Below are 60,948 nucleotides of genomic sequence, written 5' to 3' on the forward strand. Positions count from 1 at the left end.
CTTTCTGCCTTACGGATAAGGACTTTGGGTGTGATCTCTTCGCGTCACCGAATCGATACTTAGTATTGTAGACTAAGCAGAGCAATCATTGGGAAGTTTGGAGAAAGCACGGGTTGCGCTAAAGCGTGACTTTAACTTCGCTGGGTTGCGAGGGCGTTACCCTTGTTTCGCTGGGTAGTAACGGTGGCGGTTGCACTCGCAGTCGGCTCCTGGGGAGACTAGGACTGGAAGTACGGTCGCTAGGTTGATCTGGTGATGCTGACAGTCGGCTCTTGGAGAGACTGGGACTGACGTACGGTCACCGGGTTTCAACGAGGTTGAAGGTTTGCTCCAGGGAGGCTTTGTAATCGCTGGGATTGATTGATTTTCGAGAGGTTCTTGATTCGTCCTTGAAACCTGGTATATATACCTAGGGTTTCGACTGCTCCTTATCATAGAAGGAATATTGATTGAAGTTTCCTATTCAATCTCCGCTACCTGACTCCAATAAGGTTTCGTTTTCCTTATGGATCACGGAATGGGCGAAGCTGTAACCCAAACCCGAGTAGACTTATTTTTGGGCCGCAGGTATCGGCCCGCTACGCTAAATCCACTAAAGGATCTTGCCAAAATTACTTTTGGGCTCAAACATTGCCCCCCAGGCCCCGATATCAGGCCCACGAAGATGTAACTGATTGAAGGGGACTAAAACGATACGTCTGGTGATCGAAATGATGTAATTAATGAAGGTTGCGCCTATTCGCTTGGCAAAACGTCCTTTCGTCGCATCGTTTCCCTCACAAAATCTTTTATTTAAATACCGCAGCCATTCCAGACCTGTCACATCAGAAACCCTTCCAGTCTCCTAAACCCAGAAAATCTCTCGCTCCATACCCACTTTTCAGAAACCCAGAAATGGCTCCCCCAAAGAAGGTGATCATCGATCTGGAAGAAGAGCTTACTGATAACATCGCTCGCACTTGGGGAACCAACATCGGTGCCCGCTGTCGCATCCATACTTCCGTCCAGAGACCTCTGCTTCTCAGGATTCCGAACCACCACGCCGGACTGGGTCTGGCACCGCGAGATTCCATTCCGGATGACGCTCTCGTCTTCTATAGCCTGCCCATTTGTCGACCCATTCAGGTCCTCCGGATGACCCTTGCAGATTTCAGCAGTTGGGGTGCGCAGAATCATCGAGCAAAAATAGGGCATTGGCCGTCCAAAATTAGCGCGGATGAGATTTCCTGGTATCGTGAAGTAAGAGCACGAGATTTGGCTCGCTGGAACGTGGCAGGTATTGCCCACACTATCGATTTATGCTTTCGCCTTCCTCGCGGTGGGAATCGCTCACCACTCGCTGCCTTCCTTTACTTTTGGCATACTGCTACCAATACTTTTGATTTTCGATTTGGCCAAATGAGTATAACATTGTTGGATATCCTCACCATTACTGGATTGCCCATCGATGGCGAGCCCTACCTGCATGGCCAATTCGACTCTGACACCTTCACATCAACCATGGACCAAACTGGTCGCGGTGCTCATAGCGGCTCCTATCCGCGGTGGCTGGCTTACTATCGCAAAGAGCGCAATGCGACTGGTGGCATTGCCTTTCTGGAGTATTGGCTCTGCAAATTCATATTTTGTACTTCCTCCTGTAAGCCCACTGGTGCCTGGACTTTTCTGGCAACGGCCCTCTACAACGGCCGCCGCGTGGGGTTAGGACAACCAGTGTTGGGTGCCCTTTACCGTTCTCTGTACCAAGCCACGATGCATCCTTTTGAGACTAGCATTTCTGGCCCCTTTTGGATCCTTGATTTTTGGATTCAAACTTACTTTCCATTCTTCCGCCGCGACGACATTTCACTGCTACCACCGGCTAATGCCCTACTTGGTCAATGGTTTTGTTGCGATGCGAGGTACATATCCCTACCCTATTCTGAGTGTTTCTCATATTTGTACCTCCTGCATGAGATGCCCTACTGCGATCTAGTACTTAATAGGAGATTCCCCGCTCCTCTTGAAAATGGGTTCCTTCCTGGGGCTCCTAATTATAGTGATCGCGCTCGCTTGGCTTTTCGCCGCGCGATCTCTTGTTCAGACATTAGGCTCGCTGTTGATGAACTTAGTTATGAGCTTTATGCTCCCAACCACTTTGCTCGCTAGTTTGGTCTTATCCAATTGGTGCCATTTCCCCTCTATGATGCCTAGAATTACAATACCTCTTGGCGCGGAATTGGTCCCTTAAATAGACCTCTGCCAGAACAAAGCATGCTTGTACTGGTCGATCTCCCTGACTGGGCTATTAATATCGTCCCCGTGGATGGGACCGCTGAAGATTATGATCAATGGTGGAAGGAAGTCTCTGTTAACTGCTGGAGGCAAAGGGATGACGAACTCTTTGCGGCCATCATCGAAGAATTGAGATATCCTTACGACGCTGATACTGAAGAACTTGCTCGCTTTCATGAAGATGAAGAAAGACCTCCACCACCTGAACCGGCTCCGCGAGCCCCGCGCTTGGTTCAGGCTGGAATTGTAATTCGCGAGCATCCTCCAGAGGTAATTGCCTTAGCGTGTTCGTTATTTCCTTGATCATTTTTACCTCCGACTCTTTCCCTTAACTCGAAGTTTATAGCAGGGTCGCGCAATGCCTTCAAGCAATCGCGCCGTAGGTGTTTCTCCGGCCACTGGTCCGGCCGCTAAACAAAAAGCAAAACTGATCAAGCCTGAGGTAGAGGACTCTTCCTCTGATGATGATGACCCTCAAACTGTAAGGATTCTCTTCTTAGAACGTATATTTTAGCAACCTTCTCAAATTCTAATTTGACTTTGTTTAAATCCTGACAGATTACTGCTGCTTTAGCACAAAAACGCAGTCGCGCTGACCTCCGGACTGATCCATGGGCAGAAGACGAACCAGTCGCTGATCGACTGGTAATACTCTTCTAAAGTGAGCATTGATACTTTGTTTTGCTATGTATGGTTTTATAACGTCTCTCTGCTTCAGGTTCGTCGTAGGTTTTCAAGGCAAGTTGGGGAAGGATCCTCCGCTGCCGGCGAGGGTGTGTCTGGCACACAAGCCCAAGAAACCAATGGTGACTCTCCCTCAGCGATCAATGCTGCAAAAAACATGTAGTTGGTTGTAGTTCCAGCGCAAGTCATAGATGACAGCTCACCTGAGGTTGAAGAAACAATGCCGCTCCTTCATACCTCCCGCGAGGAACCAATTCTCCTTCTGGAATCGACAGTGCCTGACTCGGGTCCAACCTCAGGTGAGACTATCCCAGCACCAACAGCAAATTTCCGCGAGCTACCAGTTGAAGAGGTACCTTTCTTGACAACAAATGTTTTATTTTTACCCTTGACTTGGTTATTCTGAAGATGTTTCTTTCTAGGGTCCAAACGTGGAAGCGGTAGCTGGAGAAATAGCAGACGAGGATCCTGCTGAACCTGTTCCCAATGTGGTTGGTCAGGAACCTGCTCCCCATGCCCCCCAAGCCATTGAAGTCGAGGAAATAAGAGAACTCCCTGAACCAGTGCCAGAAGCAATACCTGTCGCGGAGCCTCTTGAGGCCCCTGTCGCTGAGCAACCTACTCCGTCCACTTTAGAACGGTTAGCTCGTGTGCTCGAAGTGACCCCACCTGGTGTCGTAGATGATGACAGAGAAGGCCTTCGTCGCCTCTTGGGTCCTGATATTCTGATTCCTGGCGCGCCCGCGAGAGTTTTGGAGTATCTGAGGGTGCTTCTCCGCGAGGGTGCTATCACTGAAGACCAATTTCAAGAGGTTGACCAGCTGCTGCAGAATCTCCCGCAAGGGCTCAATGAGAGGGCGGTCGCGAACGCGCAAGCTAGGCAGACCGAAACACACTACCAGACCCTCACTCATCAAACGGACACTGCGCGCGATTTCTTGGCTGACCAGGCTAATCTCATCAGGGATCTGACGCTCGAGAGGAACCATCTGAGGTCTCAGATTCAGGCTCTTCAGGTCCGGTTGACTGATGTCACTGCTAGGCTTGCCCATGTTGAGCCTCAATTAGAACAACCCTTTGCTGCCTTTGAGATGCTGTCCCAAGAACTAGCCCAAGTTCGTGTAGCAGCCCAACAAGCCGCACAAGCTGCTGCGGATGCTAGCTTTCGACTGGACGAGCTTTTTCTCCGCCTGACCCATGCAGGCAGGAGACTTTTAGGCCTCTGATTTCAGGCCCATTAATTGTATGAACAATATTAATAATTTAAATATTTAGCCCACTTTTGCTTGGCCCAAATATATGTTCAAATTTTCAAGCAGTTTAGCGTTTAATTTGCCTTTATTGCTATTGAAACTGTTTGAAAAGATAATCTCGAAACTTGAAAACTGCCCCGCTTCCCACGCGTTTTCAATTATCTTCATTTCCGAGATCCTAGCATTCAATTCCATCGATACTCTTATTGATGGCGTTGAAAACACTTCAACTGCCCATCGTACAGTTGAGATCACTGAGATTGGTCCTATAAATACCTGTACTTGGAGAGGAAAAACTCAAGCAAATATGGCTTTCCCAGTAATAGTTTCACAAACCCTACTTCTCTTCCTTCTGTTTCTGAAATCCTCTCCTCACGATCTCAGCCTCAACCTCAAATCCTTAGGTTTTATGGCTTAATCTCAATACCTGGGTAGGTCTTATGGCCTAATCTCAGGTCCATCCGCATGTCTTTGGTCTCTGGAAATCTGGATGGGATTCTCCGGTTTCAGTTAGACTGAAGAACACGCGGTGCTCCTAACGCGGCGGAACCAGATTCTGAGGGATCCCTCTCCTCAGATTTCTTTCGTGGAGCAGGAGGGAGAAGGGTGGAAGGCCACTCGAGGCCGGCTATTCTTCTTCCGCAGCCTACCTCCGGGGTCAGACTGTCAGACTTCTGTTTTTCCCCTGGAGGTAGATGTGGTTGTGAGTCGCGCTCTCTCTGAAGACCATTTCCATCCTGGAGGGTAATCCACTAGAAGGGTTGGGATGGATTATTTCCTTCCCTCTATCTCTGGTACAAATGAGAGCAGCTGCGACTCAGATCAGATAAGGCATGTGGGTGAAGAGAGGGAGAGTATACATGATCATAGCACAGCCCCCTTGTCGCCACAAGATCCAGAAATTCTAAGCAGATCCGCAACTCTTATGATTTTTAAGCCACTTTTGGCCTTGTAAACCGCAAATGTAACTGTTTCGATTTGTATTGCTTCTGGCCGCAAAGCCACTTTATGAATGAAAGTTTCTGAGTATTTTTCAAAAAACTGTTATAAAATAAGGCCTCATGCATAGGCCATTACATACATTCTTAACACATATTGTCAAGGAATTTGAAATCGAAATTGAAATTGCTACAAAATAAGGCCTCTGCGAAGGCCTGGATGTATAGAATGTTGCCCCCTAGTGTTCGTAGGTGAAGCAAAGGCATGAAACGAAGGCCACAGGAAAGGCCTGAGTATGAATGGATGATAGGAGCTCACGAAGACTATGGTTGCCCCCCTGTCTGGGAAGAAGGTGGATCTGGGGGGTCCTCGAATTCCCAAACACTAGGGTAATATTTCTTCAGGAACCGCCCGTTGATGGGATTACGATGGATGTCGCCGTCCAAATCTTTGAGGTGAAAGGCCCCGCGCTCCAGAATGCGGTGAACAACAAAGGGTCTTTCCCATCGCGGAGTCCATTTACAGCGACCGGTCAATTTCTCGCCAAAGGGCAGAACAGCTTTCCAAACAAGGTCACCCTCTTTGTAACTACGGCCACGCGTCCTCTTATCATAGGCGCGGGCGATACGCTGTTTTTCCATCACTAAATTATCCAAAGCCGCTAAGCGCTGCTCGCTCAGGTCTTCATGCTCTTGCCACATCGCTTGGACATAATCTTCGCCAATCAAGTGATGCTGATCTTGGACGCGCAAGGACTGAACGTTGAGTTTTTAGGGTAAGACTCCGTCATGACCAAACATTAGTGCATAGGGTGTTGTAGCAGTGGGATTCCTCTTGGAGGTGCGATAAGCCCATAGTGTCTCATACAACGTGTTGTGCCATAAGCGGGGGTTTTCAACAAGCATCTTCTTGAGAATGGTGATAATAATCTTGTTACTGGCCTCTGCTTGACCGTTGGACTGAGCATAATATGGAGTGCTGTGGATGAACTGGATGCCCAATTCGTTGACAAGTTGCTCTACCTCACCACCTACGAACGCTGCCCCCCTGTCTGAGACAAGCACTTTAGGGATACCAAACCTGCAGATGATGTTATGGAAAATAAATTGTCTAATGGTGGCACCTGAGGCCTCTTTCAAAGGCTCAGCTTCGACCCATTTGGTGAAGAAATCAGTGGCCACAATGATGAACTTGTGTTGGAGGGAGGAATGAGGGTGAATCATCCCAATCAAGTCCAACGCCCAGCCTCGTGCAGGCCAAGGCTTAATAATAGGTTGCATGGGAATGTTGGGGATGTGCTGCATAGGACCAAGTGCCTGGCAATCTTGGCATCCTTTCGCGAACGTGATACAGTCCTTCAAAATGCTGGGCCAATAATACCCATGTCTTCTGATAAGCCAACGCATCTTAGGGCCCACTTGATGGGCTCCACATACTCCTGCATGGGCTTCGCGCATTAATCGCTTTGCTTCGAGGCCATAGACACACTGGAAGTCTATGCCATCTTCCCCACGTTGTCGCAGCTCGTCACCCCTGAGGAAGTAGTTTAAGGCAAGAAAACGAATCTTCCTGTCTGCTGTAGGATCTGGTTGCTTGAGGTAATCGATCAACGGAATTCGCCAATCGACGTCAATAGGCTCTAGGACTGCGACGACCGGATTGTCCGGCGGGTCAGGCCGCGCGAGCCATGAAGGCAACGTGTGGCGCTCGACCTTCAGAATGCGCTCGCGAACCCCATACTTCAATGTAATGCCTGTAGCCAGTTGAGCAAGTTCATTGGCCACGAAATTGCGCTCGCGAGGTATGTATTCCAAATCCGCGTCATCGAACTGATCCAGAAGCTCAGTGGCGCGATTCAAATAGGGAACGAGCAAACAGCTTGCACACCTGTACTTCTCTTGAAGCTGATTTAGCACGAGCAGAGAGTCACCGCGTACCTGAACGTCCCTTACTCCCAATTCCAGTAAGACTTCTAGGCCAATAATAAGGGCCTCATACTCTGCTTGGTTATTTGTGCACTTAAACTCTAATTGGAAAGAATAAGAGAAACGATCGCCTGCTGGGTTTTCCAGAACAATCCCTACCCCTGCTAATGTTTCTGTTCGTGAGCCATCAAAAAATAATACCCAGGGTTGCAAGGATACGGTGGCTTGATACCATATGGCGTACTCTGGAATGCGCGCCAGATCTGGTCTTGTTGCGGTGGCGGTCGCAATCTCTAATTCCTTCACTGGGGGAATATCCAACATAGGGTGATGCGCCAGAAAGTCTGCGATAGCCTGTCCCTTTACTGCTTTCTGTGGAACATATTGTAGCGAGAATTCGGATAGAGCCAATACCCACTTGCCAATGCGACCCCTTAGAATAGGCCGCGACAACATGTACTTAACCAGGTCAGTTTGAGCAATGATGCATGTAGTAAAGGATAACATGTAGTGTCGCAACTTGCAAGCGGAGAAGTAAAATGTGAGACACAGTTTTTCCATAGGAGTATACCTTATCTTGCAATCCTTAAGTGTCCTACTGAGGTAAAAAATGGCATGCTCGACACCTCCCTCATCATCTTGGGCGAGTAGGTTACCAATGGAAGCCTCAGCTGCTGAAATATATAGCTTCAATGGAAATCCAGCTCGAGGGGGAACAAGCACTGGTGGACTCGCTAAATAGGCCTTGATTTTGTCGAAAGCCTCCTGATTTTGAGATTCCCATACAAACTCGTTCTATCCAAGGGCTGGATCTTACCTGCAGAGTTAGAAATAAAACGTCGCAGGAAGTTGATTTTACCCAGCAAGCGCTGTAGCTCCTTCTTCGTTCGCGGAGGGGATGCGTTGATGACTGCGCTCGCTTTATCTTCAGGGATCTCAATTCCCCTTTGGTGGACAATGAAGCCCAGGAAATCTCCTGCTTGAACTCCGAACACGCATTTGGCAGGGTTCATCTTAAGTTTATGTTGTCGCATGCGCTCGAAGACTTTCCTGAGATCTGTGATGTGGTCCCCTTTCTTCTTAGACTTCACCACTACGTCATCGATGTAAACCTCTAAAATCTTTCCCAGGATATCGTGGAAGATCAGGTTCATGGCTCTCTGATAAGTGGCCCCAGCATTCTTCAGCCCAAAAGGCATAACCACATACTCGAAAACTCCCGCGAACCCAGGACACCTGAACGCGGTTTTATGTCTGTCCTCCTCTGCGACCGGAATTTGGTGATACCCTGCGGTGCCATCCATAAAGGACAGCAATTCATGTCCTGCTACGGCGTCTACCAACATATCCGCTACCGGCATGGGGTAAACATCTTTAGGTGTAGCGATATTAAGGTCTCTGTAGTCCACGCAGACCCTCATCTTTCCATTCTTCTTGCGAACAGGCACTATATTGGATAGCCACTGATTGTACTTGGCCACCCTGATAATGCCTGATTTATGCATTTTTTCGACTTCCTCTTTGACGAGGACTTGGGTTTCTGAATTCATTCTTCGCGGCTCTTGCTTCACAGGCCTCTTGTCAGGGAGTGTTGGTAGCTGATGGCAAACCAAGTCCGGTGACAGGCTGGGCATATCTTCATATTTCTCCGCAAAGCAGTCTTTGAATTCCAGCAATAGCTCAATAAGCCTCTGTTTTTCGCTAGGCTCTAAGTAAGCGCTGATAGCCACTTCCATAGGCTCATCTGTTGTTTCAAGATTGACCTTCTCGGTAGGGTCTCTGACCTTAGGGGGTGTATCGTCCAGCGCTGCCGGAGCGAGCTGAATTTCTACCTCATCTTCTTATTCCTGATCAGAGAGTTCTTCATTGACGGTTTCTAAGGTCGCGATTCGATCATAGGCCTCTTTTTCCACTAAGTACGACGATAGCCGTTCATACAGCGAGTGGAGGGCCTCTATCCCTTCCTCCGGAAGGTCGTAATCCATTAATCGTTTAAGGGTTTGGGCACAGCGTGGCCAGGCCTTTCCAGGCCTTCTTTGGCGAGCGTGAGCCCCCACTGTGCCAGATCAGAGGCTGTCACCCCTGTGGGGCAGCCTTGTTATCGATGCCGCTTACTGGCAATGGAGTAATAGGCTCCAAGTAGTACCTGGCATCTACATAATTCGCGGAAACTGGGAATGGACGAGGGTCTGCTTTGATCACCTCAGCCTTATCTGTCTCCCTGTTCCACATAATGAGTTCCTGATGGAGAGTTGATGGAACACAATATCTCCGGTGGATCCAGTCTCTGCCCAGAATCGCACTATAGGCTGCATAACAATCTGTCACAAAGAAAGCATAAACTCCCTCTGCAGGGCCGACCTTGATACGCAAGAAAAGTAATCCCAGGGTCTTTGTTACAGTCCCCGCGAAGTTCTTGAGTGTAAGGGACGTAGACTGGATTTTCTCTTTCTTGATCCCGAGCAAGTGCATGGTCCTGGTAGTGATGACGTTCACGGCGGCTCCGGTATCAACCATGATCTTGCTAACTTTGGTACCGCCAACTTCTGCTGTGATGTATAAAGGTCGCATGTGTTGGACCATAGCCGGTGTTGGCCTGGTGAAGCTCATGAAGAATTCTCTGCTGTTGGCATCCTCTGTTTCAAGAAAGACAGCCTCCTCCACAGGTGTCGTGACCGCTGACGTAATCTGCAAGGGTTGTGCACAACTTTCCTCAGCTTCTACACAATCCTGCGCAACGACTGGTAGTGCATACCTCGCGGGGAGTACGTAAACCATGTTGCAGGACGTATCAGTCATAACTGTTTCATCCATGTCCTCTTCCAGGTTAAGCTTGGGTTCGTTGACAGGGGTGTCAGTATTGAATTGCTTAGCCAGCCGGTCTACCAATGATTCCTCCGTAAGGCCTTTCACCTCACATTGCTCATGTTCCTGTATCCCGGTAGCCTGCTTAGGCGAGCTGGACTTTGGTTCCCTTACTACGTTCACCTCAAAAGGGGCGACTACTACACTCTGGACCTTTTTAGGTTTCCACTGTAAAGTATCGGTAGTCTTGTCCTTGCCCCCCAGTCTCTCAAACACTGAGGATTTAGCTTCTGGATCTTCGCGAAACAACTTGCGCCTGACATGGGGTCGCCTAGTCGGCGAACTCTCCTTTCGAGTTGGCGGAGGTCCTCTTTCTTCAGTGATCCTACAAAAAACGCTGGGCTTAGATGCCCCTGTTGCTAAACTCGCTTGCTTTTTGAAGTTACGGGGAGGCATTAATGGCTTAGCAGCCATTGCCTCCATCTCTTTCTGATACTGCTCAGGTGATTTGACTAACTGCGAAGGTTTGATCAGGCCCTGGTCTAGAGCCTCTAGCGCTCGCTTGGCTTCCCCAAACCTGCGCTGTAGTTTCCTCTTCTTGGAAGGACTTATTTCCACTGCCTTCCCTTTCTCCCTTGTGTACCACTTACCTTCCTTGATAGTGGCGACTGAAGCAGGAGGGATGTAGGGCTTGGTCAGAATGTCTTTGCGCTTGATCGTAGCCTTCTCCTCTGATTTCTGATCAACCGCGGTCGCTCTCAGCTTCTTGAACAGATTGGAGTCCTTTGGGGATGATGTTGACTCTATTTTATCTTTTTCTCTAGGGCTAGAAGGTTGATAGTTTCTCGATGGCGAGGCCCACTTGATGGGCGGGAGAGAGCCAAAACGAAATGTCTGCTCGACCTCTTCGTGTGACACTTGGATGCCACACTCTTCTTTGTATCGCGAGCATAGGACCACGGATGAGGCTTGACCTACTGGTTCAGCCTTCTTCTTTGCAGGGGCCTCATCCTTGTCAGATTGGTCTCCTTTCCCCTTTGTATTCAAATCTAGGGTTGGTTTCCTCTGGTTCTGCTTGGCCCAGTTCACGTCGACCATGTTGATCCCAGTGTCAGGAAAAGGGTTCAGGTCTACGAGCGTTGCCGCTGTTACTGGAGCTTCTACCTGCAAACTGTCATTATTAAGCCATACCTGAATCTGGTCTTTGAGTTTTACACAGTCAGCTGTATTATGATTCCACAGGTTGTGGAATTTGCAGTATTTATTCCATTTCAGCTGATCTGGTCGCGGAAAAGGTCCAAAGTCGGTCTTCACCATCTTCGCGGCGATCATCTCATCTAGAATCTCATGTGCCTTATTGGCATCGTATGTATATGTCACGAATTCAGGTTTAGTGAAGGCCATTGATTTGAGCTTGACAGGTTCCTTGGAGATTTTCAATTGTTTCAAGGCTGGATTCTTCCTCCCTGTCAGCTCATAAGCAGCGATGTCATTATCCTCTTCCTCATCTTCCTCCTGAACCATCTCTTCTTCGTGATGATGGTAATAAGGGTCATAAGTAGCTGGCTGGTAGTGCAGGGCTGCAACGGTGCGATGTTTTCCTGGCACATATGTCCCTTTGGACGCATTCTTTCTTACGTCAGTTTCTCTGAAAAGATGTTCAAAGCTGCCCACTTCTGTGATAAGCTCCCCCATTGACTGGATCATGCTGCCATGTTGCTTCTTTCGCTGGCGAGGCTCTAAGCCCTTGATCGCCAACTTGATCAACTCTTTCTCAGGCAAGATCACGTTCAGTTTGGCCTTCTGAATCTGGAAGCGTTGAAGGTATGCAACAGCGGACTCAGTAGGCTGCTGGGCCATCTGAGTGAGAGAAGCCAAATCAACCTTAGGCTCAATGGCTCCAAAAGTTTCTCGAAAGAGCTTTTCCATTGCGGGCCAATCTGCCACTGTTCCTGGTCGGAGTTTGGAAAACCATCTAAAGGCAGCTCCCGAAAGAGAAGTGCCAAAGATCCTGCACTTGAGAATGTCATCATTCTGGTACTGGCCGCATTGCACCTTGAACCTGGCCAAGTGAGTTATTGCATTCTCGGTGTCTTCCCCTGAAAAAGTAGAAAATATGATATTTTTATAACCCCTGGGGAAGGGTGCGAGCATTATATGCGGTGGAAAAGGCCCCTCATAAACCCCGTCCATTTGGGCCCTAGGATTAGCCAGCCTGATCATCTCCTCTACCTCATCTCATCTCACATATTCTGGGCCCGGAGGAGGAGGAGGAGGTATCGCCACAGTATGGCGAGCAACCTGCATAGGTATGGCTTGGTTTACAGTTGCTGCCCCTTCTCCTATCTGTACAACGCGGGTTGTAGCTGGTTGTTGAAGAGTCACTGCTGGCATAGGCATTTCTTTTGCCAAAGCTGTTATCTTGACCTGGTTACCAGCCTGGTCAATCCGGTAATAGCTTCCTGGCAGCTCTTGATATACGTTTTCTGCCCCATCGCTGTCGTATTGAACGAACACGGTGGAATCGGACGAAGTTTCACCACCTTTCTATGTCTGCTGCTTCTGTCTGGCGGTTTGTCCGCCTGACAAAGTGGCCTTTTCTTTGCTGCCGCCAATAACCAGTGCTTGTTCTTTATTTTTCAGTGGTGTAGCAGCAACGGTCGCGGAAGGCGTAGCGGTATTGCTGCTAACCTTCTCTCGCTGATTCGGCGGCACGTACTTGCCTGAACCAGACGGTTGGCCAAGGGAGCCAAGGATAGCGTTAGGATCTCCTAATGTTTTATTCAACACTTCTCTAGCTTAGTTCAACTCAGCTCTTTGCATGGCCACCTCGGTTGCGAGAGTCGCTCCATCCTTGTGAAGACCTGCCATATCTGACGCCGTCTGCTTGGTATGGTTCGCAATAGCCTCAATGATTCCTTTCTGCTGCTGACTCTGCTCATCTGCGATGCCTATAGCATGAGCCCTTAATGCACTCTTTGTTTGTGCAATTTGTTGCTTAGTCTCCTCCGCCTGTCGGGAAATACGCTGGTTTATTTTGCGTATGATCCGGTCTGTCTTTGCGTTTTCCCTTTCAAAATCAGCGGCTATCTTCTTGCGATGATTTTCAATATTCTCCAGGATGATCGCGAACGTGACCTCGGAGGTCGCTCCCTCTGGAATAGGCTTCGCAACGAAAGCCTCTCTTTTTTCACTCCCCACTGTATTGGAGACAACGGTAGTGACAGGCTCGCTGGCCTGATTAGTAGTGACAGTTTGACCCTCAGTAGCGGTCGGGTGATTCTCTCCTTGTTCAGTTGACATATCGGAGGATTGGGAATGAAGAAAGAATCTTTGAGTCACTTGTTCTTCAGAAAGACCACGACAATCCGCGCGAGAATGCGGTTTGTAACTGGAGGTCATATGCTTTGAGCAGTTAGCGTAGCCCTTTTGGTAAGGGTTCTCACTTGACTTCCCAATGGCTAACGTTCACGAAGAGACACTAGTTGGTCCCACTGGGCGTGCCAAAATGTTTGGCACAAAAACCAGTTGGCTTGCAAACTGTCTCTTTTGAGCGTGTGCGCAGGCGTGCCAGCACCGTGGGGTGCAGTCGTCGAGGTTGTCCCTTGACCTGACTTCTTCTTTAAGCGTTTGTGGACTAGGAGAGCACCAACCTCGCCACAAAGTTCTTCTCTAGCCTTCCAGGAAAAGACTTTCTGCCTTACGGATAAGGACTTTGGGTGTGATCTCTTCGCGTCACCGAATCGATACTTAGTATTGTAGACTAAGCAGAGCAATCACTAGGAAGTTTGGAGAAAGCACGGGGTGCGCTAAAGCGTGACTTTAGCTTCGCTGGGTTGCGAGGGCGTTACCTTTGCTTCGCTGGGTAGTAACGGTAGCGGTTGCGCTCGCAGTCGGCTCCTGGGGAGACTAGGACTGGAAGTAGGGTCGCCGGGTTGATCTGGTGATGCTGACAGTCGGTTCTTGGAGAGACTGGGACTGGCGTACGGTCACCGGGTTTCAACGGGGTTGAAGGTTTGCTCCAGGAGGCTTTGTAATCGCTGGGATTGATTGATTTTCGAGAGGTCCTTGATTCGTCCTTGAAACCTGGTATATATACCTAGGGTTTCAACTGCTCCTTGTCATAGAAGGAATATTGATTGAAGTTTCCTATTCAATCTCCGCTACTCGACTCCAATAAGGTTTCGTTTTCCTTATGGATCACGGAATGAGCGAAGCTGTAACCCAAACCCGAGTAGACTTATTTTTGGGCCGCATGTATCGGCCCGCTACGCTAAATCCACTAAAGGATCTTGCCAAAATTACTTTTGGGCTCAAACAGGCAGGACCATTGATATCCCGGATTCGTTGTATGGCAATGTGAAGTCAACATATAAGGATCTATTTGCTCTAATGGTTATATCACCTACTGCAGCATCATAGTTCTGTCAAGTATGCCAATGACAGAGAGTCAAGTGTATAATTTGCTAAACCAAAGAGAAGAATAAAATTTTAAAAATTTAATATAAAAATTTAATATAATTAGAAATTTTAAAAATTTAATATAATTAGAAATTAGAGAAGTATTTTACCCTAAGAAACACTTGATAAACCAAATCATCGTAAGTACCAGCACTCTCACCATCAGAATTTGCAAATGGATAAAATGCATAAGGGACACCATATGCTAATGAGTTTAATACAGCTTCAAAGACTTCTATGCAGTATCCACTGAAATCAGAACCAGATACATGTACAAATTCTCCAAAACTTTTATTCACTGGGACTAGAATTTTCAGTATTCTCCCATCACCAGGAAACCTCCAACCCCTTGGAACTGAGGTGGTGTCTCCGGGCCATATAATAGTTCCAAGTTTGGCACAAGAATTAGAATATCTGCCTGCTGGGTCTTTTGAGCTAAGGTTTCTTACAAGTCCATTTTGGGGTGTCCAATATCCAACCCCTTTTTCCCCATTGTCATTCACATTAACAACCTGAAAATTTGACGATTGTAGTTGCCCATTTATGAGACTGAATACTCCTGAAAGTCCTCTAAATACTGTACCTGATAGTTCTTTGATGAGTTTAGGACTGCTTTGAGTGACCTCTAATCTTTCTTGACCAAAGTGACTACCAGAAATGTTGATGTTTTAGAAGTGATAGTTCACAGTCACAACCTTCTCAAACGCCATAGCTAGTGCCCAAGAAGCATCATAAGCCCACAGTCCAAAGACATCCAATTTAAGATTAAGGAGAGTTGGATTGTCTTGTTGGAATCGCCTTTGCCATCTGCCTCTAAAATCTTCAAGCTTTTCCGTACGTGGAACATAAGTCTTCAAACCCAACGCCCCTTGCATATTATCTATGACAGCAGAATTTAAGGAAGGAAGTAAGTCAGCCATCTCACTAGTCACTATCCAAACAAATCCTCTCTCCATCATTGACATTTCATTTGCCAAGGCAAAAAATCGTGCGCCAAGATCTCACGGTCCCCAGACCAGGCGGCGACGGGACAACGACGGCGAGGGGAAGGAGCGGCGCTGCAGTCCTCTGGATTCGTCGGCGGAGTTGTTTCCAGATCGGTGTTTCGACAGGAAAGCTTCGACAGGAAATCTTGAGACTGCTCCGATCGGTGGCTGTTTAGGCTGCGGCGGTTGAGGGTGCAGACAGGAGGGAGCGAAGTGATCCTTCTCGGCGGCGGGGGTTGCATCAGGGCTCTGTGCTTTTGTGCGGTGTTTTGAGCGGTGATCCGAGGTTTGTTATTAGCGGAGAGGCGGCGACGACCAGTGTGTTTCCGGCCGCCAAACTGGTGATTGGAGGCTACTCTCTCGAAGCCTAGGGTGGCCGCGTCTGGGAAGGAGAGGGGTATGAGTTGGGCTTTGGCCATTGTTGGGCCTCGGCCTGCCTGGGCCGCTCATTGTGGACTAGCTAGGCAGCCCTTTCTCTTATTTCCTTTTCTATTTGGATCAGGCCTATTTTAGGCTTTTGGGAGAGTGGTAGCTGTTCCCTTTTCTTGCTTTGAATAATTGAGCTTGGCTCGACTCATCCCCTTTTTGCCCTTGATCGTTGTTGTATGTTGATTTGATGAGTGGCGATGTACACCATAAGGGTCTTAGGCGTCAATGCTTGTTATATCAGTGGCTTTGATTGAGGGTTTGATAGGTGTTGGGTGTTTTACTTGTTGCTTTTCTTTTCTAGTTTGGTTAGTAATTATTTGGCTGCTTTTTGCAGTTTCGTTAGGAGATTTTGGCTGCTTTACGCAGTCTGTACTGTGCTTGTACTTGTACTATGAGTGGTTTCTTTGAAACTCTCTAGCTTGACGCAGTGACGTCGTAATATATTGGGAACCTGATTCCTTTTCCCTAAAAAAAAAAAAAATCAATATGATTTACAAATACTTTTGCGAAACAAAAATAAAACATAGGAAAAAAGAGATAAAAGAAAGACCTGCACCAGCTGCAACAACAACATCTCTTTTGGAGTCCCTCGTGTGTAGGACGAGCCTAGTACTGTAGTAAGCATGAGAGGCATAGAAGTCAGAGAGGGCCATTTTGATGCAGCTCAGCCCGATTTTCCCAAAAGAGGTATCCAAGTCAAGAACCACACCCACATTTATTGGGTAAGTTGTGTTTCGTGCCATGGTCTTCAAGGAAATCCTAAAGAATAACAACACAAGAAAAACCGGGTTGATAGGATTCTTCATCATGTTTGAAATTTTTGAAATGTTTGCAATTCATTGCATTGATCGAGGAAGTATAACCTTATTTATAGGAAAGATACTTCGACTTGAGGAGGGGGTTTCCACTAGTGCTGAGTGCTGAGTGTTTAGTGCTGACAAAACAAGCACGAATATAGGAAGAAGTAACTTTCCTCCTCCTCATCATCCTGACAAAGCAAGCTTTTTGGTTCCATTTTCGATTAATTTAAGAAACAAACCAGTATTTTAGTTGGGAAGTACTTACTGGCCAAACCAAAAAGCCGCTTTGCAGAAGCAAGTCAAGTCAACACCTCTGAAGCCTTACATGAATATCAAATGTCATGCATGGGCATCAGCATTTTCATATTGAATGAAGCCCTCATCTAATGCAACATGTAATTCATTGTATAAGATAATATTCATCCCAAATAGCTTCCTAGTTCCAACCCAATATTCATTTCACAATAGAGAGTATGAAAAGCCCAAATGAAAAACACACACACAAGGTTCAACTCAAAGATATAAGATTACCTCAAAGATATAAGATTAGATAAAGGTAGCAAATTGGGAGGGTGGCCTTTCAAATTAGATTCAAAGGTGGTGTCTTTAGAGTCTATCCAAACTGAAAGTGAAAGACTTGCGGAAGATTCAGCACATTCTGGTTGGATACCCAAAAGATGCAGAGAAATTGTTGGGATCATCTCCAACACCCAGAGGCCTTTATCTAGTTAGCCCAATTGAATGTATTATGAGCCCAACTTCAGGATTCATTAGCTTTACTGGGATAGCTGGCACCAGTGGTCCAAACTGTATTTTGATGTGAATCCCTTATATTTTGTAATGGCTCTCTATTTTGAACTATCAATGAAATTATGCATTCTCCTTAACCTCTATTCTTCTCTGTCTCCTTCTGGTGCTTAGGTTGAGTCTATCAACTGGTATCAGAGCATGGCTCCGTCCAGGACCTTGCAAACTTCTGCTCCCTCCTCCACCCCTATCACCTCCGCGTTCGTTCCCCCTCTACTACCCACCCCAACTTCTACAAACATCGCCTCTGCTTCTTCCCAACCCGAAGATTTCCATCACTCCATGGACCTTCTTAGGGAGGAGTTTCACCAGTCCATCGATTCTATCAACCAGAACCATTCTTCCTTTCAAAACCGCATTACAGCCCAGCTCGCTGCTTTGTAGAGCACCATGGTTCACGCTCTGACGCATCAACACCAGCCCCTCCACTCTTCCCCAACCACCTCTGCTCCTTCACCAACGCCATCCGTGGCCTTCCTTCCCCCACCACTCACTCCCGCTCCCTTGCCCCAGATAACCTTTGGCTCGCTCTCTTCTCCTACACCAGACCGGACCGGTCCACTTCCTACAACCACCGCCGAGCCATCACCACACACTCCCCCACTGCCCTATTCAACAGCACCACCACACTACTCCACCATTACCTCTTGCCCACGAGTCAATGCCCACCAAACCCAAGTCTCCCAACCCGAATCCCACAATCACGGACCCCCTCCCACAAACACATTCCACCATGAACCACAAACATTCCGCACCCCCAAGATTGACCTCCCCCGCTTCACAGGTGAAGATGCGGCCGGCTGGATTTCCATGGCGGAACGCTACCTCCGCACCCACAAAGTGCTACCGTCGGAGAAAGTCTCCATTGCCTCTACACACTTCGGTCCCACCGCTTCCTTCTGGATGGATTCGTTTGAACAACGCAATCCCGACATCACTTGGGAGTAATTTGTCCCGGCCTTCCTTGCCCATTTTGGCGCCGGTGCCAACTACGACTTCAAGATCGCTCTCTCTCACCTGCAACAGACCACCACGGTGGAAGAATTCATCAACCATTTCACCAGATTGGCCTGCCGTGCTCCGAATTGGGGTGACAACCAGTTCATCCCCATCTTCCTCGGTGGTTTGAAAACCTCACTCCGACACCATGTGATGGCCCTAAACCCACCCACTCTGGTGGAGGCGCAGCACCTGGCACGGTGCTATGAGGCCATGCTTGCAGAGACGCAGCCTGCTACAGACGGACGCCCCATCCGTTTTGGCCGGCCATCACAGTGGTCCCAATACCCCAGGTCCACTAGTGGTCCATCCTCCCTTCCTACTTCTTCCCACCCTTACCATGCTCACACCACTCCGCTCCACCACACCCAACCCCCCCCCCCCCCCCCACTCCTGCCCCCACTCCCAACTCACAATACAACAAACACCCAACCATCAAAAACCCTTGCGTTTTGTCTGTTATGGAGCAACGTGAGCGTAGAGCCAAAGGCCTATGCTTCAACTGTGATGAACAATACACTCCGACCCATATCTGTAAACGACCAATTCTGGCTATCCTTGAAGCTCCCTATCCCACACCACTTGATGAAACATCAGAAAATTTGGAGTTTATTGACTGTGTCCCGACATTGGAGGAATCCACTGAGGAAACTTACCCACTAAACGCCATTACCACCAACATGGTGGGTGAGGTGATGAAGCTTGCCGGCTCCGTCAACGCATCGCCGGTCATGGTCTTCGTCGATTGCGGCGCTGCCTCCAATTTCCTTAACCCCAGAGTTGCCCAAACCTTGGGTCTCTCGATCGAAGCCCCAACCCAACTCAGTTTTGCTTCGGCTTCGGGTGAACAACTATCGCCCTCTGGCCAATGCTCACGGGTCACCGTCACCATTCAGGACTACTCCTTCACTGGCACATTCCTCCTTTTACCGGTGACTGGCTGTGACGTCGTTTTGGGTGCTCCTTGGCTTAACACATTGGGTCTTATTGGATGGCAATTCCAGGAGAAAGTAATGGCCTTTTTCACAGAGTGTAAGTACCACATTCTCAAAGGCATCACCGACCATTCCCAAATATCCTCCCAACCTGACCTCTTCGCCCTCCTTCCCTCTGATCAGTGGGACCAATTGGCCCAAACACCCACTAACCCATATCCACATAACCCGACTACACACCCTCCTTCTATCCAGTAACTCTTATCCGATTTTAAAGACTTATTTGAACCCCCAGTAGGCCTCCCACCCCACCGCACCGCACCATTGACCACAAAATTAACCTCTTACCCAATACCAGCCTGGTCAATGTGCGAATCGATACCCACACTCTCAAAAGGCCGAATTGGAGGCCCAAGTAGCGGAGATGTTAGCCAATGGATTAATCCGCCCTAGTTCCAGCCCATTCTCTTCACCGGTCCTCTTGGTGAAAAAGAAAGAGGGTACTTGGAGATTTTGTGTGGATTACCGCTCTCTCAATGCGGTCACCATTAAGGACCGTTTTCCCATTCCGGTTGTTGACGAGTTGTTGGATGAGTTTCATGGTGCCGCCTACTTTTCCAAGCTTGACTTAAGGTCTGGCTACCATCAAATCCGGATGTGCCCTGAGGATATACCCAAGACAGCCTTTCGTACCCATGACGGCCATTTTGAGTTCGTCGTGATGCCATTTGGTCTCACCAATGCCCCATCCACATTCCAAGCACTCATGAACCAAGTCTTCAAACCACTTTTGCGGAAGTGTGTCTTAGTCTTCTTCGATGACATCCTGGTATACAGCCCGGATATTCCATCCTATGTGCGCCACCTTGAGCAGGTATTTACTTTACTGCGGGCTAACAATTTGCAGGTTAAACAGTCCAAATGTGCCTTCTGCCAGCCCAAAGTTGCATACTTGGGCCACGTTATTTCAGCCCAAGGCGTGGAGGTAGACCCAACCAAGATTCAGGCTATTATCGATTGGCCCAAACCCAAGACAACTAAGGGTCTGCGGGGGTTCTTAGGGTTGACGGGTTACTATCGCCGTTTTATCCGACATTACGGCCTCAAGGCCAAGCCCTTAACGGAACTCCTCAAGATCGATAACTTCCTCTGGAACCCGGCGGCGGATCAAGCTTTCCTGAAGTTGCAACGCGCCCTTACCTCTGCTCCGGTGTTGGCTCTGCCGATTTTTCACAGCCCTTCGTGATCGAAACGGACGCCTGTGGTCTCGGCATCGGAGCAGTCCTCTAGCAGCATAAGCACCCCGATGCTTTCCTGAGCAAGCCCTTATCGCAACGCAACCAAACCCTCTCCGTTTACCATAAAGAAATGCTCACCGTGCCGCACGCGGTGGACAAGTGGCGGCCTTACTTGTTGGGTAATGCATTCACCATTGTCACCGACCACCAGACCCTCAAACACATGCTTGACCAGCGCATCTCCACACCCTCCCAGCAAAAGTGGCTTTCCAAGCTCATGGGGTATAATTATTCCATTGAGTATCGACCGGGTCGCCTCAACACCGTGCTGGATTTGTTGTCCCGTCGTCATGAGCTTTGCGCGGTTCAAGCCGTTTCTTCCCCAGTGTTTGATTGTCTACCCCAAATCGCTCAAACGTGCCTACGGGACCCGACAGTGCAGCCTATCATCTCCGATTTGCAGCAAGGTATTGCCACAAAGAAAGGGTACTCTTGGGTCAACAATCGACTGCTCTATAAAGGTAAAATCTTTGTGCCCTCCTCCTCTGACTGGCGTACCAAATTGCTCTATGAATTTCATTCATCTCTCCAAGCTGGCCATTCGGGGTTCTTGCGCACCTATTTACGATTGTCTCGCAATTTCGCCTGGCCCGGAATGCGAAGGGATGTCAAATCTTTCATTGCTGAATGTGATCAATGCCAAAGACAATCCTACGAGGCCATTCGTCCACCAGGTTTGCTTCAACCGTTACCAATTCCGGACCACACTTGGTTCAACATCTCCATGGATTTCATTGATGGCTTACCCCTATCACATGGCAAGAATGCAATCTTTGTGGTCATCGACAGGTTGTCAAAATATGGTCACTTTGTGGGCATCTCTCATCCCTACAAAGCCTCACAAATAGCTGAGATTTTCGTGAAGGAAATATTCCGCCTCCACGGTATGCCCAAGTCCATTGTGAGTGATCGAGATCCCGTATTCCTCAGCCACTTTTGGACTGCCTTCTTCAAGCTACAGGGTACCACTCTCTGCCACAGCTCTGCATACCACCCTCAATCGGATGGCCAAACGGAGGTTGTTAATTGGTCCCTGGAACACTTTCTTCGCTGCTTCGTGCTTGACAGACCATCTTCTTGGTCCGAGTTACTCCATTGGGCAGAATGGTGGTATAACACCACCTATCATTCCACCATCAAGATGACCCCTTTTCAAGCAGTTTATGGCACTCCACCCCCCTCTGTTTTGATGTATAGCCCGGGTTCTTCCTCGGTCCACGCAGTTGACCAGGAATTGCAGGACCGCAACGCCCTTCTCCAGCTCCTTCGCACTCACATGCTTGAGGCCCAAAACCGGATGAAACAGCAAGCCGATCGGCACCGGACTGAGCGAGAGTTCAACACCGGTGATTGGGTGTTTCTCAAACTCCATCCTTATCGTCAGCAGTCCGTCGTGAAATGCCCTTCTCACAAGCTAGCTCCCTAATTTTATGGTCCATTCCCGATTCGCGAGCGCGTGGGCAAAGTGGCATACAAGCTGGAACTACCCCCTCAGTGCCGCATTCACCCTGTTTTCCATGTTTCTTTGCTTAAACGCCGTGTGGGTTAGGGTACCCCTCTTACTACTTCACTTCCAGACTTTGATGAGAATGGCGCACTTGTGTGGACTCCGGCCAAGGTTCTTGACATGGCGATAGTACGCAAGAAGAAACGCAACGTGACTCAATGGTTGGTGCAGTGGTCAGGCCATACCATCAAACAACGTTTTCCTACGTTCTGTGCTTGAGGACAGGCCACTTCCTAAGGGGGAGGGACTTGTTGGGATCATCTCCAACACCCAGAGGCCTTTATCTAGTTAGCCCAATTGAATGTATTATGAGCCCAACTTCAGGATTCATTAGCTTTACTGGGACAGTTGGCACCAGTGGTCCAAACTGTATTCTGAAGTGAATCCCTTATATTTTGTAATGGCTCTCTATTTTGAACTATCAATGAAATTATGCATTCTCCTTAGCCTCTATTCTTCTCTGTCTCCTTCTGGTGCTTAGGTTGAGTCCATCAGAAATCTTCCCCATTTCAAATGGTGCTTTCATGGAGTTTCAGAGACGAGAAAATTCTTGGCAATTGGGGTTTAGATGAAAAGTTTTATTTTACTGTCGTTCCAATACTTTGATTGTCGTTTATTATCTCGACCGTGGGAGGCATCTAGCTTTTGGTCCTATCACCTCCAAAGAATGCCACGTTCACGGTACACAACAATATTCCCACCAAAAAAAAAAAAGGGGGACTCTCAGTTCTAAAATCCAGCAGGAAAACTACTACAGCATTATTTTGAAAATTAAGAGGGACCTGAGCTTTATCTCCAAGTTCAGTTACGAAATTTGCTTGGATTGATAATTCTGGCCCTATTATCGTTTATCAAGTCCAGAGCTGTTTCAAAGGTGAGAAATCTTGAAATTAAATAGCTATATATAAAGAAATCTCAATGAACGCAATTCCATATTTATTGGCTACAAATACAATTCAAGTCATACACCCAGAAATAAAACTTAGGAAAGCGAAAAAGTTAAGCTGGTTTGGAGACTAGTTCAACAAGATAAGACCCAGTTACTGGCAAAACATTGTTGTTTTTACTAAAAAAAAAAAAACCTGCAACATCCTACCCTTCTGAAAAACATGTCTCTTCCTTATTTGTAGTGTGTAGAATTGTAGATTGACTGATATATTTCCATTATTCTAGAAGAACCTGCAACACAACAGTCTCATCATTACTGAACCTTTGCCCTTAACTGTTCATGATTTCAAACATTGTTAAAGATTACTGATCAATTAGAAAATTGCTCCCATATTCTCTAGGGACATCACTACCAAGTTTCATTTCACAAAGAAGTGGAAGACTGAAAACGGAAGCCAAATAATTGATAACTAGAGCAATAGCCTTGTTAGGCAAGCTAATGAATTATTGACCTCTCTTCCCTTTGGGAAGTTGACTCAAGTGCATTTTCAATCTCTTGGGTTGCTTGACCATTGGGATTCAATTCATTCAAGTCACCAAGCTCAGTGTCAGCTGGAGGCGTTCCCAGCTCTTCAATAACAATATGTGATTCCGTGTCTGTGCTTGATGGCCTTGGGGGAGAGTTGGTGCTCGGTGAGGGTTCATCCGCGCCTATTATACCATGAACTGAACCTTGCAGCTGTCTTCCGTTATAAGTATCCCAATTGGGGTCCCTTTGGTCATATAACCTTAATAGGACACGAATTCTACTCCAAAATGATGCTTCGGGATCAAAGCTTCTCAAAGTGCGCCTGTGTTCATGGAAGAACATGGCTGCACATATGAGAAGAGCTAATGATGAAGCAACCCCAGCAACAATGAAGAGGCCCCGAAAGCTATCAAGGCTAAGAGTAAGACTGTTGGAAGAACTTGTGGTGCTGGAGTCTGAACAAGTTGCTTTATTCTTGAACCACTTGTTCTCGATTTTCTCCATTTCAGTTCCCTCATGCACACTAGTGATTGCTCTTGAAACATCACGCGTGAGAATTGAGCCTTTTTGAAAGACCTGTAAGTGATCACCCCAAAAGAAAAATCCCACATGAGAAAACATGTATGCGAGAGAAAACCAGAGGCAAGAAAAAGAGAAACAGCGACAACTTACAAAGGCAAAACCATCAGCTTTAAATGTTGGCTCAACCATGGTGTATTTTGAACAATAAATTGCAAGAAAAAGTTTCATGTATGGGGTTTCATCAAAAGCAGCCGAAATACCATGTTTTTCATTCCCATTTTGAAGGAGTTCATTCAATTCTTCTGGAGACTCGTATGTCCAAAGGTTTGCCTCTTGAAATCCTGTTTCCTTTAATATCCAATAAATAAAAGAACCTGCCTGATAGCCAACATTGTCCCCGTTTTTCAATAGCATGTTTACATCAGTAATGACGGGTTGAAGCTGTTGAACTGTTAAAATTGAACTAAAACTCGCAGTATAACTTTGAGTTAGTATGAGAACAACAAAGCACCATACTATCACAACAAACCGAGCCAAGTTGGTCCGTACTCTCTCCCCTGTTACAAAAATTAGAAAGTAATTAATGGAATGTAGTGAGCCATAGAATATGCAAATAAAGGTCCCTTTTAACATTTTATGATTCACGAGAGAGGGTGAGGAGTCATTAACACTGTAGAATGGTTTAACATAACAGAAATTACTTTGTGCAAAAACCATGGTTGAGAATGAGAACCAAAAGCTTGTGCCAATTTGATGAAGTGGAGGCCCTCGGAAGTCTTTATTTATCCTGTGTTCAAGAACCCAGACTACAAAACCAATGAATATGAAAAAACAACCGATTGCTACCCAAAGGTCCCAAGTCAAAGGCTTCAAAAACACCCATGTGCTTTTAGCATCACTTTTATCCTTGATAGGCACGATCATTGATATCCCAGATTCTGTGTATGGCAATGTGAAGTCGACATACAAGGATCTATTTGCTCTAATGGTAATATCACCAACTGCTGCATCATAGTTCTGTCAAGTAACAATGACAACGACAGTGAATAGATTATATACTTTTGCTACAATAAAATGTGAAATCAGAAAGAAAACAAAGACACGTTTAATTGTTTATATAGGGAACAAATCAAAAAGAAGAAAGCTGGGAATAAGAATTTACCCCAAGAAACACTTGATCAAGCAAATCATTATAAGTACCAGCCCTCTGATGGTGAGAGTTTTCAAAGGGATAAAACTCGTAAGGGACAGGGTATGGTAATGATTCTATTACAGCTTTAAAGACGTCAATGCAGTATCCAGTGGCATTACTTGTGTTAGTGCTATGATCATATGATACATTTACAAATTCTTTGAAACTATTCTTCACTGGGACTAGAACTTTTAGTTTTATCCCACTCATAGGAATCTGCCAACCCTGCGGAATTGAGGTCGTGTCTCCAGGCCATATGATAGTTCCAAGACTGGCATTGGAAGTAGCATACCTGCTTGTGTTTTTTGAGTTTAAGTTTCTTACAAGTCCCTTCTGGGGTGTCCAATATCCAACCCCTCTTTCCCCATTATCGTTCACATTAACTACCTGAAAAGTTGATGATTGTAGTTGTCCATTAATAAGACTGAAATCTCCTGAAAGTCCAGTAAATCTCGTAGCCGATAGTTCTCGGACAAGTTCAGGACCACTCTGAGAGATCTCCAATCTTTCTAAACCAGTGGAACTACCAGAAATGTTCATCTTGCGGGAAGAGAAGTTTGTACTCTGTACCTTCTCAACTGCCGTGGCTAGTGCCCAAGCCGCATCATAAGCCCACAGTCCGAAAACATCCAATTTAATATTGAGGAGAGTTGGATTGTCTTGTTGGAATTTCCTTTGCCATCTACCTCTAAAATTTTCAAGCTGCTCCGTATTTGGAACGTAAGTCTTTAAACCCAACACCCCTTGCATGTTATCTATGACAGAATAATTTGAGGAACTAAAGAAGCTAGTCATGTCATTTGTCACTATCCAAGCAAAGCCTTTTTCCATCATTCCCATTGCATTTGCCCTAGAAAAAAGTCGAGAGCCAAGAGAAGGCAACATGTGCACTATGAAGACCCTGGTTGGCATTTTCATCAACTCGTCAAGCTCTGCATCTATTTGTTTATCAGTTGCCATTGAAGGAATGACAACCCAGTAGGGGATGCGAGCACCGACAGCCTGCAAAGCAGTAGTCAGATAAGGTATTACTCCCTTTCCAAACTCATCATCAACGCTGATGGGCACTGCTTCACTCCAACCAAAGGCTTGGATGATGGCGCTTATGACTTTCACTTGAGATGTGTCATTTTGTGCAATTCGGATAAAGTATGAATTCCCAAGGGAAGGGCTTGTTGCTGAAAATGAGATTATGGGCACCTGAGCTTTATCTCCAAGTTCAGTTACGAAATTTGCTTGCGTTGATGATTGTGGCCCTATGATGGCTTGCACTTTAACATTGTTTATCAAGTCCAGAGCTGTTTCAAAGGTGAAATCTTGAAATTAAGAGGTTACATCTATGAAAAGCCTGTAAACCACAATTCCATATTTATTGGCCTCAATTCAAGTCAGACAGTCATAATAAAACCAAGAAGGACAAAAGCGGGAAGGAAAAACTCAAGTTGGTTTGAAGATTAGTTTAAAAAGATATGACACAGTTAAACTATATGGGAGAAAATGTCACAGACAGTACCCCAATTTTATACCATTCAAAATTTTGGTACGTGAATTAACTGATAGTTTAAAAGAAAACCATGATCTACAAAATTAAAAGAACATGAAAAAGAGAGAGAAGAGAGATGGTGAAAGAACCTGCACCAGCTGCAACAACAACATCTTCCACAGAGTCCCTATTGTGTAGGACCAGCCTAGTATGGTAGTAAACATGAGAGGCATAGAAGTCGGAGAGGGCCATGTTGATGCAGCTCAGCCCCAATTTCCCAAACCTGGTATCCAAGTCAAGAATCACTCCCACATTTACTGGAATAGTCGTGTTTTTTGCCAAGGCCAAGAAATTAATCCTGAAGAACAGGAAAAAGAGCAGAAAAACAGGGTTGATAGGATTATTCTTGATCATGCTTAAAGCTAAAGGTTTGCATTGCATGCATCACAGTAGTCCTTATTTATATGATGAGCGATGACAGCTTTTCAAATTGAAGAATTCTTCACTCCCCAGCCTTGAGGAGAAAAGAGGAAGTAATTTCCTGGTCCTCTTCACTAACCGCTGACTCTAGCGGAGTGGAGCAAGGAGGAAGTTTCCCCTAACCGCTGACTTTCTTATGTGGGAATACTGAGTAGTAACTTTCCTCTTCATTCCTAAGAAAATAAGCTTTGCCTGGTTCTTGTGGATTTAAGAAAGTAACCAGCATTTTAGATTTCATGCGACTTACTGGATTATTAAATGATAGATACAAAATTAAAACTAATGGTTGACGAAGTACTGAGCCGCCTACCTATATGGTTCCGCTCAGAAACGTAGCTCTCAAGATCAGTAACATCTCAACATCCTGACTGTACGTGACTGTTATGCTCTGACCTTTAAATTAGTAAACCCTAATCTAAAGAAGGAGACTTGGCCATGAATCATGACTTTCTACTTCAATCAAAAAAATAATAAGCCACAATGCAAGATCTAATATGCTTTAATTGTTTAGGAATGTTCATGGCAATTAAGTTCCTATTTCAATACACACGTTGAGAAGACAACAACATCAAAGCTTGAATGTAACCGGATACATTCATAAACGGCCTAACAAGCAAAAAGATATGATTACCTGTATTTGCAAGATAGGTCAAGATATCAACTTTAGGACTGTAGTCGTGGGAATTGGCGGTTTTTGATAGTCGATCCAAATTCTAAGTGAAAGACAGGCGGAAGAGTCCTCCCATTCTCTTCGAGATCCAGAGAAGTCAATCCCCATTTCAGATGGAGCTTCGTGCAAAGACAAGAAAATAAGGAGGGTACCTAGTGGACTTGGAAAGTTGGAAGCTTTTATTTTGAGAAATAATTAACCCTTTTTTTTTCATCCATTGAATTGACTTTTAACCTGATTTTTCAAAACAATTGATATTTAAGCTTTTGAGCAGGTCAAAATTCTCATTGGTAGTGCTTCGACTCTTGATTTATTGGGCTTCGGTTGTATCTTTCTTCCAGGAGCAATAATTGCTCGCTGCCTGATGACTGATTCTGGAGTACATGTGTACGGTTCAAAAATTTTACAGAGCATGTTGTCTAACAACCAAAGTATGGTCCTGATAGTCATGGTTAAGTTTGAGCGATTAAGTTCGACTGAAGATTTGGTTTTAAGGATGATTGCAATTACATTAAAGTAAGAAATTTTAATTTTCGTATGACATATTAGTATAAACCTGTGATAGCATGGATAAATGTCATAGAATTGAAAACAAGAGATTGATGAATTTTCATCTCTGAATTTTGTGGGAAGGGAAAAGAAAGAAAAGAGAGCCAAACAAAGAAGAGTAGAGTTGGTGTCGTTGAGTATTAAACAAAGGGCTTTTGAGACTTTTATAAAGTCCAAAAATATAGGTTAAAAGTCAATATAAGACCCTAAAAATGATCATTTTTCTTTTTATTTTGTTGGCGTTTCAGAACTTTGATTGTCGCTCATAAATTGGAGAAGACACCTCAGGCTCCCAGTCATAAACCCAGATTAATAACAGAGTAAAGACGCTAGGCTATGTTTGTAGACGAGCCATTTATGCCATTGTTTCACTTTTAATAAATAAAGGATTTACCACTAGGCATATGTACGTTTTTTTTTTGAATAAAGGCATATGTATGTTTTTTTTTTTTTTTTGAATGGAGGCATATGTATGTTTTATGGTAACATGGTTTATGCAATAGACTCGCAGCGAATTCAGGACTGTAGCTGAAAAGTTTTATTGTAGTGGTGTTCACATCCAGTCGAAACCAATACGTATAGCCTTAAAGCATTAGAGCTTTCTTGGGAAATCGGAGTTATTGGCCTATCTTGGCTTGGGGAAGTCAACTCAATTGCATATTCAACCTCTTGGGTCAATTGGGATTCAAATCACCATGCTCAGTGTCAGTAAGAACAATTTGTGATTCTATGTCACTGGAATCGCATGATGTGCTCTCGGGACTGCTGATGTTGGGTGAGGATTCAACAGCACCACAGCACCTAAACCTTGAACACTGTCTTGCTCTTGCAGTCTGCTTCCCTTGTAAGTCTTCGAACTGAGGTCTTTTTGGTCATACACTCTCAATATGACAAGAATTCTTCTCCAAAACGAGATTTCAGGATCAATGCATCTCAAGGTGTATCTATGCTCATAGAGGAACATAGCAGCAAATATGAGCAGAGCTAACGATGAAGCAACCCCAGCAATGAGGAAGAGCCCCCAAAAGCTATCAAGGCTAAGAGTAACACTACTGGAAGATCCTGCAGTACGGGGGTTTGAACAACTTGCTTTCTTCCTGAACCACTTGTTGTCAATATGCCTCATATCAACTCCCTCCTGCACAAGAGTGATTGCCCTTGAAAAATCACAAGTGAGAAGTGAACCTTTTTGGAAGACCTGCAGGTGATCACCCCAAAAGAAAAATCACTCATGAGAAAACATGTAGATGAGAGAAAACCATAAAGACAGAAAGAGAGAAACGGCAACTCAGCTTACAAAGGCAAAACCATCAGCTTTAAATTTTGGCTCAATCATGGTATAATGCGAGCAGTAAGTTGCAACAAAAAGTCTCATGTAGGGGGCTTCATCAAAAGCAGCAGAAATATCATGATTTCCATTTTGGAAATGTTCATCCAATTCTTCTGCTGAATTGTTGGTCTTAAGGTTTTCATCCAGGAATCCTAATTGCTTCAATGTACCATACAGGGAAGAACCTGTTGGGTTACCAACACTGTCCCCGTTCTTTATGAGCAGGTTTACATCTGTAACAGTTGGTTGGAGCTGTTGAACATTTTTAAATGTTGCTAAACTGGCAGCATAACTCTGTGTCATTATTAGGACAACAAAGCACCATACAATTACTACAAACCGAGCCAAGCTGCTCACTACTTGCTCCCCTGTTACCAAAGTTCAACAGAAAAAGGAAATATATTCCAATGAGCCAAAGAGCATGCTTTTATCATCTATAGTCTAGGTTTTAGGCATAATATAATAGAGGGCAGTAGATTGCTTTTATTTGAAGAAGAGAAATTGTTATGAACTTATGATGGTCAGGTTTGTTACACAGCTGCACTAACAAACTTCCCAAGTGTATACCAGTTGCTTAACAAAAGCATTAATCACCACCACTTTAACATAAACAGGGAACTTACGGTGGGCAAAAACCATGGTTGAGAGGCTGAACCAAAAGCTTGTGCTGATTTGCTGATTTGGAGATCCCCGGAAATCTTTGTTAATCCGATGTTCAAGAACCCATACCACAAAACCAATGAATATGAAAAAACAACCGGATGCTGCCCAAAGGTCTAAGGTCAAAAGCTTTAAGAACACACAAGTATTTTTAGAATTGTTGTTGTCTTTGATAGGCACGACCATTGATATCCCTGATTCTGTGTATGTCAATGTGAAGTCGACATACAAGGATCTGTTTGCTCTAATGGTTATATCTCCCACTGCAGCATCATAGTTCTGTCAATTGACGTTGCCAATGTTGTGGTGAAAAAAGTTGATTAGTTTGAAAGAATAAAGTATGAAATCAGAAAAAAGAAAAAGGTGATGGAATAGAACAAAACAAGAAGATTAGAAGAAGAGTTATACCCCAAGAAACACTTGATTGACCAAATCATCGTAACTTTCAGGCTTTGCAAAGGCAAAAAATTCATACGGAACATCATATGGTAATGATTCAATTACAGCATGAAAGACATCTATGCAGTATCCAGTGACATTGGTTCTGTTCATGGTACGATCATGCGTCACATTTACAAATTCATTAAATCCGTGCTTCACCGGAACTAAAATTCTCAATTTTCTCCCCCTCATTGGAATCTGCCAACCCTTGGGAGCAGAGGTGGTTTCTCCAGGCCATATAATAGGACCAAGACTGACATTAGAAGCAGAGTATCTACTTTTGTTTTTCGAACTCAAGTTCCTTACAAGTCCATTTCAAGGTGTCCAATATCCAATCCCTCTTTCCCCACCATCATTCACATTAACTACCTGAAAAATTGATGATTGTAGTTGGCCATTGATAAGACTGAAATCTCCTGAAAGGCCTCTGAATTTTGTACCTGATAGTTGTCCAACAAGTTCAGGACCACTTTGAGAAACCCCAAGTCTTTCTATATCCCTGGAACTACCAGAAATGTTCATGTTTTGAAAGCTGAAGTTTGTACTCCCAACCTTCTCAATTGCCATGGCCAGTGCCCAAGCAGCATCATGAGCCCACAGTCCAAATACATCCAATTTAACATTAAGAAGGTTTGGATTTTCTTGTTGGAATTTCTTTTGCCATCTACCTCTAAAATTTTCAAGCTCTTCTGTGACTGGAACATAAGTCTTCAGGCCCAACACCCCTTGCATGGTATCTATGACAGAAGAATTTAAGGAACTGAAATAGTTAACCATTCCATTTGTCATTATCCAAACATAGCCTTCACTCATCATTCCAAGCTCTTTTGCCTTGGCAAAAAGCCGAGAGCCAAGAGAAGGAGCCATGTGGACTATGAAGACCCTGGTTTGCATTGTCATCAACTTGTAAAGCTCAGCACCTATTTGGTCATTAGTGGCCATTGGAGGAATGATACTCCAGTAAGGGATACCAGCACCAACCGCTTGCAAAGAAGTAGTCAAGTAAGGTATCATTCCCTCCCCAAACTCATCATCTACGCTGATCGGCACTGCTTCATTTCAACCAAACGCTTGGATGATGGAACTTATGACTTTCACTTGAGATGAGTCACTTTGTGCAATTCAGAAAAAATATGAACTCCGAAGGGAAGGGCTTGTTGCTGAAAATGAGATTACAGGCACCTGAGCTTTATCTCCAAGGTCAGTAACAAATTTGGCTTTCATAGATGATTCCGGCCCAATGATGGCTTGCACTTCAACATTATTTATTAAATCTAGAGCAGTGTCAAAGGTGAAAGTCTAAAATCAAATAGTTGCATGGACAGCTTAATAAATAGCAATTCTATATTGAATGGACAACATTTCTGTCAGACAGCGAGAAATATAACCCAGAGAGAAAAAAGGAGGAATCAACTCAAGTATAAGCCGATTTTAAAGATTAGTTCAAAAGGATATGACACGGTGAAATTAATAACTGATAATCAAAAAGCAAGTAACGAATCATAAATATATGGGTGATACAAAATGAAAACATGAAAAATAGATAATAGATAGAGAAAGAACCTGCACCAGCTGCAACAACAATTTCTTTCCGGGAGTCTCTTGTGTGTGGAACCATCCTAGTATTGTAGTAAGCATGAACGGCATAGAAGTCAGAGAGAGCCATGTTGATGCAGCTGAGCCCTATTTTCCCAAATCATGTATCCGACTCAAGAATCACACCCACATTTACTGGTGTTGTTTTCTTCTGTGCCATGGTCAGGAATACATTAAACATCAATAACAGAAAGCGAAGACACACAGGGTGGATAGGATTATTCTTGAACATATTTGAGTTTCTGGGAGGGTCTGAAACTCACTGCACCAAACTAGGAAGACGAAGCTTATTTATCTGCTGATGGATGGTAGACTTTCAGATAGAATAATACTTCGTTCCCTGGCGTAAGGGAGACGAAAAAAAGGATGTTCCCTCCTCACCACTCTAGAGAGGTAAGAAGAAGGAAGTTTCTCTTATTGCTGACTGCTGAGGAGAGTATAAGAAGAAGCTCACCCCTCATTTCTGGGAAAACAAGCTCGCATGGTTCCTTTGTCATACAAGAAAAACCAGTATCATACATAGGAAGTGCTCAACTGGATTATTATAATGAGAGAAGTAAAAGAAGAATAACTATGGATACAAAGAGTCACTGATAGAATTTTTCTTCAGCTACCACATTTCTTCTGTGACCAGAAGTGTCAAAATCAATAAGACCTAGCATCCTAAATTCCTAATAGCCACTGTCATGAATCAGCATCTGAAATTAAAAAACTCTCCTTCAATGAAAGAACTAATAAGCTTAATATAATATCTATTATATTAATTTCTTAACAATACTCAGGGTAATCAAATTCTTATATATTCAATGTTCACTTCATATACACTGTGAAAAGCTGAATATGAAAACCAGGTCAAAGCTTGAATCAAACTGGAAATTCAAAAGGCTACAATACACAGCATTGTAACAGCCACTATCATACTTGGCATTTGAATTCAACAAACCCTCTGCTAGAGCAAGAGACTTTGTGAATCATGACCTTCTACTTAGAATTAGAAAACTAATTGCACCATCAGATATACACCAAATTACTTCATATACTAACAAAAAATTGATTCCTATTCAATGTTCACCGCACAATATAGTATGAAATATTGAAATGACAACCACATCAAAGCTAGAACCAAACTGGGAGATTGAGTGATCACCTGTATTTAGGGGCGGATCTACATGGTGGGCTGTATGGGCTCAAGCCTAGACAGTTTTTTGCCCAAAAAACTGCCAAGTATATATATATCTCAGCCCATACCCCAAGAAAAAAAAAAAAAAAAAAGAATTAAGGCTTAAGCTGCGTTCTCCCCCAGCCACAGCTTCGAGACCGACGAGACGTCGACTGCTTCGAGTTCTCTGACTTCTCCAGTTCTCTCTTCTCTTCGCCTCCTCAATCCTCGCCTATTTTTCACTCATCGGAAATATCAGAGTATCAGACCCTCCGCGGTCGGCGGCTCCGCCTTTTCTTCTCCAATCTCCACCTCTCCCTTCCATTGCCCGATCTAATGCCCAACTGCCCAAGGTTTCTCTCACTCTCCTAGTCTCCTTTACGCCAATTTCGTATCTTGTTCGATTTTCTTAATGTGGGTTCACTGGGTATATTCCATTTCACTGGGTATCTTGTTCGATTTGCAGATTTGCAGATATTCTTGGCTTCTTGCAGAGTTGCAGACTGGAGTGACCGAGTGAATGAGTGATTGGCTGATTGCCTGGGTTTCTGGAAGAGTTCTAGGCTTCTGGCGCTCCATCACTCCATAGCTCCATGAATTGTGAGTTGGGATTTTGATTGCCTGGGTTTCTGGGATTGTTGGATTTGTTTGGAATTTGGCCATTTGGGATTGTTGGATTTGTTTAGGAATTAGGGGATATCGGTTTTGGCCTTTGTTTCACTCGTCTTAGTCGGCTACTCGGCTATCTCTTTTAAATCTGTCTTGCTTGTGTATGGTGTTTGTGTAGATAATATGAGGCTGAACTGTAGAAAGAAGGGGATCCTGGACAACTAATTAGCCTAGACAGCTCTCGGATCCTGGATCCGCCACTGCCTGTATTCACAAATTAGCTAAAGATATGGACTTGATTGATTTCATTCTGAGTCCTTGAGAGTCTACCCAAAGTCAAAGTGAAAGACTTGTGGAAGATTTCTCAGATTTTTTTGGACATCCAAAATATGCAGACAAGTCTTCCCCATTTCAGAGACGAGCAAACCAGTTAAGCAGGCTGTTCACTCGTCGATATGGAACCTCAAGTTTTCTTCTGTTGTCGTTTAAAGCTCTGGTTGTCGTTCACTATCTCCACTTGGGAGGCATCTAGCTTTTGGTACTGTTACCTCCAAAGCATGCCACGTGCACAACAGTGTTCCCATATCACAACCCTCCACGCTTTCTAAAGCCCAGAATTTTATTCTCTCTGAAAGTTGTGATCTTTGATTACAGAGATTCATAAATGGCAGACAAGCCAAGCCGAGCTCTGGTTTTGTACGGAGATGGGTTGACGCGTTTCGTCAATCCATCACACACCCATCTCCATTCTCTCGCTTCCAAAGCTTCCTGTGGCTTCTTGAGCCTCCCCAATGCTCCTCCCTCAGGTTATTTGCTCTCTCTATTCTCTGTCTAATTGTGTCTGCCAATTCTAGCTTTTGGGTTCAATCAAGTTTGGTTTTTTATCATGCTCGAGTTAAAAAGTAATTTTCTTGATATATGTGGGACTCTTAAAATTTACTTTGTAGTTGTTTTGTTGATAATCAAATTGGGTTGCTTTTAGTACTATCCAGCATTGGGATTCACTTGGGTTTAGATTGCAGAAAGCGAGGATGAGAGAATAGTTAGAGAGTTTGCAGTACTGGTGGATGCATATGAAGCTTACACTAATACAGTGAGAAACACTTATTTTATACTCTTACAAGGTCTAGTTTATGCTCTATAGTTTGTAAATACTAAGTAGGTTTCCTAATTGCTTTCGCAGAGTGGAAGTACCACCAAAGAAGAAGGTGGGGAGAAATCTACCATATCCGAAAGGTAAAATGAATTTCGGTTTTTGCTAAATTAGTTGCAATTGCAATGGCCGAAAAATGATATTAACTGTTTTCCTCACAACTGAGTTGCCTTTATTTAATGCTCCAGATTCATGGGGATGAAAGCTGCTATATTTACAAACAATTCAAGTTTGAAGTCTTTTGGTACCAAACTTGGTTTCAGCGTGTTGCCAAATGATGGTTTTATCAAAACCAGTGAGGTCCAAGCTGAGCTGCCAGTTGATACTGTGGCATCTGAATTGCTGAAGTTGCTTGGATTTCAAGAAGGAAAGACACTGGAGTCGAGCCAGTATGATTTAGTGTTTGTGCATGTTGGGGCTGGTGAGGTGAATGTTAAGAATGACAAGGCTATTGCAGATGATGTGGAGTATCCCAATGCTTTGATTGGTGCTATAATGAATATAAGCAAACCTGGAACTGAAATCAGTCTCCGTTTGCACTTGTCTGTTGTAATGAGCTATGGGGGTACCTCAGAGAAAGATGATCCCGACTTGTCGTTTTCAATCAGTAAAGATAACTCCAATCTTTCAAAGCTCGTTCCTCACCAAAGTTATACCATGAAAGGAGAGGTTCCGCGGAAGGATGTCAGGTGAGTGAGAACTTGGTATTTTCTTGCACCACTTAGAAAAACCTTTATATAACTTGAGCTATACTCTGGTAAACAGGCACCATTCCCCAATGTTACTGGCTCAGTGGCAATATGCTGTGACCCGCAAGGACATGGCAGAGACATTCTCTTTTAAAGATTTCAAGGAGGTACAATTTTGAGATTATAGTTTCCTGCATTTTCATGTTTTAACTGATCATCTCAATAGCTTATTAAAAAGAAAATAAGTAAAAGAAATCTCTTATATAACTTGCCCTAAACTTAACTTACCAGCCGAAGAGTTTGAGTTGCCACCGTTCTCAGAAGGCCAAGTCTTATGGGTTCTATGCAAATCCATGTATTGAATAATTGAAAGATGATTAAAAGTAATAAAAACTATGATACAAGAAACAAGTCCAGTAAGCAAACAAACCATCAGAAAACTATCAATTAAGTAGTACTAGTTACATGTAGTATTTATGCAAGTGATTGAATTTTTTATTTTAATTAATTGCCACTAATTTCTAGCTAATAATATCTATATGAAACCCATCAACTTCTCCTGTGTTGTTAGCCACATAATCAATATTATTCTCAGGAGCCTCTTCACTACCTTCATATGTAACATTTTCTTGCCACTAAATGCCTCCTCCTCTATATAAACAGTAGCTTCTCCTTTGTCCTTTCCCACATCTATCACACATCTACAATCAGAAAATGGCTTACACTTCCACGCTCTTCCTTCTCACAGCTCTTCTAGCTTTGACCACACCTTTCATGGCCATGGCTCGACCTTTGATGAATAACCCAATTGGTTCACACTCAAACTTCGCCTTCAGGTTAAAGTTGGATGAAGAATCATCAAACTGCTGGGACTCATTGTTTCAGCTCCAGGCATGTACTGGTGAGGTTATCTTGTTCTTCTTCAACGGTGAGACTTACTTAGGTCATGGCTGTTGTGAAGCCATTAAGACAATCGAGCACCAGTGTTGGCCTGCCTTGCTTGGTTCTCTTGGGTTTACCACGCAAGAGACTGATATACTGAAAGGCTATTGCGACGGAGCTGATCAAATTCACACTCCTCCATCACCACCTACTGGAAGAGTTATTCCTTTGGAGAAGTGGGTTCCTTGAAAAATTTGGTTTTGGTGATTTAAAATCATGAATCATCATGGACATGCCTCTTGATACATAATAAGGCTTTGTTTGGTTCTTGCTATGTTTTAGTGTCGAATTGTGCTTCTTCTGTCTTTGTTGCTCACTTTTATGAGTGTAATACTAGTTAAGAACGAAATGAAATGATCAGTTTCTATCGAAGTCTATGCAAATTAAACATTGCATGTTCCAGTACTTTTCTGTGAATTATTAGAAGAAAGCAGTGTGATTTTGTGTGCAGCAATCAACCCGCTGATAACGGTGGATAGAAACTAACCTTCTATGTTAAATAGAAAAATTACCCCGAATCCAGATTCACTTAATATGGAATGTAGATTTATGTGTGCCAATAAGTTGAACATTTTGGTTCTACTTCAGTAATAAAAGTTCGGCCTATCTTTTCATGTGAAATTTCGTTCTTTTTATGCAGCATGGTGGAAATCTTGTAATACCGGCAGATAGATTTCTGCATGAAGTAGCCTTCAAACTTTGGAAGGCCCCCAAATATGGAGCATGAGATAAATTTCTGAAAGGCCATGGTGTGCAGGTTTCTTCAATATGAGCACTGAAGATACACCTGGGGCAGAGCTGCTCATTGCTGACCTAATATGCTGTACTAATGCTTTTCATATAGAACTTAACTTTCCCTTACTGTACCAGGCACTTTCATGTAATAAGATTATAACACGGTACATGTTTGACAGTGCTAACAATTTTGGTGGAATGTGTTCTTCTTTTGATATTTACTTTTTTTACTCCAGCATTGATGGAACAATTTGATTAAATGTGGGTTGACTGAGCAGTTTATTTTGTAGCTTCTTGTCTTCAGTTGCACCATATGAAAGGTTCCTGCAACACATAGTATTCCATAACTTTGTAACATCCTCATATAAATCTAAACAAAAGTAACATGTTATAAATCCAAAAAAACTCCTAAAATGAGAAATGAGCAAGATAAGCAGAGACATATGAATCTGACTTTTCAAGTCTTTTTTTTTTTTTGAAAGGTTCAATTCTTTTTTAAACCGTCTAATATTTAAGCTTACTCATTTTTCAACCTGATGTGGCTAGCTGCAAGAGGTATTCTAATTCATAATCATAACTAGAAACGATCCAAAGTCAATGTCTAATTCATTCGTTATATACATTTGTTTTGAGTTGAATAAATCCAACATTACAGCAGGAACTATAGACATCATATCTATTTATTCCATAAACTGTTCAAAAATTGTCCCTTAAAAAATAAAAAATAATATAAAAAAAACAAAAAAAAAAACGAAGAACTAGCACTCTAACAAGGTCTTAAAACAATAAGTGCCAAGTACAAACCACAGCAAGAGGAGAGAAGAGAAGGAGAAAAGCGCCACCACGAATGGCCACCCAACCATGTAAACACCTAGACAGAGCACCAGTAGAAAAGGGAGGAATGACTTCAAGACAGACATGGCATCAACCCAATGCCCCTTGAGCAGTACTAAAGCCGCCACATTTATCATGTTCCAATGCATTGATCCACCGTAGCATATCCGATTCAGAAAGTTTGCTACAAACGAGTGGCTGTTGCAAGTGAAAAGGTTGTAGGTTTTGTGCTCAATGTAGCGCGTGCTCGATTGCAGGGCATCGTCCCAGGTGATTGCAGTCCCAAACTCTGCATGCTTGTAGCCATGCTTGCAAGTGTGGCTACCAAGATTTGGGGTAAAACAACACTGTTTTCAGCAATATACGCAAAAAGAACCAATTGGTTAGCAAGTCAAACCCTAATTTCTCTTCCACAACAAGAAGCACAAAAGTTCTGAAAAAATGCATGATTTTACTCCATATTCAATTGATTGTTCATTCGTATTTGAAAAGAAGTGGCATATCAAACAATACCTGTTTTCTATCAAGTTGAAGATATCTAGCAACAGCACCAAATGCAAAATCATCAACATTCACAAAATTGGAGCCTGCAAAATCTAAAATAACTCCATCCTCCCTGCAAATGCCAACATGTCCAATGAAAGGTGCCAACCAAGAGACGACAGGAAGAGGAGTCCAAACTAAACAACAGGGAAACTTTGCCTTCTTTGCATCAACGTCATCAAGAGGCCACAACTCATGCTGAATACCATGCGTCGAGCACATATGTTCGATATCATAAGCTTTCTTTATCTCCATTACAGGAAGTCTACTCTGATGCATTTGCTTTCTCTAATCTTTTCTGGAAAAACATCACAATGTGACTCTCACTGCACGTACAATTAAGCAACTCAGTTCGTTCTGCCATAAACACAATGCAAAAGCTTGTCTAGAAAACAACACATTAATCTGGGATGCATAGTAACCAAATTGGAAGTTACAAGGCACAACAATTTTAAAGAGGGTGCGAGACTCTTCAAAATCTAACATTAGTTTTCAAAGGTTCAATCTTTAACAATGCATGGCAGCCCCCAAATTACCCAAGTATTGGAATTTAACTAAGCAGTGAAAATCAGCTTCCAGCAATGTGAATTTAAGCTGGGAAACATCAGATGACATCAACCGATGCTTAAATACAGCAAATGGGTGGCTTAAAGTTTCAATTTTGATGCATTTCCAAAGTTCATCTTGCTTACCAGACAATACCCGAATGGGTTTTCCATGGAATCGTTTTGATACATTAAAGGGAAACAAGACCGAAAACCATAAACAATGCATTTGGGTCATCAAAGATTCGAGCTTTAAGAAAAGATTGGATGCTACTGACCTGCAGAGATTGGTGATAGCTGGGCAGAATATGAGAAGAACAACCCCTGTGGCGTTAAGGTCGGTACTAGTGAGGAATATGATGAAGAAGGTGAAGAGGAGGAAGAAGAGGAAGAGAATATGAACTACTCTTATTGTTAATCATCTTGTGAATGCTGGTTAATTACATTTTGACTGGAAAATCCAAAGAACTTAATTTCTTTAAATTCTTTCATTTTGTGAAAGAATTCTTATTTTTCTTGTTTTTTGAAGTGAAGCAAGTGAGAAAGACCAGAGGGAGAAGGTGCATGAACCTGTATGAGATTCAGTCCCCAGCGGGGGGCCCGCCACCATATTCAATTAATGGTCTTTGTCATGTATTTTCTTTTTCTTACTCTTTTTTCCTACTCCCTTCTTAAATTGCTTTGCTTGTTAAGTAGGAAATAATTAAGCTCACCAAGAAGTTTTGTTTGTTTATCTTTTTTTCTTACATAAAGAACGGTTCATGTGAATCATGAATCCATAACTTCTTTACATCTGAATTGATGATCCCATGTGAACGGTTTCAAAATAAAAGAGATTTGTTTTATTTTTGAGAGAATATTGAAGAGATTACAACTCGAATAGGATAAAATATTCGAACTTTACTTTTAGTTATAACAATAATTATATGTTACCATACAAAGAAACTTGTTTAAATGTATAAGATAATTTATTTAATTTAGTAACCATATCACATAATTTGATTTATGTATTGCATTCAAGTTTCAGAGTCTATTCAGTTCACCGCTAATGAAGGTTCACTAGCGGTTCAACCACCACTAGAAAGGGTGACCCAGTGCTTTGTCTAGCCATGGAACCAGTCTCAAAAGGACCACCTCCTCCCGTCTAGCTGCTGCCTAAACTCCACCATCCTCCATAACCACCCACAGCTAGCGACTTATTATTGAATAGGAGAATCAAAACGGGTTGCAACCGGGTTCTTTCTCCTCCGGCCACCTTGAGCTCCGCCACCACTTAGATTGTATTTCTCTCTTCCTTGTGGTTCCAACGCCACCAACCATGAACATCGAATTGATCCTATGCAACATATTGAAGAGGCCGGAGAACCAAAATGAGTTGCAAGCGGGTTGTTCCTCCTCCGGCCACCTCAAGCTCCGCCACCACTTGGATTGTGTTCCTCTTTTTCTTGTGGTTCCAACAATGCACAACAAATCGATATGGGGAGGGAGAAAGCATAATTGGAAAATTTTGGCCAAAAATCTTTTGATGTAAATTCCTTGTTTCTCATTCATCTTTGGACTAGACTCCAGTTATAGAAATTATAGAGACTAGAAATTATAGACGAAGCCAACACCACCAGTTTCAGTTTTTTTTTTTACAGTAATTGAATTTAGTACTAATTTTCCTTCAATTTAGTGCTAATTTTGCATGCGTGGTTAATCAACGATGAGTGACACAACATCTATGAAAGGGAAAGGAACTGGTCTCCCAAGCAACAACGTTAAAATTGTGATGGTCAAACTCGAATTTTATTTTATTCTGGTAAACTTTTATTTTGGAAGCCAATCCTTACATAGTGACATGTCACTTTCGTAAGCAATGGGAACTCAAAAATACATCACCACCTTAGGCCATGGCCTTACACTATTGACCAATCTATTGATTCTATTGAACCATGGACCATCCCTTGCTCTCTTTGGTGGGACTATAATATGTAAAAAAAATTATCTACGTACCGGGGTCAAAAATGCGCACCAATGCGTTGAATCTAGACCTAGCTAGGCAGAAAGTAAGATTGATTGCCACAGAAGTGAGTTGAAGTTTAAGCTATAGACGCATGTGGTGTAAAAACCATTTTCCAATAGTTCTCCAAAAGTGTAACATTCATTCTGCTTGAGCATCTTTCACTTTTGGCATTTACTTGCAGTCTTTATCCTGCAGCAACTTAATTCTTGAGCTAGAAGTTTGCCTAAAGAGGTAAAAAGGGAAAACTTCCATTACAATATGCAGAAGAGAAAAGTACACGAGGAAGCCATTTATATTTTATGTACAGCAAGAGGATTATATACTAGCATTCTAGGCAAATTGCCTGAGATATTGTTATTGGGGAGGACCAGGATCACCACCACAAAACGCATCGGGCTCAAACGATCTTGCAGAATCATCGTTGTAAACCCCACGTATAACGCGATTCTCGGCTTCTTGGATTTGGCCTCCATCAATGTAAAGAAGGACGAGCACACATGCAAGTATCGATGCTGCAAGAGTCACCAGCGTTAACTTCAATCTGCTCAGCACAGGCTTCACCTGTTCAACCAAATTCAAATAATCGATCCCTGTCATGATCGAAACACTGCAAACATAATACACGTTTTTGATAGTTGAATGCAAATTACAAGCATGATCTTCATCATTTTCTTTAACGAAGAGTTAGTTAGTTACACCAGAAAGTTCATCTCTATCATATATATATAATTCAGTTACATAATCAAGCTATTCAATATGAAGAATCAATCACTCACAGAAAATGAACCGAGAAGCCGATCACGCGCCAAAACTTCAGCAGTCTTAACCCATATCTGAAAAAATTAACGCTAAAAATTAAGTAGCTTTCCCAAACCAAAAAGGGAAGCTAAATTCTACGTACGTACCTGACCATCATACCACCCAGTCTCTTCGTCTGTACCAAACAAGCAAAACCGCAATCGTTAATTCATGATTTGCAATTAATATCGAAATCAACTGGAACTGGAAATCAGGAGCTTACATTCAACAGTGGCACTAAGCAAGCGGTTGCCGACGTAAGCCCAACCGAGGTACATCCTCACCACGGCGAGAGTGACCACCAAAAACCCACTGGAAACTGCGTAGAGGGACTGCTTGAGCGGCTCCGATGGGGACCCGAAGACGCCGAAGGAGGCGACGGGGAGGCCCACGAAGAGCGCGAAGGAGGCGCCGGTGGCGATCAGGCGAGAGCAGTACTCGACGAGGTCGCCGGAGGCCCACGAGAAGGGGAAGGAGGTGGAGAGGTTCTGGTACTCGTTTATGGGCTGCTGCTCCAGCGGAACAGGGCACTCTGTTTCTGCTGGGCCGCCGTTTCGGAACGACGACGACGACGACGAGAAGGGTATTTTGGTGCGGTAGTGGTGAAGTCTGGGATTTGGGGTCGGAGGGATTGGTGAGAGGAAATTTGGGGTTGGGTGTAGAAGAAGTGCGGTGGCCATGGTGGCCTCACTGTCTCTGTTTCACTTGCTCTCTATCTTGATCCAATTATCAGATATTTTTAGCCAACTTGTGTATGAGAAACCACAATTTCAAAGGATTTCAATCTACCTCTAAATCTAAATCGAAATCGAATTAAATTGAAAATCAAATTAGTATATTTTAGGTACGATTTGTATATGTTTCATACATGGTTGATTATACAGTAGACATTGTTTCTTTTTTTTTTTCTTTTTTTTTTTTTAAATTACATTATGTTACACAATTGAGATAGGGGGTGTGTGTTTGGTGGGGTGGTAAGGCTTTGCCGCTTTGGTCTCATATATAAGAGGTTAGGAGTTCGAGCCCCATCAAGGGTGGGAGGGGAATGGGGTGGGGTTTTTTTTCAAAAAAAAAAAAAAAAAACAATTGAGATAAGTTTATGGGATAGCTAATGAGATTCATCATCTATTCAATTTTAAAATGCAGGATACACAGACGCATTCTTAGTAAAATATGCATACCTAATTATATTTCTAGAGGTAAATCAACAAATGTGAGATAACCGAGCAAAATAAACAAAATAAGGACAGGAACAATTCCTAATACTTGAGAATTTAGACTACTGCATATAAATACGAATGTACTTGCTTGTTTCACAATAGTATGTAGAGATCATTAGTTTAAAATTCTCACATAGGATCTCTACAGTGGTACAATTAAGAATTATTAATTTCTTTCTTCCTTTCTTTTCAGTTTTGTTTTTTTTTGTCCTAATTTTTTTTTCCTAGGAAATTTCTTACAATTTGGCTGATACACCCTTACCATCACTACTGAAGACTCATCTTCAATGGCACACCTCCAGTGCCGTTGACCGTTTTGCAGTTCTAATTAGGAGCATATCCACTAACAGATCTTCACTTTGGCTGTGCTGAGCCCCCACTTCGACTGAGCCAACACTTCCCAATCCAACATTCTTTTTTTCTTTGCATCGAAGACAAAAACTTCTGTTGCCCTGGCTCATTGAGACAAGGAACAATTTCAGTTAATTTCACAATAGTTTTTTTTTTTTTTTTTTGGGTCATCGAGTCATTTGATTTGCAGAGTTCGTTCTTCCAACAAGCCATTGAAGACGCTTTGAGTCGGACCATGAGGTGCGAAAAAGAAGGCCGTAGATTTGTAAAAGTAAAAGTGGGGTGTAAGGAATATGATGAAGAAGAAGAAGAAAAATAAGAGAATATGAACTACTCTAGTACGTTGATATTCGTACCCATCCTTGTCAAGCTGATTAATTATATTTTGACCGGAAAATCTAAGGAATTTAATTTCTTCAAAAACTTTCATCTCGTGGAGGTTTCTTATTTTTTTTGTTTCGGAAGTGAATTAGCAGGTGAGAACGAAAGACCAAAAGGGAGAAGGTGCATGTACTGGCATGGGGTCAAAAATGTGCACCAATGCTTTTAATCTAGACTTAGGTACATAGGCAGAAAGTAAGATTGATTGCCTCAGAAGTGAGTGGAAGTTTAAGCTATAGATGCACTGTGGCGTAAAAGTTGGTTTTCTCTGTTTTCCAATATTTTCCAGTAAGTGTACTAAGTACTAACATTCATTCTGCTCGAGCATCTTTCACTTTTGGCTTTAACTTGTAGTCTTCATCCTGCAGCAACTAACTAATTCTTGGCTAGAAGCTAGTTTGCCTAAAGAGGTAGCGTGGGAAAACTCCCATCCTATGCATTTTGAATCCGTCATTGCCATATGCAGGTGAAAAGTACAAGAGGAAGCCACTGTCATCAGAAGAAAATTAAAAGTACAAGAAACACGAGAGCTTTTTGGCAAGGGTTCTAATTAAGAGCGATACTGTAGTAATCAGAAGAAATTTAAAAAGTGGCATCAATATATCCGATGCCGAAGTGAAGGGTTCACGATGATTCCGTTTGGTGTTAGGAGACGAGCTTGTCCTGCAGCTTATTTAGGAAAAAGAATGATGGGAATGGCATTAGGTGCCTTGATTCAAATCAGAAAATGTCGTGCTAGAGTTTCTTGCTCTTTCGCCGGCGTGTTAGTTCAGCTTTTACCAATGCAGGAACGATGAGAAGAAATTCCAAGATATCACGTTAATCCCAATAAAGAAAAGAATGACTGACTAATCGACTATAAGTTGAACTGTCCCAAACTTAGTTCCATATATAGCCAGAGAAAGTGAGTATTCAGCCAGAGAATTAAAGAGAGAGTATTCAAAGGTGAAGAGAAATGGCAAATCCAATTCCAGTGATTGATCTGAGTCAGTTTCCTGCTTCTGGTGAGTACGATAAGCTTAGGTTAGCATCAGAGGAATGGGGTTGCTTCCGGCTCCTCAACCACAAGATCCCATTGCCTCTGATGGCAGAGATGAAGATAGTGGTAAGATCTCTCCTTGATCTGCCCATGGAGATCAAGAAGAACAACACTGATGTCATAGCTGGCAGTGGCTACATGGCACCGAGCAAGGTCAACCCGCTCTATGAGGCTTTAGGTCTCTATGACTTGGGCTCATCTCAGGCTGTGCAGACCTTTTGCTCTCAGTTGCATGCTTCTTCCTACCAGAGGTTTGCCAGGGCTGCTTTGCTAACTCCATCATATTTCTACTTATTCTTCATATTTTGATGATTGTCTAGCTGCTGGAGTCATGTGTTATGTACATTATTTGAAGTGTTCTGCTGAATTTGGTATGTTATTGAATGTGCAGAGAGGTGATCGAGAAGTATGCAGGAGCAGTTTATGAGCAGATGGTGGATATAGGGCATAAGTTGGCAGAGAGTCTCGGATTGTGGAGTGATTTTCTGAAGGGATGGGCTTGCCAGTTTAGGATCAACAAATACAACTTCACTCCTGAATCCGTTGGATCTTCCGGTGTTCAAATACACACAGATGCGGGATTTCTGACAATTCTTCAAGATGATGAAAATGTTGGAGGTCTTGAAGTAATGGACAAATCTGGTGCTTTTGTACCAGTTGATCCTTATCCAGGCACTCTCATTGTCAATCTTGGAGACACGGCTAAGGTAGGTAAATGACTAAACATAAATTATGTTGTGATTAACTTTTGCTAATTTGCTTTTCATTAGGTAGGATAAGCCAAAATTCTTATTCTTACATGCATCTTGTTGTTGCTGGTATTTAAATTAAGGCATGGAGCAATGGGAGGCTGTGCAATGTCAAGCATAGAGTTCAATGCAGGGAAGCCACCATTCGAGTCTCCATTGCTTCATTTCTGTTGGGACCGAAGGAGGAAGCAGTGGAAGCCCCACCAGAATTTGTTGATTCGGATCACCCCCGTCTGTATGTCCCTGTCACTCACGAAGAGTACAGGAAGCTCAGACTTTCCAAAAACTTGCATGCCGGTGAAGCTCTTGAACTTCTGCGCATCAAGTCCTAAATGGGGCTCTCTGTAGGAAATGAACAAGAAATCAGTGAAGCAGGAAATTTCTTTTCTTTTCTTTTATTCAAACATTTAAGCCTAATCGTTGTCATTAAGCTTTTGAAATATCAAGAGGGTTTCTGTATACATGGCAGACTTGTGTGCTACCGTAAACATATTTTTACAGACATGAACAATTTCCTCTGGTAAATGGGGGAATTCTCATATGGCACATCTTTTAGTGAAAATTCAAAATGCCTAAAGAATCTCACATCTTCTATTTTGAGAATGTGACTCAAAACATAAAACTCGGTGTTCCAGAACCATTACAAGCATTAAGTGCCCTGTCATTGCAATGGTTGCTGGGCCACCGTTTCAGAACCACGACGAGAAGGGTATTTTGGTTCGGTAGCAGTGGTTGTGACGGTGGCGGTGGCGAAGTCTGGGGTTTGGGATTGGAGAGATTGGCAAGAGGAAATTTGGGGTTGTGTGTACCAAGTGCAGTGGCCATGGTGGCCTCACTGTGCACTCTGTTTCACTTGCTCTCTATCTTCTCCAGTTAATGAGATAGTTTTAGCCAAGTTGTATAATTCAATGACAAATGAGAAGCGCCAACAATAAAGCATAATCGGTCTACCTCTAAATCTAAATCAAAAATCGAACTAGTCTGTTTTTTCTGTCTAAACTCAAATTAGTTTGCTTCATGTATCTGATATACAATAGACGATTCTTAATACCCTACAGAACTTGGAGAAATTAGACCGAAACAATGGCAGTGCACATTAATATTTTTTTTTCATTTTTTTTTTTTCCGAATGTACTTGCTCTTTTCACAATAACATGCAGAGATCATATGTTTACAATTCCCGAATAGGATCTCTACAGTAATACAATTAAGAATTATTAATTTCTTTCTTCCTTTCTTTTCAGCTTTTTTCTTTTTTTTTTGTCCTACTTTTTTTTTTCAAGGAAATTTCTTACAATTTGGCTGATACAACCTTACTATCACTACTGAAGACTCATCTTCAATGGCACACCTCCACTGCCCTTGTGCAGTTTTAATTAGGAGGATGTCCACTCTGTTCAATAAAGACTGATCTTCATTTTGGCTGTGCTGAGCCCCCACTTCGACTGAGCCAACACTTCCCCAAACCAGCATTCTCTCTTTTTTCTTCGCATCGAAGAGAAGAACTTCTGCTGCCCCGGCTCTTTGAGACAAGGACCATTTTCAATTATTCTCACAGTAAAACATTGTTTTTTTTTTTTTTTTTTTTTGGGTTATCGAGTCATTTGATTTGCAGAGTTCGTTCTTCCAACAAGCCGTTGAAGACGCTTGAGTCGGACCATGAGCTGGGAGAAAGAAGGCCGTAGATTTGGCTCTCTGCAGAAAAAGCAAAACAGTGGTAATTAGACTTCACACGGTGAATAAATCATATGTCCGACTATTGTAATATGCTGTTACTATAATTACGGGGGGCAAGTAATTAAAGAAACAACTTGGCCCCTGAGACTCAGTATTTCCCAAACCTATAGTTTGCATATAGAATTTGAAACTTACGTTTGCCAACAATCACGTATTATCTCGGCAACCACTGGGTCAACGTCATCCGGAATTTCAAGACGCCTATTTTGGAATCCAACAGCTCCAACAACCTGCATTGGGTTCAATCCTTTCCATGGGATACAGCAAGTAGTCAATTCCCATAATATCACACCAAAACTGTACACATCACACCTGCAAGCAAGCAAAGCTGATTGTAATGAGGGCTGAAGAGTAAAATTTCCAGCTAAACCACCTTCAAGCAACTTACTTCTCGTTAGCTAATTCATTCCTTAAAACTTCCGGTGCCATCCATTCCGGCTGCACTCCCAACAGTACACAATCAGCATAGAAAACAAAAAGGCACCTATTAAGGTTTTGTTCTTTAAACAAAGAGACCATCAGGATGGTTATGCCAACATGAGGGGATAAACAGATAGATATTGTCTTGAAAATTCACTCTTAACTAGTATTACCGTTCCAGCAGTGGACTTTGAGGACAGATAAGTGTGGTGCTTCGTACGTGACAACCCAAAGTCACAAACCTGAACAAACAAGATATTTAGGGGAAAAAATCAACTCTTCTGCCGTCGGTAGATATTTCATTCTATGTTGATTGAAAGAAGAAAGTATAGAAACTGAAAGGAACTTGAGAATGTAAGTGTTGGTATTGAAATTGACCTTCACATTCCAATTCTTATCAACAAGGAGATTTGGAGACTTAAGGTCTCGATGCACAACTGTAGGATTGCTGGTGTGGAGGTAATTCATTCCCTTCGCCTGCATAAATATAGGGAGATTTGCTTAAGAAATCAAAAAAAGACCAGAATAATAAAAAATAATAAATAAATAGATAAACAAATGAAGAAGGTTTTTACCACATCAAGAGCCATTCGCATTCGCCTCTTTTCATCAAGTTGAGAATTTGGACGATGCAGTAATCGGTATAAGCTACCCCTGTACCCAGTGAAAGTTCAAGTGTCAAAACAAGAGAATAAGACATAACAGGTATCGGAAAGGTAACGGAAAGACTCAGTTGCTACAAGTCTTACGTTGGTAGTAGAAAAGGTAAGATTTATGTTCTACATCATTATTTTCTTCCTCGTACTTTAAATTACATGTATATCAGTGTATGTATATGTATATAAGAATTAAAAATCAACCTGGGAAGAAACTCTGTCAGGATGGAGAAATGGGGAGGGCGAGTAACAGCGCCCATGAAAAGCACAACATTTGGATGTCGAAGTCTTAACATGATCTCTACCTGCAGAAACAAAGTAGGAAACACTGATATCAAACCAACTCCTATCTAGGCTTCTATAAATCAACAAATATGATACAGAAAAAGTTAAGGCTTGCTGCTTTTCTTTTAGGTTTTGCTGCTTACTTCACATCTAAACTGAACCAATGCATCACCCGAAAAATCTTGATCTAAAAATTTCTTCACAGCTACTTCCTGTAATTCAAAAGTCAACACAGACCGATAAACGACTTTCCAATGAAAGAACAAAGAACCATTGCCATATGCTAGAATTATCAGTCTCATGTGGTAATGCCATCAACAGTTCTTGTTCAAAAAGAAAACCAAGCAGCAAAATATGATGATAATAAGTTCATCATTACTATTATTACTTTTTTCTTTTCAAAAAAGGGTGTTGCAAATTTTAGCATTTTTGTTGTGATCAAACCGTTAACATAATATTGCCTGTTAATGCTCCATGTCTAACCACTAACAATAACAAGGAATAAGATTAAAAATGAGCAATAAGAAGAATACTTACAGTGCCATTCCAATCTGCATGATATACCTCACCATATGAACCTATAAGACAAGAAATTCAAGTGAGCCTATTTCTAAGAACGAATGTGAGATTTAAGCGACCACATGGATTCTTACCAATGCCAATGCGCTCTCCAATCTGAAGATCCTCCCATAGAATTTCCCACTCCGCAACTTCTCCCAACGCTGGGTACCTATCAACGTGACTATCCCAAGCAGCATTCAGGCTGCTATTGGCTGTTTGTGTTGATTGAGCAACAGATTCTTTGCCCAATTGAGTGTTAGCAGAAGTTGTTCCAGAGACCATAGATATATCATGAATTTTCTCCTCATGAAAAGCTTCTGCATTCATTCTTGGGGGATTACCAAAAGCAGGATCTAAATTTATAGCACCAATCTGGGTTGTTTCACTAGTTCTGCCAGAAACCATTACAAATCCCTCATCAACATTATCAGAGAGTAAAGAATTGGTCCTCCACTCATTCCGTTGCTCAGCTACATCCACGGCAGAGGATTGATCACTGCTTGATAATAGTTTAACCAGATAATCATGAACCACCCCCTCATCTACAAGTTCCCCATTTGCATGGATTTGTCCAAGCAATTGACCTTCATTTAGGTATTGAGGATTCATATCTGAAAATAAGTCGGGAGGAGGTGATGCACCGCTCTCCAACAAGACAGCATGTAGTTTCTGTGCAAATTCTGGGTTCTTTGCGGCACTGATGACATACCTTGATACATTTTTCACTTTTCTTTTTTGTGCAGATGTAGCTTTCCCAGATGGGCCTGATGAACTTCCACATGATTTACTTTTAAGAGGAGTCTCAAGCTCACTTTTAAGAATCTCAATTTGATTTTCATCCACGACGCTTCTTTGGTCATCTTTTGTTTGAACACCTGCATATGATGCTTCTTCTGACCTTGAGCTGCCAAATGTGGAAGCTCTTTCAAGACCAGGTGGAGCTGCCGACATTCCAGTTCCCTCAGCTTGTAGTAAACACAGATCTTTGGGCAACTCTGTAGGCATTTCTGTGGGATCTTGAAAGCTCCTTATGGCAAAAAAAGAATTTGGGAGCTGACTAGTAGGTACCTCAGCAGGAATTAGTGTTCCAGGAGCACCCATCAGATCAATAATATATTCGCTGCATAGTATGGCAAACACATTCACTCAGATCAATAACAGTTTCAGAAAATTTTAAGCATGCATCAATGTGAATGGAATTGTACGAGCAAGGCAAAAACAAATCGCATGTACCTTTGATTCTATTATTCTCATTTAAACATGATCATAAATTCAAATCCTAACAGCTTAAAACTAGATGGGCATCAAATGAACATTAATGCAGAGAATACATGTAAAACAGAAAACTTAACGAATCAGTTTCACCAGAAAATTATGCATAAAGATAGATCAAGAGTTAAGAGGACCTTACCTTCCAATTCCACTATCAATTTTAATCAAGTTTACAGCTCCATCATCAGTACCAGTGTAGTAGCTACCTTTGACCAGCATACATGGAAGATTTATCTTATCAGCTAATACCTAAAACCAGAGGCAAGAAAGAATTAACTACGGCAAAAATTCCTTCAAAGGCCTAGAAAACCTCCATAAGACTTAAGCATAAGGTAATGACCAATTTTCAAAAGGAAAAAACAATGGGACTATAGTCAGATTTTGAAAGGGAAAAAAAGTAACAACATGCTAGATAAGTTGAATGGTGCACATAATTTGCCAATGATTCAGATTGACAATTAAGGTGAGCTTTAAAATCTGTCACAACCTTAAAGAGCAGGGCCCGGTGGCGTGAAAGTCCAACATCAATTTTTCCGAGGGGAAGAATGATAGTGTTCATTGAACTCCGCAACTCATGCCTCCTTATTTTCCACCTTCTTAAAATCTCATCCGCATCTCCAACTGGACCACCCATTCTATCAACAACAATATCAGCAATCTTCTGAATCAAGCCACTTAAAAGTAGACCATGTTGAGAAATCCCCGACTCTAGAGATGCAGCATATGCTCTTTTCTCGAGTTGTTGCAGTTCAGTATCAACAAAACGGTTAACTAATATGACATCGTAGTCGACATTATCTGAAACCGATACCGCTCGAAATTCCACCAACAATGGCATCTTCCCTTGTCTAAATGAATTCGAGGTAATTCCATACACATCGTAAAATCCATCCACCACTTTTTCATTATAATCTACAACATTATGGCTCTGCATCATAACACAGAAATGAGATTATTAAGAACCCACTTTCCTCAGAATTGACAAAATATTAAAGAACCGGATACATCATTTACAAATGTTCATCATACAAACATGCAAAAAAATGCACGTTTAAACCTTCCATGATTGATCCTTGTCACTTATACTGGTATGCAATGCAATCTTTTTATCTACAACATTCTTTTCGACTTAATAACCGAGTAGAATCCCATAATTAACAGCAGGCACACACCTAACACCATTTAACCAGGAAATTGTTAACTAAAATGGAACCGTAATCTACAATTCAGCTATGCAACTCCATTTAACCACAATCCTAACGCCATTGCTATCTCCTCTACGAAATGCAAATCACTAGTATCGAAAGTTTTGCAAACAAAACCTGATCCACTCTCAATTGGCGCAGATAAACTCGTCGAATGCATCAAAATAACGAAACCCTACGAAATTCAATTCATTCGAAAAGAGCTTACCCAGTAGCGAAGCGAAAGCATCTGAAAAGGGGCTTGTGCGTCGGCGAGCGACGTCGCCGCGCAGCCGAGGCTAATCCGTTTCGCGGCGTCGATCTGAGCCGTCTCGGGGTCGTCGCGCGAATCGGGATCGGAAGCGCTAATCGCTAGGGCCAACTGTACCTGAAACTCCTCCTCCAAGAAATTGAAATCCACGCCTCCTCCGCCACTCCCGCTCCCCCCGCCGTCGCCAGACGTCCGATCACTCACCGACTCCAACGCCGCGATTCTTCCCATTGTCGCCGACCCCGACGACGACGACGCCGGTGACGACGCCGTCGGGTTGAGATTCGCCGTCCCCGGACTCGCCACCACCGGCGGGGCCACCGCGGCCGTCGTCTCCGCCAGCCTCTGGTCCCCGCCGATGTGAAGCTTTCTCAGTAGGTGCTTCATCTTCGACATCGAAGATCATCAATGGAGGAAAAAAAAAAAAATTAAAAATTGAAAAACTCTCTCTCTCTCTCTCTCTCTTTCTCTCTTTCTCTTTGTGTGTCTACTGGATTAAACTAAGCTACGCCCCCCCCACTAGAAACAAAGTAGATTCGCTTAACCTGCGCACCCTTCTTCTTCGTCAAGCTACCACCGCCTTTAGAGAGAGAGAGAGAGAAAGAAAGAGAGAGAGGGAGAGGAAGGACTTATATTTAACCGCTCTCTCTCTCCACCCCCTTGCCATTCCCTCCAACACCAACACGCTCTGTATTAAACCCCTTGAACTAAACAAACCATTAAATTAAACTTTTTAGGACTCAACCCCAACAAGTCAAGGACTCTCCCACCACCTTCTTCTACTCTACTATGCTCCTCCTCACTCCCTTCCCATGGACACTCCTACCCACTCTTGGATCATAGACCGTTGAGCGTGATGTGATGGGGATCTAGTGGTTGGGTCTTGTTGCCTCCCCTACTAGTAACAAGATGGATTTGAAAGGGGAGAGGCTCAATGCTTGATTTTGGATGGAGTTTTTAGTGATATATAATGACCGGAAACTGCATTGCACATCTCCTGTGTTAATATTGTATTTATTGTACGTGGATACGGTCTAGTAGCAGTGAACAATTGCAAAGTGAGTCCGTCGATGGTAACACGTAATTGAACTTTTGAGCGTTTGGTGAAGCTAAGGTGCGAAATGAATAAGGACAGGAGTCTGTACTCGGTAGAGTTTTAATTTTTAGTTTATGATTTATTTATTTTTTGCTCAAATTTTTTAGTTTATCATTGTTTTAGCCAAAACTATAATGAAAAAAACAGGAGATGAACAATCCATATATCTAAGTAATGAAACAGAGAATTAGACAACTTCGACACAATATTATTTAACGTCCGACGACATTGACACGTATACATGTTTATGATTGCTTTAGCTAAAAATATAATTAAAACATAAAAGATGAACAATGCATATATGATTAGATTTGTACTAAAACAAGGAATTACGCAACTTTTATATGATAAGATTCAATGTTTGATAACAGTAACACGTATATAGATTTTTGAGTAATCATTAAAACTAAGCTTCATAAAAAATAAAATAGGAGTCACTCGGTGACTTTTTTGTTACTACGAAAAGAAATCTTTTATATGACCACTATGCATTATTATTTTCACATTTCAACCTAGTCACTCTTCTTATCTTTGTTCAATCCAATTTTTTATCTCTAATTAGTAAACATGCTAGAATAAGACGGATAGAAAGAGGACAGAAGTGGTATGCAAATATTCGTAAATACGTCGCTATGTGATCCATGATCTAATCATGATCACGATTGATGCATGGTATGGTCCAAAGCCTCCGTATGGAGCAATGGGATGGTCAAAGCTTGAAGTTGAAATTCATACACAATGTGGGGAATAGGGGCGCCGGGTGCATCATAAGTCGTGTACTTCTGTTGTAGCGAATCCTTATCACTATATGTACATGTTCATCAACCCTCGTATTATTTTACAGAATTTTTTTTTTTTCCAATTCTTTTTCGGGAGATACCATTTTTTTTTTTTTCGGGAGATACCATTGAACAATAGAGCTGTTATGATTTTGCAAATTGTAGGGAAAAAAAAAACTATTCAAAAGTGCAAAAGACCGAAAAAGGATCTTGGAGGCTAAAGTATTGTTATAGAGGTTTTCTAATTTTTCCTTAATTTATGTTAATCGTCCGGCTAATAAAGTGGGCTAACCTTTTAGCTCAGGCTGTTTTTTTTTTTTTTTTTTTATATTGACCATTCTTAAATGTCGTATGTTCCCGATTTAATATGGGATGTCCTTTTGAGCAGTTGGGCGATTCTAATTGCTAGTTTGTTATCAATAGTAATAGCATAATAATATGTCTTTGTTCAAAAAATTCCCCCCTTTGTTTTTTAAAACTTATACACGCAAGCTCAGCTTAGTGGTAATTTAGCTTAATTAATTGTTAATTAATCCTAACTGGTGGAGGTGGGACTACACCGACTCTTTATTATAAGAAGTTATCCGGGATCGGGTTTATCCTAGACCAACTTGATTACCAAAAACAAGGGCTTGGAGACTATTCCAAGGTCATGAAAACCATAGACGAGATGCATCTGTCTCTCTTTTTCTTTTCTTTTTTTCTACGAGGGAAAAAAAAAAAAAAAAAAAGCGAAGAAATTATAATTACAACATCTGAGTTGCAAAATAGCAACAGCAGTTGTTATTAGAAAAGTTAATCGTCATCATCATAATAGGGAAATGAATGTCACCAGCTATGGCAGGCTGTATGTGTATTTAGATATGGATAAAATTATGTACAATGTGGGAATGTGGAAGAAGGTGATGATGATTTCTTTTCTTTGTGAAGGGAAGGGAAGATGTGGACTTCATTTGGTGCTATCCATGACCAGACTTTTTGTGGTGACGACGAGCAATGGATGGAGATGAAGACTAAGCAGTGGCTGCTGCTGCTGTTTCCTCCACAGGCTCTGGTTGAAGAGTGCAGATAAGGTTGCGGTCACCATACACATTGTCAACACGTCCTGATATAATAGTCAAGAAGATTCAGCATCAATCGGATTGTGATCAAGGCAAAAGAAAAGTGAATGCACAACAAACAGTTCATGGTGCTAGCTTCCATACTAACATAGAAGTTCTTTCTGTATAAATCGCATACCTGTGGTAGGCCAGAACTTCGAAGAACGGAGCCACGAAGCTGGGAAGGCTGCATATTCCCGGGAATATGGCTTTGACCATGTGTCTCCCATGAGCAGGGATGATGGGTGAGGAGCTCCCTGCATTCACACGTTTTAGTGTTTTTGCTTTATATGTTGAAGTACCAATGTGCTGCTAGTTCAGCCCAAGTGAAAATGTAGTTGCCAATGCTAATATGTAAATAGCCTTGTAGAAGAAATGAGTGTGTTTTCTCACCTTCAGAACGTTGTTGTGAATATCAGCTTTTCCTTTCTCGATCTGGCCAATCTCTTCTCTGATGGAGATAAGAGCATCGCAAAACCTGTCCAACTCAGCCTGCCAGTAACATTCGAGTCATTATAAACCCTAAAGAAACAGCAGATAAAAAGTTTCTTTCTCTGGGGTGTACCTTGCTTTCACTTTCTGTTGGTTCAATCATGAGAGTGCCAGGAACTGGCCATGACATTGTTGGTCCATGAAATCCGTAGTCCATCAGACGCTTGGCAACATCTTCTGGCTCTATTCCAGCAGTGTTCTAGAAAAGTAAAAAAGCCAAGTTCAGTTACACAGAGAATGAGCAGAAGTGAACAAATCGAAGCACATATTAAAAATATACATACCTTAAAGCCTCTCAAGTCAACAATGAACTCATGGGCAACGGTTCCATTGACACCACGGAAAAGAATGGGGTAATAGTTCTGTAAAAAAAAAAAAAAAACAGACACAAGATGAGCAAACAGAGCAAAAACTAAAATAACAGACTAAAATTTCTATGCTGATCCGCTTTTGGCCTTCAAAAACTAAAAAAAAAAAGTGAAGGAACAAGCATGTACCTCCAAGCGCTTTGCCATGTAGTTTGCATTCAGAATTGCTATCTTTGATGCATCAGTGAGTCCCTTGGAACCCATCATAGCTATATAAGTATATGATATTGGCAAAATAAGTGCAGATCCCCAAGGTGCAGCGGAGATGGTACCAAGTGGCTGAGACTTTTCGGGGGCAGGAATTCCACCAGTAGGAACCTTCAGTATGATTGCACAGAAGTTAGAAATTTAAGTATTCAACTGATGAAAATAGCCAGCCAAAAAATATTACCAGAAATCGTCACGAAATTGTGAAATGAATGCAGGTAAAATATGCTCCAGAAATTCACGAAATCTCGTATTTGCTAAGATTCACATTAATAGGGAAGAATTACATGAAATATTCAACATGTAAAGAGAATTATACCACAGGATGGGAAGGCAAGTATGGTGCCAAGTGAGCCTTCACACCAATAGGACCCATGCCAGGACCACCGCCTCCGTGTGGAATGCAAAATGTCTTATGGAGGTTCAAATGGCAGACATCAGCTCCAATCCAACCCGGGCTTGTCAGACCCACCTGTAATAACAAAAAGCTTTGTTAGATTAACCATAAATAATGACAAAAACTTAGTCCAATACAACATTTGTTGCTTGAATATAGCTCTTGTATGTGACTTTAGCTAAATGTATTTAAATCTGCAAGACCTAGTCCAACCATGAAACTTAAATCTAACACCAGCAGACTAAAATCAACCATAAAATAACCTTTACAGAGAAATAGATGACATACAGACCTGTGCATTCATGTTAGCTCCATCCATGTATACTTGACCTCCATTGTCATGAATTATCTTACAGATCTCATCAATACCTTCTTCATACACTCCATGAGTTGAAGGATACGTCACCTGGAATTTGAATTATGGTCAAAAGCCTGTTGACGTTACATAATTTCTCTGTCTTTATAAACCTCTTGCTGAATAGGATGCTTACCATAAGAGCTGATAGGTTGTCCTTGTTTGATTCAGCAGCCTTCTTCAGCTCTTCAATGTTGATGTTTCCCTTAGCATCAGTTCCAATAGTGACAATTTTCATTCCACACATGGCAGCACTAGCAGGATTTGTACCGTGTGCAGAAACAGGTATAATACACACATTGCGGTGATGATCCCCTCTTGCCTACAGTGGTATTAGTGGATGATTAGTCAAGAGAATAAACTGTAGGTCATAGCCTCAAAAGCCTGAAGTTAAAGTGATTATTTTGCTTGACAACACATGCTTGCTGATAGATATTAGAAAGAGGGAAACAAGAAGGCTCAGTGTGCCCATACAAAATGATATGCCCGAATAACCATCAGTCCAGCATACTCTCCAGCAGCTCCGGCATTAGGTTGCAATGAGAAAGAGTCAAACCCAGTGATGCTACACAATAGATCACCCAAATCTCTGAACATTTCCTGTGTTTTATTATTTGACAAGATAAAATATCAATAATTTATTTGTATGAAGGAATACAACACAAAAAAAATTTAGAAAATATTAATAGTTGCAACCTTGTTAAATTTACTAGTGAGTAAACACTTGTAATTACCTGATAACCCTCAGCTTGTTCTGTAGGGGCAAAAGGATGAATGTCTGAGAAATTAGGCCATGTCACTGGCATCATTTCAGTTGTTGCATTTAATTTCATTGTACAGGATCCCAATGGAATCATACTGTGGCATAATGAAAGATCCTTAGACTGCAACTTGTGAATGTATCGTAGCAACTCATGCTCAGTATGATACCTAATAGAGAGCAATTGAAAATCAGGGGAGTTTTCACATAGTAGATTTTGAGAATTGAGATTATCTGGTAAGGGACATACGAGTTGAAGATTGGGTGGGTAAGATATGGGGTCTCCCTTGTTAGTCCAGAAGGGATAGCGGTCTTTACTTCTGGTGCAAGAGATGCAGCAGTAAAAGAGACCTGACAATACAAAGGAAGATATTACTTCAATGGATGCAGTTTATAACCATTGCAAATACCATCTGTCTATAAAAGTCTGAAAATACTCACAGGCTTGCCCAAAGCAAAAATTTTGAAAAGTTGATCAACATCCTCCAAGGTAGTTGTTTCATCAAATGAAACAGTGATCTGAAAGGCAGTAAGTATTTCAGTAATCTCATCAAGTAGAGCATCATACCCTGGAGACCTCTTAGTTAAATAATTGATACAAAAATACAGACAAACTTACAGTTTTTGAGTCCAGTACTCTCAAGTTAATTCCGTTCTTGGCAGCAGCATCAGCAATTGCATGTGCATCACCAACTGTAACCTTGACGGTGTCAAAGAAGGGAAGGCTCTGAACTTCCGCTGTCCCAAGTTTCTTTAATCCAACTGCAAAAGCCCCAGCAAGACCATGCACCCTTTGGGAAATGGTTTTAAGGCCTTCAGGTCCATGATAAACAGCATACATAGCAGCCATATTTGCAAGTAAAGCCTATAAAATAACAAAGTTTCCAATCAAAATAAAATATACAAAACTAGTGTCAACAACAATAGTGAGCTAACCAGATACAACACAAAAATCATGTCAAGACTACCATCAGCTAATTGTAAACTTAAATCAACTCAGCACTATAAAAAAATCAGAGACCAAGTTCAAGACAAAGTAGTATTGTACCTGAGCAGTGCAAATGTTGCTGGTAGCCTTGTCCCTTCGGATATGTTGCTCCCTTGTCTGCATGGCCATACGCAGCGCAGGCTTCCCCGAAGAATCAACACTAACACCGATAATTCTTCCTGGCATCATCCTCTTGTACTCTTGAGAAGTGGCCAGGAATGCTGCATGAGGACCTCCATACCCCATCGGCACACCAAACCTCTGAGCAGAACCCACCACAATATCCGCCCCCAACTCACCCGGCGGCTTCAAAAGTGTCAATGCCAACAGATCAGACGCCATCACAACCTTGACACCATTAGCATGAGCATTCTTAATAAACTCCCCATAGTCCAACACCTCACCCTCAGTCCCCGGATACTGAACAAGCACACCACAAACGTCACCACTCTTGTAATCAATGTCCTTAAGATCCGCGGTCACGACCTTGAGATCGAAACCATCAGCTCTAGTCTTGCAAATATCAATAGTCTGGGGGTGACAATTGTTAGCAATAAGAAAAGTCTTCTTCTTCCCCTTTTGAATATTGTTACACATGGCCATTGCTTCGGCAGCTGCGGTTCCCTCATCAAGTAATGAAGCATTTGACATGGGAAGGCCAGTAAGGTCAGTGATCAAGGTCTGGAAATTGAGCAAAGACTCAAGCCTGCCCTGAGAAATCTCAGCCTGGTACGGAGTGTACTGGGTGTACCAAGCTGGATTCTCCATTATGTTCCTCAAAATCACAGGCGGAACATAAGTGTTATAGTACCCCATCCCAATATACGACTTGAACAACTTGTTTTTAGAAGCCAAACCTTTCATGTGCTCAAGCATTTGGCTCTCTGTCAACCCCTCATCGAACTTTGAGAACTTCATCGATTCAAGACGAATCGATTTGGGCACGGTGGCATCGATGAGAGAATCGAGGCCGTTGAACCCACACAGCTCGGCCATTTTGGTCTGCTCATCTGGGGTAGCTGAGTTATGGCGGCGAGCGAAGGTGTCACTGTTTTTCAAGGCCTCAACGGCAATGGACCGGGTCTGTTGTGACCCGGCAATACCAGTTTTGCCTAGCAACGAATCTGATCTGGGATTTGTGCGCATGAATGAAGACAATGAAGAAACGTACCTTGAAGGTGTGTACATAACAGGGGAGGAGGAAGACCCCAGCAGAGCAGAGGAGCTCTCATTCTGGCGAAACTGCTTGGCTTCCGAAACCAAGCGCTTCACGAAAGCCCGGTTCGCCAATCGCCGAGCACGCTCCATTGGAATAGTTCCGAGAGATGGAGACGACGAAACTACTCTACTCTGTTTCGGAAAACAGAGGCGGTTGGTGAGTATGAAAGTAGTGCTCTTTTTTATCAAAGGTGGGTTCTTTTTTAGCTATTCCATTGGAGTGAGTGAACCAGTTGGTGGGTTTGTGAGAGCACACAGTCACACACTCAAATGGGTTTTGTCTATATATAAATATATGGGTATATAATAATTTATATAAAAATGAAGAACATTTTCAAGATCTGGTGGTGGGTGGTGGGTGTGTCTGCGCAACTAGAGAGAAAAAGACAGGGTTTTTTTTTTTTTTTTGTTGGGTTTTAAAGCCTATTACAAGTTTTGTGTTCATGAATCATGAATGTATGGAAGGTGTTGAAGCAAATGGGATTGAGTTTCAGTGGATCTGAATGGTTTCGGAAATTTCAATCGAGGAGGGAAAAATGAGGCTTGAATGTCTGGTTGTTGATTTGGAGAAGTAATGAGAATCTTTTCATTATTTGTTGGCAGATTCT

General features: G+C 42.7%; 9 protein-coding genes and 1 pseudogene across 13 annotated transcripts in view; 3 read left to right on the forward strand and 7 right to left on the reverse strand.

Annotated features, from left to right (window-relative positions):
• Positions 1-15,009, reverse strand: part of LOC133738004 (glutamate receptor 2.9-like) — a gene marked incomplete at its 5' end in the record, with an annotated part of 26,234 nt that extends 11,225 nt beyond the window's left edge. The window contains 2 exons of the mRNA XM_062165446.1: positions 14,265-14,304; positions 14,452-15,009. Coding sequence (XP_062021430.1) covers positions 14,265-14,304; positions 14,452-15,009 — 598 coding nt within the window. The remainder of the gene's footprint in view (positions 1-14,264; positions 14,305-14,451) is intronic.
• An 8,320-nt stretch (positions 15,010-23,329) lies between these two features.
• Positions 23,330-27,993, reverse strand: LOC133739435 (glutamate receptor 2.7-like). Of its 2 annotated transcripts, XM_062167214.1 has the most exons (6): positions 27,828-27,993; positions 26,866-27,074; positions 25,204-26,531; positions 24,743-25,058; positions 24,192-24,598; positions 23,330-24,095 (listed from the first exon to the last, which is right to left on the reverse strand). In XM_062167214.1, exons 2-6 carry the CDS (start codon positions 26,966-26,968, stop codon positions 23,487-23,489), a joined length of 2,763 nt encoding a protein of 920 aa, XP_062023198.1. In that variant the 5' UTR covers positions 26,969-27,074; positions 27,828-27,993; the 3' UTR covers positions 23,330-23,486. The 2 variants fall into 2 exon arrangements, with proteins under 2 accessions (XP_062023198.1, XP_062023197.1); XM_062167213.1 differs by lacking the exon at positions 27,828-27,993 and having other exon boundaries at positions 26,866-27,151.
• Positions 27,994-28,932: 939 nt separating this feature from the next.
• LOC133738059 (glutamate receptor 2.7-like) lies at positions 28,933-32,929 on the reverse strand (annotated as a pseudogene).
• A 1,550-nt stretch (positions 32,930-34,479) lies between these two features.
• On the forward strand, positions 34,480-37,946 carry LOC133738060 (uncharacterized). Of its 2 annotated transcripts, none has more exons than XM_062165498.1 (6): positions 34,480-35,016; positions 35,233-35,303; positions 35,394-35,446; positions 35,552-36,052; positions 36,129-36,219; positions 37,635-37,946. In XM_062165498.1, exons 1-6 carry the CDS (start codon positions 34,875-34,877, stop codon positions 37,719-37,721), a joined length of 945 nt encoding a protein of 314 aa, XP_062021482.1. In that variant the 5' UTR covers positions 34,480-34,874; the 3' UTR covers positions 37,722-37,946. The 2 variants fall into 2 exon arrangements, with proteins under 2 accessions (XP_062021482.1, XP_062021483.1); XM_062165499.1 differs by having other exon boundaries at positions 34,860-35,016; positions 35,226-35,303.
• On the forward strand, positions 36,226-37,625 carry LOC133738061 (egg cell-secreted protein 1.1-like). The gene has a single exon (XM_062165500.1). It carries the CDS (start codon positions 36,767-36,769, stop codon positions 37,181-37,183), a length of 417 nt encoding a protein of 138 aa, XP_062021484.1. The 5' UTR covers positions 36,226-36,766; the 3' UTR covers positions 37,184-37,625.
• Positions 37,947-38,313: 367 nt separating the features above from the next.
• Positions 38,314-40,101, reverse strand: LOC133739127 (protein REVERSION-TO-ETHYLENE SENSITIVITY1). Of its 3 annotated transcripts, none has more exons than XM_062166854.1 (3): positions 39,930-40,101; positions 39,077-39,404; positions 38,314-38,910 (listed from the first exon to the last, which is right to left on the reverse strand). In XM_062166854.1, exons 2-3 carry the CDS (start codon positions 39,383-39,385, stop codon positions 38,488-38,490), a joined length of 732 nt encoding a protein of 243 aa, XP_062022838.1. In that variant the 5' UTR covers positions 39,386-39,404; positions 39,930-40,101; the 3' UTR covers positions 38,314-38,487. The 3 variants fall into 3 exon arrangements, with proteins under 3 accessions (XP_062022838.1, XP_062022837.1, XP_062022836.1); XM_062166853.1 differs by having other exon boundaries at positions 39,077-39,463; positions 39,930-40,096; XM_062166852.1 differs by having other exon boundaries at positions 39,077-39,432; positions 39,930-40,088.
• Positions 40,102-41,902: 1,801 nt separating this feature from the next.
• LOC133738718 (uncharacterized protein ycf36) lies at positions 41,903-43,229 on the reverse strand. Its single transcript, XM_062166300.1, has 4 exons — positions 42,678-43,229; positions 42,562-42,590; positions 42,433-42,489; positions 41,903-42,217 (listed from the first exon to the last, which is right to left on the reverse strand). The coding sequence occupies exons 1-4, from the start codon at positions 43,132-43,134 to the stop codon at positions 42,011-42,013; spliced, it is 750 nt and encodes a 249-aa protein (XP_062022284.1). The 5' UTR covers positions 43,135-43,229; the 3' UTR covers positions 41,903-42,010.
• A 2,080-nt stretch (positions 43,230-45,309) lies between these two features.
• Positions 45,310-46,731, forward strand: LOC133741397 (2-oxoglutarate-dependent dioxygenase DAO-like). The gene is made up of 3 exons (XM_062169302.1): positions 45,310-45,696; positions 45,837-46,152; positions 46,278-46,731. Exons 1-3 carry the CDS (start codon positions 45,362-45,364, stop codon positions 46,524-46,526), a joined length of 900 nt encoding a protein of 299 aa, XP_062025286.1. The 5' UTR covers positions 45,310-45,361; the 3' UTR covers positions 46,527-46,731.
• A 1,028-nt stretch (positions 46,732-47,759) lies between these two features.
• LOC133735954 (probable serine/threonine-protein kinase SIS8) lies at positions 47,760-53,504 on the reverse strand. The gene is made up of 13 exons (XM_062163395.1): positions 52,539-53,504; positions 51,613-52,053; positions 51,265-51,374; positions 49,946-50,973; positions 49,830-49,870; positions 49,436-49,504; positions 49,212-49,312; positions 48,927-49,005; positions 48,730-48,828; positions 48,525-48,593; positions 48,320-48,369; positions 48,067-48,243; positions 47,760-47,889 (listed from the first exon to the last, which is right to left on the reverse strand). Exons 1-13 carry the CDS (start codon positions 52,974-52,976, stop codon positions 47,787-47,789), a joined length of 2,805 nt encoding a protein of 934 aa, XP_062019379.1. The 5' UTR covers positions 52,977-53,504; the 3' UTR covers positions 47,760-47,786.
• A 1,709-nt stretch (positions 53,505-55,213) lies between these two features.
• On the reverse strand, positions 55,214-60,624 carry LOC133741530 (glycine dehydrogenase (decarboxylating), mitochondrial). Its single transcript, XM_062169407.1, has 15 exons — positions 59,183-60,624; positions 58,754-58,999; positions 58,576-58,653; positions 58,385-58,485; positions 58,109-58,304; positions 57,849-57,974; positions 57,511-57,696; positions 57,312-57,425; positions 56,942-57,094; positions 56,545-56,733; positions 56,332-56,409; positions 56,121-56,246; positions 55,949-56,047; positions 55,695-55,812; positions 55,214-55,560 (listed from the first exon to the last, which is right to left on the reverse strand). Exons 1-15 carry the CDS (start codon positions 60,428-60,430, stop codon positions 55,469-55,471), a joined length of 3,150 nt encoding a protein of 1,049 aa, XP_062025391.1. The 5' UTR covers positions 60,431-60,624; the 3' UTR covers positions 55,214-55,468.
• Positions 60,625-60,948: the final 324 nt, after the last annotated feature.

The sequence above is a fragment of the Rosa rugosa genome, chromosome 3, assembly GCF_958449725.1.
Source record: "Rosa rugosa chromosome 3, drRosRugo1.1, whole genome shotgun sequence".
Lineage (NCBI taxonomy): Eukaryota > Viridiplantae > Streptophyta > Magnoliopsida > Rosales > Rosaceae > Rosa > Rosa rugosa.

What these genes read in the sequence shown, in the direction of transcription:
- LOC133739435 (XM_062167213.1), bottom strand. Translation starts at nt 27,130, where the DNA reads ATGATCAAGAATAATCCTATCAACCCTGTTTTTCTGCTCTTTTTCCTG. An exon ending in TGTTGTTGCAGCTGGTGCAG is followed by an intron (nt 26,532 to 26,865) that starts GTTCTTTCACCA and finishes CCTTTGAAACAG; the next exon opens with CTCTGGACTTGATAAACAAT. An exon ending in AAGCTGATGGTTTTGCCTTT is followed by an intron (nt 24,096 to 24,191) that starts GTAAGTTGTCGC and finishes GATCACTTACAG; the next exon opens with GTCTTTCAAAAAGGCTCAAT.
- LOC133738060 (XM_062165498.1), top strand. Translation starts at nt 34,875, where the DNA reads ATGGCAGACAAGCCAAGCCGAGCTCTGGTTTTGTACGGAGATGGGTTG. An exon ending in ATGAAGCTTACACTAATACA is followed by an intron (nt 35,304 to 35,393) that starts GTGAGAAACACT and finishes TTGCTTTCGCAG; the next exon opens with AGTGGAAGTACCACCAAAGA. An exon ending in AAATCTACCATATCCGAAAG is followed by an intron (nt 35,447 to 35,551) that starts GTAAAATGAATT and finishes TTAATGCTCCAG; the next exon opens with ATTCATGGGGATGAAAGCTG.
- LOC133738061 (XM_062165500.1), top strand. Translation starts at nt 36,767, where the DNA reads ATGGCTTACACTTCCACGCTCTTCCTTCTCACAGCTCTTCTAGCTTTG.
- LOC133739127 (XM_062166854.1), bottom strand. Translation starts at nt 39,385, where the DNA reads ATGCATCAGAGTAGACTTCCTGTAATGGAGATAAAGAAAGCTTATGAT. An exon ending in TTCAACTTGATAGAAAACAG is followed by an intron (nt 38,911 to 39,076) that starts GTATTGTTTGAT and finishes TGCTGAAAACAG; the next exon opens with TGTTGTTTTACCCCAAATCT.
- LOC133738718 (XM_062166300.1), bottom strand. Translation starts at nt 43,134, where the DNA reads ATGGCCACCGCACTTCTTCTACACCCAACCCCAAATTTCCTCTCACCA. An exon ending in GCTTAGTGCCACTGTTGAAT is followed by an intron (nt 42,591 to 42,677) that starts GTAAGCTCCTGA and finishes TGTTTGGTACAG; the next exon opens with ACGAAGAGACTGGGTGGTAT. An exon ending in CTGGGTGGTATGATGGTCAG is followed by an intron (nt 42,490 to 42,561) that starts GTACGTACGTAG and finishes TAATTTTTTCAG; the next exon opens with ATATGGGTTAAGACTGCTGA.
- LOC133741397 (XM_062169302.1), top strand. Translation starts at nt 45,362, where the DNA reads ATGGCAAATCCAATTCCAGTGATTGATCTGAGTCAGTTTCCTGCTTCT. An exon ending in CATGCTTCTTCCTACCAGAG is followed by an intron (nt 45,697 to 45,836) that starts GTTTGCCAGGGC and finishes TTGAATGTGCAG; the next exon opens with AGAGGTGATCGAGAAGTATG. An exon ending in ATCTTGGAGACACGGCTAAG is followed by an intron (nt 46,153 to 46,277) that starts GTAGGTAAATGA and finishes ATTTAAATTAAG; the next exon opens with GCATGGAGCAATGGGAGGCT.
- LOC133735954 (XM_062163395.1), bottom strand. Translation starts at nt 52,976, where the DNA reads ATGTCGAAGATGAAGCACCTACTGAGAAAGCTTCACATCGGCGGGGAC. An exon ending in TGCTTTCGCTTCGCTACTGG is followed by an intron (nt 52,054 to 52,538) that starts GTAAGCTCTTTT and finishes GTTATGATGCAG; the next exon opens with AGCCATAATGTTGTAGATTA. An exon ending in ATACGTGATTGTTGGCAAAC is followed by an intron (nt 47,890 to 48,066) that starts GTAAGTTTCAAA and finishes CTTTTTCTGCAG; the next exon opens with AGAGCCAAATCTACGGCCTT.
- LOC133741530 (XM_062169407.1), bottom strand. Translation starts at nt 60,430, where the DNA reads ATGGAGCGTGCTCGGCGATTGGCGAACCGGGCTTTCGTGAAGCGCTTG. An exon ending in ACCCACCCAATCTTCAACTC is followed by an intron (nt 58,305 to 58,384) that starts GTATGTCCCTTA and finishes GCTCTCTATTAG; the next exon opens with GTATCATACTGAGCATGAGT. An exon ending in ACTTGCCTTCCCATCCTGTG is followed by an intron (nt 56,734 to 56,941) that starts GTATAATTCTCT and finishes ATCATACTGAAG; the next exon opens with GTTCCTACTGGTGGAATTCC.